The sequence below is a fragment of the Bos indicus genome, chromosome 5, assembly GCF_029378745.1.
Source record: "Bos indicus isolate NIAB-ARS_2022 breed Sahiwal x Tharparkar chromosome 5, NIAB-ARS_B.indTharparkar_mat_pri_1.0, whole genome shotgun sequence".
NCBI lineage: Eukaryota > Metazoa > Chordata > Mammalia > Artiodactyla > Bovidae > Bos > Bos indicus.
In genome coordinates this window covers 75,459,270-75,529,246 of record NC_091764.1, presented here as the reverse complement: position 1 = coordinate 75,529,246, position 69,977 = coordinate 75,459,270, and the positions used below count along the sequence as shown (strand labels likewise).

The window sequence follows — 69,977 nt, the reverse complement described above, 5'->3', positions numbered from 1 at the left end:
ACCACCAGAGAATTCCTGAAAGCTGTCTTCTTTAACTTCCTTTCCTCCTCACTACTTCAGTCAGTGATCTCTGTCACACACTCAGGCCCCACCCACTGGGCAGCCTGGCCCTGTGGCGGGGTGGGGAGGGGAAGGTTCTGTTATCTCTCAGGTTCTGTCTCCGTAAACCTTTCCCCTTGGCAGGGAGTGGATCACAGCTGCTAGACTCCTGCTTCTGGGAACTTGTGTTCTCTTAAACACAAATTCGAGTGTGATCTTGAACCACCTCCTTTCTGAATCTCAATTTTCCCTTTTGTGAAGTGGGAAGTGTCACTGAAGAACACTGTCATGAAGATTCGATTATGTTGGTAAAACAGCTGGCATAATCCGTGGCTTGTAGTATACTGAATACATGAATGAATGAAATAGGATATAAGTTATGAACTGGCCTTGGAAGAGCAGCAGCACTCCAGGTGCTTGGTGAGTCCTCCACCATCGTCAGCTGAAACAAAACCATAGCAGGGAATATGTCTTCTTCCACTTAAGGGTCATAGGCAGGGAGTAACGTGGTCAGATGTGTAACTTGGGCCACTCTGGAGACTAGAGGAGATGGCTCAAAGCCCTGAGAGACCAGCCAGGAGGGCTCCTAGATGAGGGGTAGGGAAGCCCCAACCAAGGCAACGTCAACCAGGAGTAGGCAGCTTCAGTGGATACTTGGGAAGCAGAAGTGAAGCTTGAAGGGGCTATGGGAAGGAAGGAGAAGGAGGGAGAAAGAGGAAGGAGGAAGGGTCATGCTGACAACCCTGGCTTCTGGCTTGAACCAGCAGTGTTTCCCTGAAGCAGGAGAAGCTGGTCTAGGGAGGCATCAGGGGTGAAGAGGTCAGTTTGGAGCCTGTATCTGCAGTGCCTGTGGGGCAAGGGACCATTGTCCTGCAGGTGTGATACTCAGCAGAGCAGCTTAGGCTGGAGAGGACTGGTGGGCTGGCCTGAGCCTAGAGCAGGGAGGAGACCCCTTCAAAGAAGACCTGAAAAGTCCCAGAGCTAGAGACCCAGGAAGGCCCTCTCAGGTGGTGGCCCCAGTGAATGGAGAGGATGGGACAAAGTCTGGAGAGTGAGGAGCAAGAGCCATACTCCAGACACCAAGAAGGGGCCAGTTTGCATGAACAAGTTCACAGGAGGAATGAAAGCTGAGAAAGTGGAGCTGTAGCATCCTGGAGCTGTGGCAACCCACGGCTTGCCTGAACCAACCTGCTCCTGCAGGTTTGACAGAGTCGAGGCCTGGAGGCAGAGAATAACTTGCACAGGGTCACTCAGCAAATATGGAGCAGACCCCAGATTTCTTGGGCCGCCAGCCCTCACCCATCGGGGGTTGCCTCTCCCCGGCAAGGAGCACAGACCACACAGCACACGTGGACAGTGTAGAGCTTTTAAACTAAAGAGGCATGTCATGGGACAAAATTCAGATCTCTCTTTAGGTGAGGTGAAATTCCTTACTACATTGAATTATTTCACAATAAAAGTGATATTAAAAAGAAAGAAGGAAAGAAAGAAGGGCTTTCCTGGTGGCTCAGTGGTAAAGAATTCCCCTGCCAATGCAGGAGACGTGGGTGTGATCCCTGGTCTGGGGGGATCCCACGTGCCGCAGAGCAACTAAGCCTGTGCACTGCAACTACTGAGCCCCGGAACCTCAACTACTGAAGCCCATGCACCATAGGACCTGTGCTCCACAAGAGAAGCCGTCAGAATGAGAAGCCCATGCACTGCAACTCGCGAGAGAGTGGCCCCTGCTCACCACAACTAGAGAAAAGCCCTTGCAGCAACAAAGACCCAGCACTGGTCCTGGCCTAGAGGGGCAAATGGATCAACCCCTCCCCAATACTGGGAGTCTTTAGGACAGGGATCAGTCTTCTTCCTTTACACTGGCTTCTGATGTCTTTTATTTCACTGCTTCAGTGCTTCCTATGTGCCAGATGCTATTCTAAGCCCATCTCTCCCATGTAACAGGTGTGCTCAGGGAGCTGGGTGAGAGCAGGAGCTACCGTTTATGCATCTAACACGCTGGAGACTGTGTCCCAGGCATTCTGTACTGGCAGCAGCTGCTGTCACTGATAAAGGGCTTATTCTGGACCAGGTCAAGTCTGTGCAGAATTCTTAAAACAGCCCCATGTGTTTGATCCTGTTCCCACCTCCATCTTATGGAAGATGAGATTGAGGCTCTGAGACCATGGGCCTTTCCAAGTGATGCTGGGAATGGCAACCAAGAGCAGATCTGGCCTTCAAGCTTGTCTCACTGACTCTGAAACTCAAGCTGACACAGAGTCCCAGTACACCCTTGCACAGGCCTTCTTAACTCTGAGAATGCTGGGAGGAAACTGTAGCCACCTAGGTGGTCCAGTGCAAATTTGCTTGGCTCATTGCCATTGTGGATCGTCATGGGGTCCTGAAGGTGTCACAGAGGCTCGGCCAGCATCTTTGGTCCCAGAGTGGTGGGGGAGGCTTACCCTCCTCCTTCCTCAGAAGCCCCCTAAACACCAGCATCCCCTCAGTAAGCACTTAAAATGTTCCCACCTGAAGCAATACCACCTCCCTCCCACCAACCATCATTCAGTGACATTGCTGCTTACTGAGCACCAACTGTGTGCCAGACATTGAAACACAGAGATGAAGGCACTAGGGCTGGTCCCTTCCCTAGAGGGGGCTTAGGATTAGAGGAGATGGGCTTGAGAGTCTTTGAAAAAACATGGAATCCCAGACTATTCTGCTTGTAATCATGGACTGGTACTCTTCATAGTTTTATGCATGTCTTCTGAATTTAGAGGATAAAATTAAACATCCCTTAGACACTTTCTCAGAGAAGGAAATGGCAACCCACTCCAGTGTTCTTGCCTGGAGAATCCCAGGGACGGGAGAGCCTGGTGGGCTGCCGTCTATGGGGTCGCACAGAGTTGGACACGACTGAAGCGACTTAGCAGCAGCAGCAGCAGCAGCAGCAGCAGCAGTAGACAATTTGTGATGGTTACCCTGGAGAAGGGCCAGACTTCAAATGCCTGCTGGTTACACTGCCCCCTGCTGTCCGCTTCTGGGAAGAGCAGCTCCCAGGTGCTTTTTTAACATGGCTTAGAATAGGGCTTGGAGAGGGAAATGGCAACCCACTCTAGTGTTCTTGCCTCGAGAATCCCAGGGACGGAGGAGCCTGGTGGGCTGCCGTCTATGGGGTCGCACAGAGTCGGAAACGACTGAAGTGACTTAGTAGCAGCAGAATAGGGCTTGAAAGTGAGACAGGAGAGAGAGACGGATTAAGGGGCACAGAGCTCCCAGACAAGGATGCCAGCCCGGGCTTTATGGCTTGCTAGTTGGGTGATCTTGGCAAAATCACTTAACCTCTCTGAACCTTAGTTCCCCCATATCTAAATTGAGAATAATCGTGCCTAGCTCATGCTGTTATTGTGAGGATTCAATAAGCTAACAACACATGAAACCACATGAAGAGCACTCAGCATGCTGTCTGGACAAAGCCTCAGGTCCTGTGAATACTGGCTTTCATGAAACCAATCCCGCCACTCTGCCTATTGTCCTTTGGGTCCAAGATCAGGGGCTAAGCCAAAGACTGCCCCTTAGGATGCATTTCCCAGCAGCCTGGAATGAACCAGCCCAACAAACACTTCTCTGCTGGGGTCAGAGGGAGAGGCAGAGACAAAAGCCACCCCAAATGATCCAGCCTCCAGAGCAGAGCGGCTGCCATAAAGGGGCCTGGGAAACTTTCTATTGCCAGACAGAGCTGAAGGAACAGAAAATACATCCTAAAGTTCTCACCTGAGCACATCACCATGTCCTATTTTGAATCTTCTCATTTTCTAAACAGCATCCTCTGCATCTGAGGGTTTTGTTCACATCTGCTGTCACTTCCATGACTAAGATGTCATTCATCTCTGCTGGGTTTTTTGGAGTCAGTCCTCCCCTGCCCCACATTCAGAATGTCAGAACATTCTGATTCATCTCAACTCTTCTTTTTTGGGGTGTGTGTGTGTGTGTGTGTGTGTGTTTAACGTCAAATCCAATCCCATCCCTGCCTTGGCTGACAGATCTGCCTCTTTGGAATACAGATGGTTGGTTCTGAGTTGGCACCTCTTCAGGTCACCTGAGAGAAGAACAAGCTTATGCAGTAAAAGAAAGCATGTCTTTACCAGCCAGAAATATTCAAACAGGCTTTCAGAGGCCCATGGTACAGAGTTTGCATCTCTGCTCCATGGTTTCCTGTGAGACCTCACTAATTAGTTATGTAAAATTAGTTATGTAACCTCTTCAACTCTCACTTTACACCATTTGCAATATTTATATCATAATGTTATTCTTACTTCTTAGTGTTATTACATGCAGTGAATGTTAGTTATTATGACTGAGCACCTACTATGTGCCACACCTGGGCTAGAAGTATTATTATCCCATTTTACAGATGGGGCTCAGAGAGGCTAGATACCTGGTCCACAGACTTGGAATGTCTATAAGATAACAAGTTGGAGAAGATCATAGCAACCCACTCCAAAACTCTTGCCTGGAGATTCCCATGGACAGAAGAACCTGGTGGGCTACAGTTCATAGGGTCACAAAGAGTCAGAAATGGCTGAAGCAACTGAGCATCCATGCATGCAAGATAACAAGTAAACCAGAATGCATTTACCTAGAACTTCCTCTAATTGTCAACAAATATTCACAGAGCCTGCCCCAAGTGCTGGATTTTAGAATTCTGAAGTGGAGGGGCAGACCCTACTATTCTTAAAGAGCTCACCTAGAGGGCTTGTTAATGTCTGCAGACTCCAGGGGTTGCCTTTCACATGGCAGAAGGGCAATCAAGGGTCTGGAGGAAAGGATGCCTGCCTTTCTCCAATTTGCACAGAAGTGTAGCTGAGTTTGACCCTGACACTTTCGCATTGCCAGGGCCCCCGCTGAATGCCCTCAGCCTGCACGCTGCTCTCTTCAACCAGCAGAGCCAGGTCGGGGGTGGGGAACAGGTGGTTAGCGGGGCTCTCGGCCTGTCTGGACTCTGTGGGAGTGTGGCCGGCAATTAGACTTCACCAGTGGGGAGTGCACCAGTCTGCCTGGGTCCTTGGTGGCCCTCACAACGCTTTCCTGCCCACCCTATCCACGCGGTTCATCTGCTCTTGTTGGTTCCCCTTTCCAAAATCTCTGCTCTGGAATACTGAGGTGATGACAGTGAACTAATTTACCCGCCTCCCTCAGAGATCCCACTCTTCCCCATAAAGGTCCTTCTGGTTCCTGGGAAGATCATCCCACAGATAGAATCAGGAACCACACTTGAATCAGAAATTGTACAGAATCAGGAGCTCCTGCCTGACCCCCTGGGCTTCATGGACCACCCCCAGCCCCGGCCTCTGCTGCCAGAGAGATATTTATGAGCACATCAATGGGCCCTGCTCTGTGCCAAGCAGTCTCATGGATTAGCTCTTTTAATCCCACTCCAACAGGGAGATTTGACTATAATTGCCATCGTACAGAGGAGGAGCCCTCCGCATGTTCTGTGTGCTCTCCTGGGCCCCCAGGTCCTCCTGCACCTTCACTCCCCACCACCTCCTGCTCCTGCATGGCCTGGCAAGCAGAATAGGGGGTGGGAAAGGAAAGGACAGATTTTTCTTCCCTGGTGCCCACGTCCTCTACTGTGGCTTTGCTCTGGCCAGAGCAATGATTCATGCAGGCTCGTTTATCCTGAAGGATAGCTTTGAGGGTTCTTTGGAGCCCACATTGCTGGGAAGGGCTCACTCTGGGGTTTCCTACCCTGACAGAGACTCCTCTTGTTGGCTGTCTGGGGCACCCCACTGGTAGTGAGGACCACTTCACTGGGTCCCGCTCCCTCCTGCCGTACCCCACAGCCCTCTGGACAAAGTCCCTTCTGAGCAGCCCCTGGGCATCTTCTTCACCTGGGTCTTCTGTGGGTTCCCCAGAAGTCCTGGCCAGCTCATTGCTGACGTGATTCACCCTATGCAGCCGCATCCACTGACCCCATCACCCAGCAGCCAGCCAGGCCAGCATCTCGCCTGAGGCTTTCCCAAGCAGAGGTCTCGCCCAGCCTTTGAGTTCCTTCCACCCCCAACCCCTGAATCCAGGAGACACAGCTCAAATTCTTCAAGTGGACTCCCTGAAACCCCCACTGACCCAGTCAACCTTTGGGGAGGGGAGGCACCCCAGGCAACTCCCATCATGGGGAGTGCCACAGCACCCCAACAACTGCCCCTAGAGAAAGCCTCCCTCTGCCTTCCAACGGCTCCTGTTGGCATGTCTCCTGTCTCTGCTGTGGGTGGGAGGTGAGGTCTCCTATGGTTTCTAAATTAGTTCTTAACCAAGGCGGCTGAAAGAACTGCTTTAGATGGTCTAGCACCTTGTTTTGGAATGTGGGTGCAGTTAGCAGCCCTGTGAAACTGAATCAGAAACCTGGTGTTTGAAAAATAACACATAGAGAACAAACTTGTGGTTACCCGTGTGTGTGTGTGGTGGGGGAGGGGCAATATAAGGGTAGGGGAGTGGGAGGTACAAACCGCTAGGTGTAAGATAGCCTCAAGGATGTGTTGTATAACACGAGGATTACAGCTAATATCTTGTAATAACTGTAAATGGAAAGTCACCTTTAAAATTGTATTACAATTTGTTTAAATAAAATTTTATTTTGAAGTAATTTCAGACTTGGAAAAAAGTTGCAAAAATAATACCAAGAATTCTGTTATCCAGTATGTTAACATTTTTTTACTTCATTTGCTTTTTCATTCTCTCTCCTTCTTTTCTTGTTCTCCTGAAGCATTTGGGAGTAAATTACAGAGTTCATGACCTTGCACTCACTCAAACTCTTCAGTGTGATCTGAAAATAAGGACATTCTTTTCTACAACCACAGTACAATGATCAAAGTCAGGAAATCAGCTTTGATACAATGCCATTAACTTATCTAAGGATTTCTTCAAATATTCATTTGTCTCACTAGTATCTTTTATAGAAAAAAAAAAAAAGATCCAATCCAAGACATATTGTCTTCAACTGTCACGTCTTATTTAATCTCCTTTGATGTGAAACAGTCCCGCAGTCTTTCTTTGTCTCCCATTTTAAAAGAGGACAGGCTGCTTATTTTATAGAAGGGCCCTCAATCTGGGTTTATCAGATGTGTCCTCATGATATGATTCATCGGATACATCTTCAGCAGGGACACCACAGAGGTGACACTGTGTTCTCAGCGAATCATCTCAGGAGGTACACATGTCAATTTACCCCATTACTGGAGGTTTGTTGTTTGTTCAGTCACTCAGTTGTGTCCAACTCTTTGTGACCCCATAGACTGTAGCACACCAGGTTTCCCTGTACTTCACTATCTCCTAGAGCTTGCTCAAACTCATGTCCATTAAGTCGGTGATGCCATCCAACCATCTCATCCTCTATCGTCCCCTTCTCCTCCTGCCCTCAATCTTTGCCAGCATCAGGGTCTTTTCTAATGAGTCAGCTCATCACATCAGGTGGCCAAAGTATTGGAGCTTCAGCTTCAGCATCAGTCCTTCCAATGAATATTCAGGACTGATTTCCTTTAGGATTGATTGGTTTGACCTCCTTGCAGTCCAAGGGACTCTCAAGAGTCTTCTCCAACACCACAGTTTAAAAGTATCAGTTCTTTGGCGCTCAGCTTTATGGTCCAACTCTCATATCCATACATGGCTACTGGAAAATGACAAACACTGTTATAACAAGCAACCCAATTATGCATAAGTGTTTTCCTATTTTTGGAGGTGTATCTTCAGGGGAGATTTCCAGAGGTGGAATGGCTGCTTCCAAGGTAAGGGCATACGCAGTTTCATTTAATAGCTGTGTGATTTTTCAAGCTTTTCATGATTCAGAAATAGAGAAAAGCCACCAGAGGCAGGAGTGAGAGGGAACAGAGAAGAGGGCAGAAGACAGAATGGACAGGAACCAGCCTCCCTGGGGACTGCACCACTGCACTGGATCCCAGAAGCCTCTCTGGTACCTAGCTTACCTGGGAACTTTCAGAAGCCCCTCTTACCTCATTCTGGACTGTCAGGAAGCATTTAACAAGAGGCTTCCTGTGTGCTGTTTTGGATCTGTCATGAATCTTCTGTTCCTTATTAATTCCTGAATATTCAGGAATTAAGAGAAGTGGCAAATCTCTCCCAGGGCTGAGAAATGCATGCATTTCCTTCGTTAGTTTTTCCATACGGTGATAAGTAGCTATTTACGACTCTCTTCCTTTTTATGAGCCATATGGTAAAAGTGATTATTTACAAGCCTCTCTCTTTGATATGGATTGCCTTATGTTTCCTTGATAATTTGTAAGTCTGGACTTTTGATCTTTATCTTTGCTGAACAAAGCTACCTTGTAAGACAGTATATATACCCACACTATTTTGAATAAAACACCCTTGTTCCATCAGAGCTTGGGTCCCCGTGTCTGTCTTTCTTTCTCTCTCTCTTTCTTTCTCTCTCTCTCAGGCTAATTCTTTGGAGCGCAGAAGCCCGTTGAGCTCACTTTCTTGCCTGGGTTTGCAAGACCCTCGCAAGAGGGGGGCCCTGTGCCTATGTGAATCAGTGCAAGCCCCGTGTCAAGGGCTTTATTGGTTTTCTGTGTAAACCAAGGAATATCAGCTTCTTTCTCTCTCTCTTTTACTTTCTTATCATTGACTCCGATCACCAGGTTCCGGTCCATTAAAGGACTTCAAGTGGCACCCAGAACAGGGGCCGGGTACACGTGGCAGATTTGGACAGAGTGACTCAAGGACCTATTGAGGTTGGTAAGTACTAAGACATGGGTCAGACAGCTGGAAAGCCCCATCACTTTTCTACTTTGCTTCATCACTTATTTAAAGTTCAGGGACTTTCAGTTCCGTGCCAGTGAATAGAGGCTTGCCTTCAGACAATGGTTGAATGTAACCCTTGGTTCCTTGAGGAAGGTAGTTTTGATTTAGAAATTTGGCACCGGGTCAAAGAGAATGTTGAACAAGCCACCAGACAGGGAAAAAATATTCTGATAGATTTCTGTCCCCTGTGGGTTCTCATTAAAGCTGTGATTCTGCCATTTCAAGGTAATTCTAGCCCTCCTGACATTCAGCAACAGGCAGAACACTTATTACATGAACATGAATTAGATGATGAAAACTTACAAAAGGCCCAATTATAACAACATAAAACATTTCAGAATTTTCCTACAAGCCCTGCCCTGGTTGGTCCAAGCACTCCTCCCCTGCCAATAGGCACAAATCCCAAAGTCTCTCCCTTGCTAGAACCTAATGATTCTGGCAACGACTCCCCTAAGACACCTTTTGACATTAAAACCGACAACACCTCTCTGAATAACAATAATAAGTTTTTAACACATACTCTTAATTGTAAGAATTTGCTATCTACTCACTCTCCTTCAGGCTCTCTGAATTGCTGGCTTCACAATCACAAGTCTCTGAAGCTGATAGTTTCTCCACCTTTCCAGTTTTTAGGAATCCTGATGCTCAAGGGCACATAATACCTCAATATGAGGGTATTAACTTTTATCACATGCAACAAATTTAAAAAGCTATAACTATGTACAGCCCACATTCACCTTTTACTAAACTACTTCTAAATTCTATAACATCCTCTATTGGAAATTTTATTCCCCATGATTGGCGAGCTTTAATAAAAGCTCTCCTTAAACCAGGAGAATTTCTTCAATGGATAATGTGGTTTCATGATATAGCCAGAGATCATGCTAACAGAAATGCTCAAGCTGGCAATCCCCAAAATCAAATTACTTTTGAGATGCTAACTGGTACAGGACAATTTGTCGCTATAGAAGCTCAAATACAGTGCCCTCCTTTGTTACATGAACAATTAAAAACAGTGGCCCTTGAAACTTGGTATCGAATTACTCCTCAAGGGGAGCCTACAGGTAGCTACACTAAATATTGCAAGGACCTAAATGAAACGTATGCTGATTTTTTAGCTAGATTAGAAACTGCTATTTCCCATATTGTAATTGGAGAAGAAGCCAAAAGGCAACTAGAGAAATTACTTGCTTATGAAAATGCAAATCAGGAATGTCAAAAGGCTATAGCTCCAATTCGTGAGACCGGGACTATTATTGATTATTTGAAGGCTTATCGCAATCCAGGATCAGAAACTCAAAAGATGCAAATGCTAGCTGAAACAATGGTTGCTGCCTTAAGAAAGGGAAATGAAGGATGCTTTACATGTGGAGATAAGAAACATTTAAAAAGGGACTGCCCTAAGAAAGCTAATAGATCAGATCAGATGAGTCGCTCTGTCGAGTCCAACTCTTTGCGACCCCATGAATCGCAGCACACCTCCAAAAATCTGCCCTCGCTGCCGTAGAGGAATGCACTGGGCCAAAGATTGTAAATCTAAATTTGACATTGAAGGGAAACATATTCCGGGAAACTTCAAGCAGGGGACCCCCCAGGTCCCCTTCAACAAAAACCAGGGGTAAATTCCATCTTCTCCCTCAAACCCTCAACATCTGGCAGTGCTGCCATCCATATACCAGCCCTAAATGACTTTCTCCTTTACTGTCAAGCAGTTCCCTCTAGAATACCTACTGGACTTTTTGGACCCCTGCCCCCACAAACCTTTAGTCTTTTACTTAGCCGATCTAGTTTGACTTCTAAAGGAATTACTGTTCACCCTGGAGTAATTGATTCAGATTATAAAGGAGAAATTCAAATTATTATGTCATCTCAGATTTTATGGCAATTCAAAAAGGGAGATAAAATTGCTCAATTACTTCTTTTACCTTACATTTCTATTAACTCCTCTAATGATATAGGGATGGGCGGATTCGGCAGTACAGATCAAAAACAGTCTTTTTGGACATCAATGGGATCTGAATTTGCCCGACTGACTAGAAATATCAAAATTAATGATAAAAGATTTTCTGATCTCCTCGACACTGGATCTAATATTACTATTATTTCCAAACATTCATGGCCCAAATCCTGGCCTGTACAAAAAATTTCTTGCCAAATTGCAGGGATTTCTCAAACCAAAGTACAAGAGGTTTATCAGAGTATTCAAATTTATCCATGTGAGGGACCAGAAGGCCAACCTGCAACATTAAGACCTTATGTGATAGATGCACCCCTTAATCTAATAGGAAGGGACTTACTTATGCAATGGCAAACTCAGTTATACGTTCCACATTTTCCCTAGGGGCCACTGCTCATTTAACAAACAACATAATTATTAAAATAACTTGGAAGAATGAACGAGCCTATTCGGACAGAGCAGTGGCCCCTCACGAAAGAGAAATTACAGGCAGCTAAGAGGTATTGGGGGCAGGAGGAAAAGGGGAAGACAGAGGATGAGATGGCTGGATGGCATCACCGACTCGATGGACATGAGTTTGAGTGAACTCCGGGAGTTGGTGATGGACAGGGAGGCCTGGCGTGCTGTGATTCATGGGATCACAAAGAGTCGGACACGACTGAGCGACTGAACTAACTAACTAAGGAACTTATAGATACACAACTAGAATTAAAGCATATTGAGGAATCTTGTTCTCCTTGTAACTCTCCTATTCTTGTTTTAAAAAAGAAATCTAACAAATGGCATCTCCTAACAGACCTTAGAAAAGTTAATGCATCCATGAAACCTATGGGTGCATTACAACCAGGAATCCCATCACCTACCACTATTCCTCAAAATTGGCACATTATTATTATTGATTTATAAGATTGCTTTTTTAATATACCTTTACACCCTTTAGACTGAGAGAGATTCACTTTCTCTCTCCCTTATCCTAATCATATCGGACTTCAGAAACGGTACCAACGGACTGTACTGCCACAAGGGATGATGAATTCTCCCACCATGTGTCAGTAGTATGTAGCTAAAACTCTTGAGCCTGTGAGAAAGCAATTTCCTAACTTTCTTGTTATTCATTACATGGATGATATATTGTTTTCAGCTCCATCTATCTTAGAAACTCAACACATGTTTGATATAGCTCAACTATGCTTAAGAAAAGCACAGGCAGCTGCGACCGGCGTACTAAGCATGGCCAAGAGGAGCTACCCCACGTCCGAGGTCAGGGGCAGAAGCCGGGAGGACCCCCATGCCTGAAGGGCCGCGGCCAAGAGGAGTTACCCCACGTCCGAGGTCAGGGGCAGTGGCCAAGAATGCCAGGCTGCAACGGCACAGGAACGGCCAAGAAGAGCTACCCAAGTCCAAGGTCAGGGGTGGCGGCTGGGAGGAGCTACCCCGCGTCCGAGGTCAGGGGCGGCAGCCGAGAGGAGCAACCCCACGTCCAAGGAGCGGTGGCTATGAGGGCGCAGGAGGGCCTGGAGGAGCTATCCCACGATGAAGGTCAGGAAGGGCGGCGGTGAGGAGATACCCACATCCAAGGTAAGCAGCAGCAGCTGTGCTTTGCTAGAGCAGCCGTGAAGATACCCCATGCCCAAGGTAAGAGAAACCCAAGTAAGACGGTAGGTGTTGCAAGAGGGCATCAGAGGGCAGACACACTGAAACCATACTCACAGAAAACTAGTCAATCTAATCACACTAGGACCACAGCCTTATCTAACTTAATGAAACTAAGCCATGCCCATGGGGCAACCCAAGACGGGCGGGTCATGGTGGAGAGATCTGACAGAATGTGGTCCACTGGAGAAGGGAATGGCAAACCACTTCAGTATTCTTGCCTTGAGAACCCCATGAACAGTATGAAAAGGCAAAATGATAGGATACTGAAAGAGGAACTCCCCAGGTCAGTAGGTGCCCAATATGCTACTGGAGATCAGTGGAGAAATAACTCCAGAAAGAATGAAGGGATGGAGCCAAGGCAAAAACAATACCCAGCTGTGGATGTGACTGGTGATAGAAGCAAGGTCTGATGCTGTAAAGAGCAATATTGCAGAGGAACCTGGAATGTCAGGTCCATGAATCAAGGCAAATTGGAAGTGGTCAAACAAGAGATGGCAAGAGTGAACGTCAACATTCTAGGAATCAGCGAACTAAAATGGACTGGAATGGGTGAATATAACTCAGATGACCATTATATCTACTACTGTGGGCAGGAATCCCTCAGAAGAAATGGAGTGACCATCATGGTCAACAAAAGAGTTCAAAATGCAGTACTTGGATGCAATCTCAAAAATGAAAGAATGATCTCTGTTCATTTCCAAGGCAAACCATTCAATATCACAGTAATCCAAGTCTATGCCCCAACCAGTAACGCTGAAGAAGCTGAAGTTGAACAGTTCTTTGAAGACCTACAAGACCTTTTAGAACTAACACCCCCAAAAGATGTCCTTTTCATTATAGGGGACTGGAATGCAAAAGTAGGAAGTCAAGAAACACATGGAGTAACAGGTAAATTTGGCCTTGGAATACAGAATGAAGCAGGGCAAAGACTAATAGAGTTTTGCAAAGAAAACGCACTGGTCATAGCAAACACCCTCTTCCAACAACACAAGAGAAGACTCTACACATGGACATCACCAGATGGTCAACACCGAAATCAGATTGATTATATTCTTTGCAGCCAAAAATGGAGAAGCTCTATACAGTTAACAAAAACAAGACCAGGAGCTGACTGTGGCTCAGATCATGAACTCCTTATTACTAAATTCAGACTTAAATTGAAGAAAGTAGGGAAAACCACTAGACCATTCAGGTATGACCTAAATCAAATCTCTTATGATTATACAGTGGAAGTGAGAAATAGATTTAAGGGCCTAGATCTGATAGATAGAGTGCCTGATGAACTATGGACGGAGGTTCATGACACTGTACAGGAGACAGGGATCAAGACCATCCCCACGGAAAAGAAATGCAAAAAAGCAAAATGGCTGTCTGGAGAGGCCTTACAAATAGCTGTGACAAGAAGAGAAGTGAAAAGCAAAGGAGAAAAGGAAAGATATAAGCATCTGAAATGCAGAGTTCCAAAGAATAGCAAGAAGAGATAAGAAAGCCTTCCTCAGCGATCAGTGCAAAGAAATAGAGGGAAACAACAGAATGGGAAAGACTAGAGATCTCTTCAAGAAAATTAGAGATACCAAGGGAATATTTCATGCAAAGATGGGCTCGATAAAGGACAGAAATGGTATGGACCTAACAGAAGCAGAAGATATTAAGAAGAGGTGGCAAGAATACACAGAAGAGCTGTACAAAAAAGATCTTCATGACCCAGATAATCACGATGGTGTGATCACTCACCTAGAGCCAGACATCCTGGAATGTAAAGTCGAGTGGGCCTTAGAAAGCATCACTACGAACAAAGCTAGTGGAGGTGACGGAATTTCAGTTGAGCTATTCCAAATCCTGAAAGATGATGCTGTGAAAGTGCTGCACTCAATATGCCAGCAAATTGGGAAAACTCAGCAGTGGCCACAAGACTGGAAAGGGTCAGTTTTCATTCCAATCCCAAAGAAAGGCAATGCCAAACAATGCTCAAACTACTGCACAATTGTACTCATATCACACACTAGTAAAGAAATGCTCAAAATTCTCCAAGCCAAGCTTCAGCAATACATGAACCATGAAATTCCTGATGTTCCAGCTGGTTTTAGAAAAGGCAGAGGAACCAGAGATCAAATTGCCAACATCCACTGGATCATGGAAAAAGCAAGAGAGTTCCAGAAAAACATCTACTTCTGCTTCATTGACTATGCCAAAGCCTTTGACTGTGTGGATCACAATAAACTGTGGAAAATTCTGAAAGAGATGGGAATACCAGACCACCTGTCCTGCCTCTTGAGAAATCTGTATGCAGGTCAGGAAGCAACAGTTAGAACTGGACATGGAACAACAGACTGGTTCCAAATAGGAAAAGGAGTACGTCAAGGCTGTATATTGTCACCCTGCTTATTTAACTTCTATGCAGAGTACATCATGAGAAACGCTGGGCTGGAAGAAACACAAGCTGGAATCAAGATTGCTGGGAGAAATATCAATAACCTCAGATATGCAGATGACACCACCCTTATGGCAGAAAGTGAAGAGGAACTAAAAAGCCTCTTGATGAAAGTGAAAGTGGAGAGTGAAAAAGTTGGCTTAAAGCTCAACATTCAGAAAACGAAGATCATGGCACCCGGTCCCATCACTTCATGGGAAATAGACGGGGAAACAGTGGAAACAGTTTCAGACTTTATTTTTCTGGGCTCCAAAATCATTATAGATGGTTACTGTAGCCATGAAATTAAAAGACGCTTACTCCTTGGAAGGAAAGTTATGACCAACCTAGATAGCATATTGAAAAGCAGAGACATTACTTTGCCAACAAAGGTCCGTCTAGTCAAGGCTTTCCCAGTAGTCATGTATGGATGTGAGAATTGGACTGTGAAGAAGGCTGAACACCGAGGAATTGATGCTTTTGAACTGTGGTGTTGGAGAAGACTCTTGAGAGTCCCTTGAACTGCAAGGAGATCCAACCAGTCCGTACTGAAGGAGGTCAGCCCTGGGATTTCTGTGGAAGGAATGATGCTAAAGCTGAAACTCCAGTACTTTGGCCAAACATGTGAAGAGTTGACTCATTGGAAAAGACTCTGATGCTGGGAGGGATTGGGGGCAGGAGGAGAAGGGGATGACAGAGGATGAGATGACTGGATGGCATCACTGACTCGATAGACGTGAGTCTGAGTGAACTCCGGGAGTTGGTGATGGACAGGGAGGCCTGGCGTGCTGCGATTCATGGGGTCGCAAAGAGTCGGACACTACTGAGCGACTGAACTGAACCGAACGAACTGAATGCTGGAACACATGTATACCTGTGGCGGATTCATTTTGATATTTGGCAAAACTAATACAATTATGTAAAGTTTAAAAATAAAATAAAATTGGAGAAAAAAAAAAAAAAAAGAAACTCTGGATTAATCATTGCCCCTGAAAAAAATCAAACCTCTACACTTTACCATTACTTGGGGTTTGTTGTTAATAGACAGCGTATTATTCCTCAACTAACTCAGATCCGTACTGATAAATTATCAACCTTAAATCATTTTCAAAAGCTCTTAGGTGATATAAATTGGATTAGACCTTCTTTAGGCATTGCTAATTATCAAATGAATAACCTATTTAATACTTTAAAAGGAGATACTGATTTAAATAGACCTCATTCACTTTCTCAAGAGGCACGAGAAGAACTCTATTTAGTGCAAAATAAATTACAAAAACAATTTCTTATTCACATCAAACTAGATTTACCTCTAGAATTATTTATACTCCCCTCTCTTCATTCTCTTACGGGACTTCTTGCCCAACACGAACACCCAATTGAATGGATCTATACCCGTTTTAGGGGAATAAAGTCACTTATACCCTACCTTGATTTAATTGCTCTAATCATTTTCAATGGAAGAAATAGGACTAAAACTCTAACTGGCTCTGATCCTCATAAAATTTTAATACCTATCAATAAATCTCAATTTGAGAATGCATTACAAACTTCTACTGATTTCCAAATAGCTTTTCTGGAATATTTTGGAGAAATTTCATTTCATTATCCTTCTGGTAAGCTGTGGAATTTCTTCAAAAATACTGAATTTATTATTTCTCGCATTATCAGCTCACAGCCTATACCACAAGCTGAGGTTTTTTATATACATGGGACTAAAAACGCCAAAGCTTCATTCTGGTCTCTTAAGGAACATAAAGTCTTTTATACTGAATTTCATTCTGCTGGACAAAATGAATTATATGCTCTTGGCATGCTGCGATTCATGCGATCGCAAACAGTCAGACACGACTGAGCAACTGAACTGAACTGAACTGATTCAAGATATTTGCCTACATCCTTACCCCATTAATATAGTCTCTGACTCTATGTATTCAGTTTTTGTATTAAAAAATATAGAAACCTCCACCATAAACTCTGATCCACCTATTAGTCAACAACTCTTTTTCGAACTACAATCTGTTGTTAGAAACCACAATTGTCCCATTTATATTACACATATTCAAGCACATTCTTGCCTTCCCGGCCCCATGACTCATGGTAACGAGCAGGCTGATAAACTGGTTTCCTTTGCCACTCCATAGGAACAGCATGCTCTGTTGCATAACAATACTGGTTCCCTACACTAGCTATGGAAAATCCCATATCGTCAGGCTAAAGAAATTATTAGTAATCGCTCTACTTGTAGACCCCTACATCTTTGACCCATTGCACAAGGTATTAATCCTCACGGTTTGCAACCTAATGAACTATGGCAAATGGGTGTAACTCATTGCCCTGAACTTTCTCCATTTTCTTTCTTGCATGTCTGTATCGACACTAATTCTTCTTTTATTTGGGCCACACCTCTTTGCAGTGAGGCTACACAACACGTTATAACTCACTTATTAGCTTGCTTTGCTGTAATGGGAACTCCTAGTTCTATAAAAACATACAATGGCCCTGCCTATATTTCTAGACACTTTAAACAATTTTTACAATCTTTTTCTATTAAACATATTACAGGTATTCCTTATAATCCATGGCACAAGGCATAGTCGAACAAGCATATCACACACTAAAGTTGCAAATAAAAAAATTTAAAAAGGGGAATACACAGGAACACTACTGTCTTCCTTATCTAAAGCAGACTTTACTAGATTCCAACATAAGATATTTTCTAAACCTATAACTATTATTAATACAGCTTAATTTGTTTTAAATTTTTTAAACTTACCACAGGAAGATATCTTAACAAGAGCAGAAAAGCATTTTGAGGAATTGAAGGACACTTCTCTTCCTCTGCCCATTTGGTACCAAGATAGTTTAACAAAACAATGGAAATCTGGGAAACTAATCTTACAGGGAAAGGGGTATGCTTGTATTTCCCCAGATAGATCCAACGAACTCACATGGCTTCCTCTTTGGAAGATTCGACCCAAGGGAGCCCCCAGCCTTCAAAATAGAGGCAAAACAACAAAAACCCCAGTAGGAAGAAATTCCAATATGGGTCATGGCGTCTCTAAAGATCTCCGGGAAGCCCCGCCCTCAGCAGCATCAACCTTATGATCTTATGATCTCCGCACTTGGGGACAAATAAAAACCCTTACTAATCGAGCTGAAAATTTGGTCTCTCAACAGAGAATGCCTCGGAATCCTGAATACATTCTTCTGGCAATGCTCAGTCTGCTTGCCTGTGCCTCCCCCGTTTGAGCTCTAACTAATCATACTTACTGGGCTTACATACCCCACCCCCTCTACTACAGGTGGTCAAATGGACGGAGAGAGGACCAATCGTTTCAACTAATGACTCTATATATATGCCTTCTCCCTGGAGCACTGAAGGGGCCTCACATCCTGAAGAAGAATGAAAACTAATTAATATTTCTCTAGGTTATGAAGTCCTTCCTTTGTGCATGGGCCCAGCAGAATTATGCATAAACGTTAGCCAACAAACTTGGGCTTTCACCCTGCCTCCCAAAAAGGATTTTCAGATATTGCTTGGATTATTTACTGCCCTTTCTTTGTCTGTGAACCATGTTTATACTACTGAGACTTTAGGGAAAGAGTTAGGGAAAAAACAAACACCATGCAAAGGATTTACTTATAAGAACTTTACATATGCTCCTGTTCGTTGGGACAAATGTCAAGCCAAATCAGGAAAATTAATGTTTGTGGCTAATCATACAATTGTTGATTGCGGACCCCATGGTATGTGGTTATCTAACTGCTCAGGTGATATTAACAGCACTGTGTGTGACTATGCTACTCAAGTGACATGGAAGGTCACTGACACTTCGATGGAGCATTACCATGACAAAGGACTTCTTTGGTGGATTAGCCCCACCTCGTCCTAGAATCGTCCTCGATAAACAGAGTGGGCCTGAACAATGGGACATCTGGAAACTTGCTGTGAGCACAGAAGAACTTGGTACTTGGACAGGACATTTCACAGGGACCAGTTGTGGTCATAGTAACTATTTCTTTCGCTATAATCAGTCATATTTTATACAGGCGTGTGTCCCACTTCCTTTTGTTATAGCCATAGGAAATTTACAATTTAATAAGACTTTACGTTCTGTTACTTGTATTAATTGCAAACTATATACTTGTCTTAACTCCTCTATTTCTTTAAGAAATGATTCCTTTTTGATTCTTCGATCTCAACGTAATTTGTGGTTACCAATAAATCTCCAGTGACCCTTGGAAGAAGGTCCTATGGCTGGACTTGCTTCCAGATTACTTACTAAACTGCTCCAATGATCTAAACAATTCATTGGATGGCTGATTCTTGGCATTTTGGGGTTAATAGCTATTTGCACCACTGCTGCTGTTGCAAGCGCTGCTTTACATACCTCAATTCAAACACATAATTTTATCCAAAACTGGACTGAAGATGCTCATAATATGTGGGCTACTCAGGCTCAGGTAGATGAGGATATTCAAGAGGAAATACAGGAACTAAAAACAGCCATCAAATGGGTCAGAGATCAATTAATAGATTTGCAAAAACAAGTGATACTAAAATGTGATTGGAATTCTACTCAATTTTGTATTACTCCTGTTCAATTCAATCATAGTGCCTACAACTGGGAACAAATCAAATTTCATTTACAAAACATACATGATAATGCCTCTCTAGATGTACAATTACTGCAAAAGGAAATCTTTGAAACCTTTTCTAAATGTCTGCCCTCTTCCACTAATTTGGAAACTTTAGCTGAACAACTAGCTGATCAATTATCTGGGCTAGACCCACGAGGATGGTTTCAGTGTATTACCCACAGTATCAGTTCTGGAACTGTAACTTTGGTGATTGTCTTGGTAATTATATTTGTTGTTTATTGTTACCTCTCTATAAAGTTGGTTAATACTGCTGCTGCTGCTGGTAAGTCACTTCAGTCGTGTCCGACTCTGTGCAACCCCATAGACGGCAGCCCACCAGGCTCCGCTGTCCCTGGGATTCTCCAGGCAAGAACACTGGAGTGGGGTGCCATTTCCTTCTCCAATGCGTGAAACTGAAGTTGCTCAGTCGTGTCCGACTCTTAGCGACCCCATGGACTGCAGCCTACCAGGCTCCTCCATCCATGGTTAATACTAAACAAACTCAATTGGTCAAGATCTTTTTTACAAATATAATAAAATAGGGGGAATTGTCAAGAAGCATTTAACAGGAGGCTTCCTGTGTGCTATTTTGGATCTGTCATGAATCCTCTGTTCCTTATTAATTTCTGAATATTCAGGAATTAAGAGAAGTGGCAAATCTCTCCCAGGGCTGAGAAATGCATGCATTTCCTTCGTTAGTTTTTCCATACAGTGATAAGTAACTATTTACGGCCCTCTTCCTTTTTATGAACCATAAGGTAAAAGTGATTATTTACAACCCTCTCTCTTTGATATGGATTGCCTTATGTTTCCTTGATAATTTCTAAGTCTGAACTTTTGATCTTTATCTCTGCTCAACAAAGCTACCTTGTAAGACAGTATATATACCCACACTATGTTGAATAAAACACCCTTGTTCCATCAGAGCGTGGGTCCCCGTGTCTTTCTTTCTTTTTCTCTCTCTTTCTTTCTCTGTCTCTCAGGTTAATTCTTTGGAGCACAGAAGCCCGCTGAGCTCACTTTCTTGCCCGGGCTTGCAACACCCTTCCGAGAGGGTGCCCTGTGCCTACGTGAAGCAGTGCAAGCCCCATGTCAAGGGCTTTATTGTTTTCTGCATAAACCAAGGAATATCAGACTGTTTCTCACTCTTTTTTACTTTCTTATCGTTGACTCTGGACCACCAGGTTCTGGTCCATTAAAGGACCTCAACACTGGACCACAAAATTCTGCAGTTTATCACATGCTTGCACCTAAATACTGGGTGTGGTTGTTAGCATTAAATAATTGCCTCTTTCCTCCTGTTTTTCTCTGCCGATCGCTACTATGTTCTTTAAAGAGAGGAAGTACAACTTTTATAAAGAGTCCTGGAGATATGCATTAAAGTGCACACATAACTTGGCAAACTGTCTAGCCTGGTTCCATTATTCCTCACCTGTGAGCAAAGGTGTGAGCATGTGTAAGTGCATTCCTATGGGGCTTACAAACCCCCAACCCAGAGAGAAACCCCAACCCCTCTTCTATGACCCCCTCTCCAGTTCTGTCTCACCATGATGAAACCATTCCATCCAGAATTCCAATCCCAGCCCTATCCTTCCTGAGATCTCAGACGAGTCACCTGACCTAAGCCACCATCTTCCTTATCTGTAAAATGAGAGGAAGGGGTAATAACACCTATTTCTCAGGGTTGTTGGATTGCTACTGCTACTGCTAAGTCGCTTCAGTCGTGTCCGACTCTGTGCGACCCCATAGACGGCAGCCCACCAGGCTCCCCTGTCCCTGGGATTCTCCAGGCAAGAACACTGGCGTGGGTTGCCATTTCCTTCTCCAATGCATGAAAGTGAAAAGTGAAAGTGAAGCCGCTCAGTCGTGTCCAACTCTTCGCGACCCCATGGACTGCAGCCTACCAGGCTCCTCCATCCATGGGATTTTCCAGGCAAGAGTATGGGAGTGGGGTGCCATTGCCTTCTCCGGTTGTTGGATTAAGTGGGTACAAAACACTTAGCATTCTCCCTGGATATGGAAAGTGCTCAGTAAAGAGGAGGGGTTTTTAAAAATATCTATTTTATTTAGTATTTACTTTGTTGCAATGGGTTTTAGTTGCAGCACACAGGCTCTTCCATCTTCACTGAAGCCTGCAGGATCTTTAGCCATGGCATGTGAACTCTTAGCTGTGCATGCTGGATCTAGTTCCCCAACCAGAGATTGAACCCAAGCCCTCTGAATTGGGAGCTTGGAGTCTTAGCCACTGGACCACCAGGAAAGTGCCAAGGAAGGTTTTTTAGGGTCTTTCTTAGCCCTGCCAGGATATTTATATACACATCAGATACTCATTAAGTCCTGACTACGTCACTGTGCTGGGGTCAGGAAGAGAACCATGAATAAGATATGCTACCCTCAAGGGCATCCAGGCAGGTAAAAGGAGGCAGGAGTGACCTGCGTAGGACAGAATATTAGTAATTTATAATGCATGGATGTCAGGCTCACTGTGCAGGCTTTGTTCTCAATTCTTGTATCAATATGATCCTGTGAGGTGGGTACTGGATTATTCCATGACAGATGAGGAAATCAAAGCACACTGATAGCCAGTGAGCTGGAGGTCCAAATGCCTCCCAAGGCTGGGCTTTGAACCCCATCCCCTGTTGTTGTTCCACGTGGAGTGAGGAGGTACGGGCCAGGGGATTCAGAAAGAGGCTACTAGCCTGTGCAGACCAGCCTCTCAGACCCAGAGCCATCTGTTCCACCCTCTCCTGTTCTGTTTCGTCTCTTAGATCCTCCTTGCCACACCTATCATGGCCTATCTGTCTGCCCCTCTCCACTAGGCAAGTTCCCCTTACATCTTTATCCTCCATGCCCCAGATCCCAGTACAAGGCTTGTTCCTGAAGGTTTGTGCTGGAATTAATGACTGGACAGGTTGTATCTGTGTGTCTTTGGCATGGGGGTGGGGGTGGTGACCTGCACCAAGGCAATGAGAACAGAGGTGGAAATCATGGGCCTGGGTGTTTATTGGCTATGGGGAAGAGAGGCCAACTCTGGAGAACGGGCTGTCAGGCAGGTCTGGGCACAGGTGACCCCTGTGTGGTGGCCATACACACTGAGACAGGGGACATGGACGGAAGAGCAGGGTGATGGCACTGCAGGCTGTGGACCCCAGTGGGTTGCCAGAGGCCCTGGTTTACCAGTGGTTTAAGCCCTAGAATAGTTGGCATCATCTGGAGAGTGGGCCCACCTAGAAGCAGATGGAGACTCTGGAGAGCATGATATTAACCAGGGTGGACAGTGGTCAAGGACGATCTGGAGATGCAAGGACTTGAGGACTGGAAAGTCACAGCAATGGGGTCCATTTAGTTTAGGGGCAAACAGTGCTCACAGTAAAGTGATGAAACAAAGCCACAGAGAGTTCTTGTACCCTCAGTATACTGTGTCCCACCCACTGTTAAATTTGGGGGTGCTTAAAATGTGAAGAAAGCTGAGCACCGAAGAATTGATGCTTTTGAACTGTGGTGTTGGAGAAGACTCTTGAGAGTCCCTTGGACTGCAAGGAGATCTACCAGTCCATTCTAAAGGAGATCAACCCTGGGTGTTCTTTGGAAGGAATGATGCTAAAGCTGAAACTTCAGTACTTTGGCCACCTCATGTGAAAAGTTGACTCATTGGAAAAGACCCTGATGCTGGGAGGGATTGGGGGCAGGAGGAGAAAGGGACGACAGAGGATGAGATAGCTGGATGGCATCACTGACTTGATGGACGTGAGTTTGAGTGAACTCCGGGAGATGGTGATGGACAGGGAGGCCTGGCGTGCTGTGATTCATGGGGTTGCAAAGAGTCGGACACGACTGAGTGACTGAACTGAACTGAAAATGATAAAGCTTGAGGTGTAGAGAACAAACATGTGGACACCAAGGGGGAAAGAAAGAGTGGGATGAATTGGGATTGACATATATACACTATTGATACTATGTGTAAAATTGATAACTAGTGAGAACCTACTGTATAATACAGGGGAATCTACTCAGTACTCCGTGGTGACCTAAATGGGAAGGAAATCCAAAAAAGAGGGGATGCATATTGGAGAAGGAAATGACAACCCACTCCAGTATTCTTGCCTGGGAAATCCCATGGACAGAGGAGCCTGGCAGGGTACAGTCCATGGGGTCACAAAGAGTCAAGACTTAGTGACTAAACCGCCACCATGTATACACATAGCTGATTCACTTGCTGTACAGCAGACACACAACATTGTAAAGCAACTATACTCCCATAAAAGTTAATTTAAAAAACTATAAAGCTTCAGTTAATCTGAAAATTTCACCTCCCAAGTGACTCATTCTCCATATGTTAAGGATAATAAAGCTCCATCCTTTAGGATTTTCTTTAGGACTGACTAGTTTGATCTCCTTGCTGTCCAAGAGACCCTCAAGAGTCTTCTCCAGCATCACAGGTTGAAAACATCAAATCTTTAGCACTCAGCTTTCTTTATGGTCTAACTCTCACATCCATACATGACTACTGGAAAAACCAGAGCATTGACTAGATGGACCTTTCTTGGCAAAGAGGTGTCTTTACTTTTTAACACCTTGTCTAGGTTTATCATAGCTTTTCTTCCAAAGAGCAAGCGTCTTTTAATTTCATGGCTGTGGTCACTGTTTGCAGTGATTTTGGAGCCCAAGAAAACAAAGTCTGTCACTGTTTCCATTGTTTTCCCATCTACTTGCCATGAAGTGATGGGCCCAAATGCTATGATCTTAGTTTTCTGAATGCTGAGTTTTAAGCTAGCATTTTCACTCTCCTCTTTCACCTTCATCAAAAGGCTCTTGTGAAATAAGTCTGTTGTAGAATAGATCATTTCACCATTTCTCTCTAAAAATATACCCTGGGCCAGTTTCTCCTTCCTAGCTGGGAGGCTTTTCCAGGGCTGGAACATAATTCTCATACTCACATTCCCTTCCCCCAATGCTGGAAGTACGAGAGACACTCAACATGCTGATAAAGTAAAAGTCCTTTACAAAATAACAGTAACACTCGATATTGACTCTGTGCCTGCCACCAACCTAAACAGTTGCTATGGATTTTCTCATTGAATCCCCATGTTGCTCAATGAAGGTATGATTACACTCATTTTGAAAGTGAAGAAACTGGGACTTCCCTGGCGGTCCAGTGGTGAAGACTCCACAATTCCAACGCAGGGGGCATGGGTTCAATCCCTGGTGGGAGAAGGGATCCCACGTGTGGTTCACAACAAAAATAAGCAGACAATTAAAAAGAAAAAGATGGGGGCTTCCCTGATGGTTTGGTGGCAAAGAATCTGCCTGCCAGTGCAGGAGACACCAGTTCGATCCCTAGTCAGGGAAGTGTGCAACAACTACTGAGCCTGCACTCTAGAACCCAGGAGCTGCAACTACTGAAGCCTTCAAGCCCTGAAGCCTGTGCTCCGTAAGAAGAGAAGCCACCGTGATGAGAAGCCCGTGCACCGCAACTAGAGAAAACATGTGCAGCAATAAAGACCCAGCATAGCCAAAAATAAACAAATAAAATTTTAACAGCAACGACAAAAGATGAAGAAACTGAGGCTCAAAGGGGCTCAGCCTTGTGTCCAAGGTCAGGCAGCCTTGCATGGGGCAAGGGAACTGGAAGCCAGATCAGACCTCACGTGTGTTTGCCAACAAACCCAACTCCTTGAAGAGGCAGGGACATTTTTAAGGGAGAAAACAAGGTTTGTCTGAGATCAGCTGGAAAGGAAAATTCCTAAACTGTTAAATTCAGCCCCCAGGGGAAAGGGTTCATGATGGGGAGATGGGGGTTCCCTCCGTGTGGAGATCCCTGTTTGTATTGGTCCTGACTGCTGTCATCAAGTATGGCCATTGCTCCCACAGCACTGGTGCTCAACTAGGGGGTTATTTTTGCCTCTTTGGGGACATTTGGCTTTATCTGGAGACATTTCTTTTTCTCACAATTGGTTGGTGCTGCTGGCATCTCATGGATAGAGGCCACAAATACCATTAAACATTCTCTGATGCCCAGGATGTTCTTACAAAGAAAGATTATCCAGCCCAAATGTCAGTTGCCCCAAGGTGAAGAAGCCCTGAGCTATGAAGATAGGGCTCAGGGCTGCTGGGCTCTTGGTCAGGTCCTTGTCTGAAATCCCTTCTTCAAAAGTATGCATTATTCCCATTTTATAGGTAAGAAAGCTGAGGCTCGGAGAGGTGGGACTTATTTTAGACCTTTTGTTCAGAAAACCAGGATTCTGTCCCATTGGTTCCCCACCATCCCTGTGGACTTGGGAGAGACGACTCAGAGTCTTGGGTGAAAAAAAAAAAGTAAATTCAGAGTCAGAAAATCTGGATCTGGTTTCAGCTATGTTGTGAGTCCATCATGCGAGCTTGGGTAAGTCTGCCCCTTCTGGTCTTTTTTTCCTTCTGGAGGTCCCCTCAGTACTGGCTGACACCTGGGCCTTTGCTACCAAGAGATGCCTCGGGGGCTGGAAGATGCCTGGGGGAGGGGTGACCCAGGTTCCAACAGAGGGCACCTGGTGCCTTCTGACACCCATGTCCATCCTTGCACAAAGAACAAACATGGAAGGAGGAGAATAGATTCCTTACCCTTGAGAAACCTGGGGAATAAGGGTTCTTTCTCCTTAAGCAGAAAGGATCAAAGCTCCTCATATTGCCCACCCCCAGGTAGTCCCAAAGGCAAGGCTCCAAGGGTGGCTCTCAGAGTCTAGAACTGGATTCCCCTCTAATTTGACTAAACTCTGCCCTTCTCCAAAACATCCTGGGCTAGAATGGGCCTCCTCGGTGTGGTACAACCTCCTATTAAGTTCTGGAACCATCTGTCTTGAAATGAGATGTATTACTTACCCATGGGGAGGGGCCAGCTTTGGGTGGGACTCCAGACATACCACAAAAGATTCACCTTAAATAACCCAGAAGCCAGAAGGAAGACCCCAGCAAAGATTCCCTGGAGAGGTGAATGGCTACCCACTCCAGTATTCTTGCCTGGGGAATTCCATGGATAGAGGAGCCTGGCAGGCTACAGTCCATGAGGTTGCAGAGAGTCAGACACTGCTGAGTGCCTAACATATTCATTCTTTCATGCAGCAAAAGAAGTAGAAGACAGCTGTCAGGGAGACATTCGGTCTCGGGACTGGAAGGCCTCTGGGGCCCCAGCACCGCTCAGAAAGCAGAAGGGACACGGTTCTCAAGACACTCTGGCTCCATGGAGCTCCCGAGCTGGGCATGCTGGAGCCGTCAGCCCAGGAGTGGAGGAGAGCTGAGGCAGCCCCGCAGTCAGAAGGGTTTAGCACTTGACTGTTTTATTTCTTCAACAGAAGGGAAGTGGGGCTCCAGTTCAGCACCACAAGGGCAACTCCCCTCCCCCCGTGCCCGCTGCCTCCTTCTCTGCTGCCTCCACTGGGAGCCCATAAGTCCAGAGTTCCTGGCCTCTGGGGTGTCGCCCCATGTACCACCTGAGTTGGAGGAAGAAACACTATCCTGGTCAGAGCAGAGTCGGAACCACTGGGCTGGGTACTGCTGGCTGGGTGTCACCCAAGTTTCCTGTGTCCCGCCATGCCTCAGTGGATCTTCCCCCGGCCCTCAGAGATGATGTCCTCGGGTTGGGCACGCATGTACCACTCCACCCAGGAGCCATCATAGATAGGTACATCCGGCTTGCCGCAGAGGTAGGCGCCCAGGGCCACGTGGCAGGCTGTGACGCCGGAGCCGCAGGTGGCCACCAGGGGCAGGGACAGGTCCACCTTCTTGTCCTGGAAGAGGCGGCGGATCTCCTCGGGGCTCTTCTCCAGTCCGTCCTCGGTCAGGAAGTCCGTGAACGGGATGTTGATGGTGCCGGGGATGTGGCCGGGCTCGATGCCTGCAAAAGGAGAGCAGGAGGCAGGGAACAAACGTTTGCACAAGGGCAGTAGGAATGGCCCCTGCGGGACTGAGAACTTCCCATGCAGCCACGGCGCTACCCTCTAAGCATCATCTCAGGTAGTCCGCACAAGCAGGAAACCCAGGCAGCCACGTACAGGAATCTGTTTTACAGGAGATGCTGAGGTTCGCTACTGTCCAGTGTCATGCATCTAGTGAATTGCTGCCTGGGCTCTGAACCCAGGACTCAGACTCCACAGAAGCCACACTCTGCCCCAGGTTTCCTGAAGACTGACTGTGCTGACAGTTAGAGGAAGTTCTAGGTAAATGCAAGCTGGCATACTCATTATTTTGCGTGTGTGCATGCTCAGTAGCTTCAGTCACGTCCAACTCTCTGCAACCTCATGGACTGTAGCCCACCAGGCTCCTCTGTCCATAGGATTCTCCAGGCAAGAATACTGGAGTGGGTTGCCATTTCCTTCTCCAGGGATGATGGGTGTTACTAAAAGGCCCTCTTGGGTAGCATGGGGATATAATGCATATCGTAAATAACAGTAATACACAGTAACAGGAATCACTGTAGCTGACCTTACTGAGGGTTTACTTTGTGCTAGGAGCCCCTCAGTTGTATTTCTCCCTTTAATCCTTGCTCTAATACTATGGGAAAGCAATTACTATTCTCCTTTTTGTACAGACGAGGAGATAGAGGCACATGGAACAGATTGGCCCAAGCTAGTAGGAGTAGAGAGGCCCAGAGCCTGTGCTGCCAAGCAGGACCCACTGCCTGGGAGGGGGAGGGGCAGGAAAGCTTCTCTGATTAAGCCCTGAAGGCTGAATAAGATTTAACCAGGTTGAAGGGACTGGGTGGTAGAAGTTGAGAGCATCTCAGGCAGAGGGCATCAAGCAGGCCAGGTCTCAGGCTGTGGAGGGGGGACAATGGGGACGCTGATATTCTCCGCTGATTTAGCTGGAGCCTGTATACTCATCAGCTCGTTCACCTTGACGACAGGCCGGCTGGACATTTACCCTTATCTTCCATTTTACGAATGAGCAAGCACAATGGAGGTAAGCATTAAGCACCCCTGTAAAGACCCGCAGCCAGGGAAGCACACGTTAATTATCCCACTTCCCGTTTCTCAAGTGCACCCTGTATGTGCAAACACAGAGCTAAGTGCTTAACACACTTGCTCTCATTTAACCCTCAAGCATCCTTTAAGCTCCATGTTCTGCTCTGACTTGACCCAGGCAGAAGCTGCAGTTCAGAGGCTAGGTGACCTGCCAGGTGTCACACAGCTAGTGCAACCTGGGGAGAGCTCTGAACCCAGGTCTGGCTCTGGCTCGCTGCCCTACATTGCTTCATCACCCCCACCCCCACCCAGGGGCTAAGCTGAAGGGTCCCACAGGTTCAAGGTGGCATCCCTATTAGGCTGGACCATCTCAAACTGCCACTAACTTAGGTTCAAAAAAGCTTGGCCATCAGCAGTTTCCCACAGTCATGTCTACACAGCTCTGCAGGGTTCCCTGTGTCGGGACCTTGTGAATTCACAAAACCTCTCTGGACACCATCCAGCTGCTGGGTTAGTCTTCAGGATGCACTGGGAGCATGGATGGTCCTTGCCCTCAGATCACCCTAACAGTGCTAGGACAGGGTGAGCCCAAGCTGCTCTAGAAAAAGAAGCTCCAGCCAGCCCTGATTCAGGGGTAGAGGGATCCATTCAGGGAGAACTTCCCAGAGGAAGAGGCAAGTTCCCTGCGCCCTCCTCAAAGCACACAGGAGAGAAATGACTGGGGGATTACTGGTTGTTCAGTGCAGTTAAAGGTAGTGCACTGGAGTTCAACACCTGGCTGCCTCCTGAGATCTGGGAAAAGGTGGCCCTTCTAAGGCTCCATGTCCCCTTCTGTATGAGAAGAGCACCCGTCTTGTGGGATCTTTTTCTTTTTTTGGCTGTGCTGGGTGTTCGATGCAGCACACAGGCTTCTCTTGTTGCAAGAGAACAGGCTCTCTAGTTGTGGTTCAGGCTTAGTTGCACTGCAGCATGTGGGATCTTAGTTCCCCGATCAGAGATCGAACCCATGTGCCCTGCATTGGAAGGCAGATTTTTAACCACTGGATCACCAGGGAAAGAAGGAAACGGCAAACCCCCTCCAATATTCTTGCCTGAAGGATCCCAGGGACAGAGGAGCCTGGTGGGCTACAGTCCATGGGGTCACAAGAGAGTCAGACACGACTCCCCGGCTAAAAAACAACCACCAGGGAAGTCCTCTTGTGAGATCATTAAAAAGCTCACACCAAAGTGGTTACTGATCCACCTGCTTTGTGGGGACCCCTTCCCAACCCTGCTCCTTACAGAACGGAGTGTGAAGCCTTAGAATGGCCACCTCTCCCCAGATCTCAGGAAGCAGCCAGATGTTGAACTCCATGGGGATCCCAGCCCATGTGGGAGAGGCCCTACCCCAGCCGAGGCCAGCAACCACCCTCTATTCAGTTTCTGCTCCAATCTGGAGCAGCACGTACTTGAGGCTCCTCTGTCCTGCTCTCTGCTAGCCTTTGGCCCCTCTGACGACTTTCATTCTCCACTTTCTCTCTCCTCTTTCCTGGCTCCATCACCCTCAGAGATGGTGGTAGACCTGATCAAGCACCATCTATGTGGGGCTTTCCCCCAACTGGGCCTGTCCCGTCCTCCCATTTGGCAGTGACCCCCATCCATAGTACTGGGAGGGGACTGTTTGGATTCTCACACTTATACAGGGCATTCTGGGTTTCCAACTAGTTTGGGGGTGGAGGCAGGGCAAATATTATCGCCTTCACTTAGAATAAAGCCCAGTGAGACGACTAGAAACTAGATCTCAGCCGGCACCCCCATGCTGTGGGGTGAATCTCTGCTGACACCCCACCACCCCACCCTTTAAGGCAAGAGTGAGGCGAGGGCAGTGCTCAGGCAGGGACTTCCTGGGCACTTCACTCATTGGTTACCGTCTCGGGGCTCGGGTTCTGTGCCCCGGAAGCGGCCGGCGGCACGGGCGTCCACCACTTGGAAGCGCCGGGATTCAAGGTTCTCCTTGATGTCCTCGTACGTCTTGATGTAGGCGGGGTCCAGCACCGCGTGGAATTCGGCGGGCTGGGGACGGCTCTTGCCTGAGCTCAGCGGGAGGCCCTGGCGCAGCCAGTTGCGGAGGCCACCGTCGAGCAGAGATACCGTGCGGTGGCCGAAGACGCGGAACATCCACCAGACGCGCGGCGCCGCGTAGAGGCCCTGATCACTGGCGTCGTAGACCACCACGTGGGTGGCGGCGCCCACGCCCAGGCGGCCTGCGTACTCTGAGAAGTGTGCCGCGCTGGGCAGCATGTGGTCATAGGGCGACGTGCGGTCGCTGCACTGGTCGATGTCAAAGAAGGCGGCGCCCGGGATGTGGCGCTCCTCGAACTCGCGGCGCGCGTCGCGGCCCAGCTTGGCCAGGTACCATGAGGCATCGAGCAGCCGCAGGGGCTGCCCAGCCTGTGGGGCCCGGAGCGCCTCAGCCACCCACTGCGCTGACACAAGCGCGCGGAAGAGCTGCTTCGAAGCCATGGCGGCGGTGACACTGGGGCTGCAGGCCTGCGCGACAAGGAGGAGGTCAGGAGGGTATTAAGGAAGAGGCCAGTGGCCCAGGGGCAGGAAACGCCTGTGCCCCTGGGGCGAGGGCCGGGTCCAGGGCCCGAGGGAGCAGTGGAGCCTAGGGAGGGCAGAGTCCAGGGAACACGGAAAACCAGTGGTGGTAAACCCAAGATACAGACTTAGATCACCAGGAGCCTCCCCTCCCTTGCCCTGCTAAGCCTGAGATATATATACAGAGCAATCACCAGAATGACCATGACCCCTTAGAGGGGGCAAGGTGATGGCTCTCACCACTGTTTGAGGTGGGGTGGATAAGGAGAGAGCCCAATTAGGAGAAGGCCCTGCAGGCTTCCCAGGTGGCCCTAGTGGTAAAGAACCCACCTGCCAATGCAGGAGACATAACAGACTTGAGTTCTATCCCTGGTTTGGCAAGATCCCCTGGAGAAGAGCATGGCAACCCATTCCAGGACTCTTGCCTGCAGAATCCCATGGACAGAGAAGCCTGGTGGACTACAGTCCATACATAGGGTCGTAGAGTCGGACAGGACTGAAGTGACTTAGAACGCAAGCTCCTGGCACTTTAAGGCAAGTAGGGGCAAATTCTTAGCCCCTCCCTCAGGTGCAGCTCAGCTTTGCTTACAATCAACCAAGATCCCTGGTGAAATTCACCCATTCATCAAATATTTATTTAAACAGCCTCAGAGGACTAGCAACTGGAATTAGTCAATTAATCCTCCTTCAGTTCAGCTCACTCAGTCTTGTCTGACTCTTTGCGACCCCATGGACTGCAGCACACCAGGCTTCCCTGTCCATCACCAACTCTCAGAGCTTGCTCAAACTCATGTCCATTGAGTTGGTGATGCCATCCAACCATCTCATCCCTATGTGTGCTTTAATCTTCACAACACCTTAGAACACTACAGGACACAGAGTAGGCTCTCAATTATTTGTTATATGAGTAACCACAAGAAGGTTTGTATTCTCCTTGTTTCCTGGAGGGGACACTGAAGTTCACAGAAGTGCACTAAAGACCAAGGGTCACTCCAGTATTCTTGCCTGGAGAACCCCATGGACGGAGGAGCCTGGTAGGCTACAGTCCATGGGGTCGAAAAGAGTCCGACACGACTGAGCGACTTCACTTAAAAAAAAAAAAAAAAGACCAAGGGTCAACAGCTAAGAAGTGGTGGTGGTGCCAGGCTTCACAGCAACTGCCAGGCAGTTCAGTAAAGTCTGATTTCACTCTTTGAGACTCCTCTCTTGGGGCTTTCCTGGCCTGCAATGCAGGAGACTGGGGTTCAATCTCCTGGGGAAGATCCTCTGGAGAAGGAAATGTCAACCCACTCCAATATGTTTGTCTGGAGAATTCCACAGACAGAGGAGTCTGGTGGGCTACAGTCCATGGGATCACAAAGAATTGGACACAACTGAGCGGCTAACTTTCTTCCTCTCTGGAAACAGCGATTAGGGCCTCACTCCTCACCCTCTTCTCTCCCTTGCAGGCCAGCAGTTCTGAGTATAGCAGTTTACCAGCCCACCATGACTGTCAGCACAGCTGACAGTCAGCTCACAGCCTTCCAGGGCCAGGCTCCAAACGCGTGGATACCCTAGGTGCCTTTGGGCAGGTTAGAGAAAGGTGCCCCTTCTGCCAGGCAGAGGCACAGTCTCCACCAGAGCACGTGGCTGCGTGAGTGGAGTTCGAGCTACAGGTCAGCTCCACCCACCACCTTGGCTGTGTACCCTCCAGTGCAGGGTGCAACCTTGCACCCATGCCAAGCAGCCCTGCCACCAAGGGGAAGGAGGTGGGTAGAGAATAGAGCATTTTGTGGAGTGCCCCTGCAGGCCACGTACTAAGCAACACAGCCTTCAGCAGTCACTAGGTGGGGCTGCCTGTTTCTGAATGAGACCACTGGTGGTTAGCGATAAAAATGCCTTGCCCTAGTCACAGAGCTCAGAGAAGGCAATGGCACCCCACTCCAGTACTCTTGCCTGGAAAATCCCAGGGACGGGGGAGCCTGGTGGGCTGCCGTCTATGAGGTCGCACAGAGTCGGACACGACTGAAGTGACTTAGCATAGCATAGTCACAGAGCTGGTCAGGGGCAGCCTCAAGATGTACAATCGGGTTGTAACTTCTGAGGCCAAAGTTTCCCAGCCTGAAGGTCAATGATGACCAGGGCCTCTTGTGTCCACAGTGTGATATCTGGTACCCAGTCCCTCCCTCAGTCTCGGTGCAGCCGGGCTTTTAGGAACCATGCTACCCATGTGACCAGGCCCTGGGAGTTAGCGGCCACAGGCCTGCTCAAGAGAATGTAATTGCAGGACTTCCCTGGTAGTCCCGTGGTTAAGACTCTGCCTGCTGATGCAGGGGACACGGGTTCAATCCCTTGTCTAGAGAAATCCCACATGCTCATGCTGCGGGGCAACTAAGCCAGTACACCGCAACTACTGAGCCTGTGCTCTAGAGCCCATGAGCCACAGTCCTGAGCCTGAGTGCTGCATCCGCTGAGGCCTGCATGCCCCAGAGATGGTACTCGCCACAGAAGTCAACACAGTGAGAAGCCTGAGCACAACAAAGAACAGCCCCTGCTTGCTGCAACTGGAGAAAACCTGGGTGCAGCAATGAAGACCCAGTGCTGCCAAAAAGAAAGAAAAGAGACACAACATAATTGCAGAAAGTCTGGAGTTCAGTGGGAGCGGAGGGGGCACACTAGCTCAGCCTGAGGTGTGAAGGTGGGGGGAAGGGAAAATCCAAGCTGATTTGACATGTTCGGGGTGAGGCTGCCAGAGGCTTTGGCTAAGGAGTGATCACAGTGCCTGTGGGTTACATGGCACTAGGTTATGTTGAGGGATTCAGCAGGCCTCTACCTGGTGTTGAAGACTCTTGAGAGTTCCTTGGACTGCAAGGAGATCCAACCAGTCCATCCTAAAGGAAATCAGTCCTGGGTATTCAGTGGAAGGACTGATGTTGAAGCTGAAACTCCAATATTTTGGCCACCTGATGTGAAGGGCTGACTCATTTGAAAAGACCCTGATGTTCGGAAAGATTGAAGGCAGGAAGAGAAGGGGAAAAGAGAGGATGAGATGGTTAGATGGCATCACCGACTCAATGGACATGAGTTTGGGTAAACTCCGGGAGTTGGTGATGGACAGGGAGGCCTGGCATGCTGGGGTTCATGGGGTTGCAAAGAGTCGGATACGACTGAGCAACTGAAATGAACTGAACTGAACTACCTGAAGACCCCATTGTGAACCACAGCAGCCCCTCCCCACTCCTCATTCTTGAGGCTCCTTGGTTTTTTCCACAGGGATCTATTTAGAGTGGAAAGAATGCTGACTTGGGAGCCAGAGTCCCTCCAAAGTCAGTGCCAGTCCAATGCCCCTCTTAACCAGGTATGTGCTGAGCGGGCATGTGAGGGGCCCAGAACCATTTCCATTTCTTATAATTGAGCTTCCAATCTTCACCTCTTAATGGTGAAAATTAAATAATGAACATCAAGTGTTAGTCATGTCCGACTCTTTGTGGACCGAAGGACTTTAGCCATCAGGCTCCTCTGTCCATGGAATTCTCCATGCAAGAATAATGGAGTGGGTTGCCATTTCCTTCTCCAGGGGATCTTCCTGATCCAGGGATCAAACCTGGTCTCCCGCATTGCAGGCAGATTCTTTACTGACTGAGCCAGCAGGGAAGCCCCAGTGAACATCAAAGCGCCACCATAATGCCCTGCATATGGCTGGTTTTAATAATCATTAAAGACAGCTCATAAAAATCCCATTATTTCTTCAAAGTTACTCCCATGGGTGGCCTCTGATCCATTGTCAGCAAGTCTAGAATCGGGACTTCAGAGGTCTGAGGTCATCCTGCCACACACACACACACACACACACTCCCTATGCTGGATTGGCAGTTCCCATTAAGGACTATAGGAGGTAGAGGAGGTTTTGGGAGAGCAGGCCATGTGTGCACTGAAGGGTGTGGACCAGGTTCCAATGTGCTTGGGCAGGCCTGGATGGCTGTAGGTGGGGCTGCTCCGGGAGTCAAGGACCCCAGACAAACAGGACAGCCCCAGGCCCGTCTCCCAGGTGCACTCTGTGCTAGGGGAGGTGTAAGCACCAGGCTGCCGTCTGGGATGGGCCCTGGAATAGCAGGGTCCAGTCAGACTCAACCTTCTACAAGGGCTTCCCTGGTCTTGTACTTCCTGGCCCCCTCTCTCCCTTGACTGCAAAGCACAAAGCTCAGAGAATTCCCTGGGTAAATGCTTATCAAAGTACGAATTTTTACAACTTTCTGTGATACTATCATTGTTTCAGCATAAAAAGAATTTTTTTCCAAGGGGGATGAAAAAAGCACTCCAAGCATACATAATAGAATATACAAAAACTGAGTAGGGGTGGGTAGGGATGTCCCAATAGCTTGCAAAAAGCAGTTGTTAGATTTTCAGGAATTAAGCCAACTGGTTGTTAAACACAGCCATTATTAAACATTAAATTATATACACTTATAATGAAATAGGTTAAGGACAAAGGCAGTTTTTAAAAAAAAATATGTGACTTCAGGGATGAGCAAGTAAACAAAAGCAGCCTCTGCCATGTGGGCTTCAGACCCAGGATTAACAAATGGCCTGGCCTCAATGTCACCGCGAGCCCCTGGGCAACTCTTTTCCAAGTCTTTAAAGAAGTTTCTGGCCTACTCCCAGGGTTGTTATGGGAAGTTAAGCGACAGCCATAGGAGTCCCCAGTAAAGTGCCTCCCCAAGCAGGCCTTGACAAATGTTAGTTTCGTTTCACTCCAGCAAGTCCTTTGCCAGTTCGTCCTCCTGGAGCCTGTGGGTCAGTTGGCCTCCTCTTCCTGGCCTCTTGGTCAGGATTTATTAGTCCTCCTCCCTGTCACCAGGTGACAACCCCCTCCCCCTGCCCTTACCCCGCCCCCGCCCAGGGGGCCGCCCCCCAGCAGCCGCGGACAGCCGTCCTTCCCTCCTAGACTACGGAAGGGGTGCTTCTTCCCTCCTAGACTACGGCCCCTTGCTCTGCTCAGGCCTCTCGGGGGAGCCCCACTCTGCGCACCCCGACGATCGGCCTCCCCCTAAAGAAAGGCAAGAACCACACAGCAGCAGTTACCGGAGTCTCGGGGCTTCCGGGTTCGGCCATGACCTCGCGCAGAGAGCCCCCTCCCCGAGCCCTCAGCAGTACCCTCCCTCCTCCCATCGCCAACCTGCTTCGGGCCAAAGGGAGGAGACTCCGGCACAGCCCACCACCTGGGCCACTGGGAGCCTCGGCTGCCGGCACCTTCCACTGGCCGGGCCTTGGGGGGAAGCCCGCGCCACCGAGCCCCGCCCCGCGCAGCCCCGCCTGCCGTCCGGTTTCCTCACCGGGTCCCCGCGGGTTCGAGAGGCGCCGAAAGCTCGGGGACTGGCCCGGGGCGGGCGCGGTGCGGGGCCGGAGCGCATGGAGTGGCCGGCGGCGCGTGATCCCCCCCGCGGGAGGCCGCGCGATGGTGTGGGCCGGCCGGGAAGTTGCGGGCTCCGGGTTTGAACCTGCCAACTCCTCCAGCTGGCAGTGGCAAGCGCCAGGGCGGCGGCGAGGGCGAGTGAGTGCGGCGGGGTGGGGCTGCGGTATGCGCCCGGGCCGCTCGGGATTGGGCCGCCGGCCAAACCACCTGCGACCCTGGGGAGGGTCCCGGTGGCGAGAGCGGGGCGGGGGTGCCCCGGGAACCCTGGACCCAACTCGGGCAGAGGACACCAGGCTGGGCCGGACGCGGGCATTTAGGAGGCGGGCGACCCCAGGTTGCTGAGAGACTGCAGGAAGGTTTGCAAGGCGAGAGACGCGGGTGAGGGCGGCTGCGGGCCTCCAGCGGACAGTTTTCCATGTGCCCACTCCCCTACGCTCCCAGGAAGGGGTCTCTAAGCCCAAGATGCATTCTCCTCCCATCTTGGACATCTTTTCGCTACTCCAGGAGGATCCTGAGGGAGAGTATAATAGCTTCTAGGGCCGGACACGCTCTCAGCCAGCTCCGCTATCCCCAGCCCTCTCGCTCCACCCACTTCTGCGCGGGCGGGGGCCGCAGGGAGCGGCGGAAGCAGGCTTTCCCTAGGGAATCTGCAAACCAAACCCACTGCACACCTCAACCCTGCCGGGTTGCCATAAACACGACACCCCTGGGGAAGTGCAGTGGGGAAAAGCTCCTCCTTCCAGGCCGCAGCCCACTGCACGAACAGTCCTCACGCCGATCTCTTTCCTGGTTCCCACCCGCGCCAGGTGACACGGAGAGCTGACACCATGGTTCATCAGGTGCTCTACCGGGCGCTGGTCTCCACCAAGTGGCTGGCGGAGTCCGTCCGGGCTGGTAAGGTGGGCCCTGGCCTTCGGGTGCTGGATGCGTCCTGGTACTCGCCGGGCACCCGCGAGGCCCGCAAGGAATACCTGGAGCGCCATGTGCCCGGCGCCTCCTTTTTTGACATAGAGGAGTGTCGGGACAAGGCCTCGCCTTACGAGGTGATGCTGCCCAGCGAGGCGGGCTTCGCCGACTACGTGGGCAGCCTGGGCATCAGCAACGACACGCATGTGGTGGTGTACGATGGTGACGACCTGGGCAGCTTCTATGCGCCGCGGGTCTGGTGGATGTTCCGTGTGTTTGGCCACCGCACCGTGTCCGTGCTCAATGGTGGCTTCCGGAACTGGCTGAAGGAGGGCCACCCGGTGACATCTGAGCCCTCACGCCCAGAGCCAGCCATCTTCAAAGCCACGCTGAACCGCTCCCTGCTCAAGACCTACGAGCAGGTGCTGGAGAACCTCGAATCAAAGAGGTTTCAGCTGGTGGATTCACGGGCCCAGGGGCGGTACCTGGGCACACAGCCGGAGCCAGATGCAGTAGGTAGGTGTCCCCGTGGGGGGATGGTCCCTGGGGAGCAATGCTTATGGAGAGATGGGGAGTAGGATGTCTGGGACCCTCTCCAGGTTTTGCCCTCAGCAGCCCCCAGGAGGGCCTCAGTCTTTCCATCTGTAAAATGAAAGGGGAGAGCCCAACCTAAAGGTTTTTCCAGCTATGATGCAGGGGAACATACACATGCTTTCCCGTAGCCACATACTTAAGGTACAACCGAGCATCTGTGTGGAGTGGCATCAGTAGGTAACTGACAACATATCCACGCACATCCAAGCCCACTCACTAGCTCCCCAACATGTTCAATAGCGTCCATGAGCCACACAAGCATCACTGTACAGAAGTCTCCTCAGGACCCCTCAAGTTCTTCAGAAATTCTTAGCAACATGAACAGTGCTATTCCCCAGCACCCCCTCCCTCCTGCAGCTCTCCTAGACCCCCTGACTTTCCTTAGGTTGCTTGCTCAGCTCAGTGGCAGAGTCCAGATTTGAACCCAGTGCTGCCTAGTTTCAAACCAGGGTGCACCACCATCCTGCTCCACCCTCACCTCCTGGGGCCAGCAGGGAGCCCCTTTGCTAGGCATCTCCACGTATATGGCTCATGAGTCCCCTTCTGCAGACAAAGAGGGAGGGTTCTACACTGGTGGAAGTTGGGGTGGGGAGAATCTCAGAACTGCATTCTAGAACCTCCTAACAGGACCACAGAGGTCTTGCCATCACCTCTCCTGGACACCTCTGGTGGCTCGGACCTCACTGCTCTCAGGATACGGGATGGCCCCGGGGGGGGCTGCAGCACTGTCCTCAGGAAACCTCTGTGGAATCCACCTCCTGTGCAACATTTGGACTAACTTGTTGAAAAGTCTCTTCCTTTCTGTGCCTCTGTGGAGAGCATTGTGAAAGCCATTCCAACACTCTTAGAACTGGAGGGTATGAAAGGTCACCTCTCCAGTCAGAGGGGAGGCTGTGGTACACAGAGGAAGGGGTGGGTCAAGGCCACTTGGGTAGTTGGAAGCAGAACTAGGAAGGCACAGGACTCTGCCCTCCCCGCCATGGCTTTCTCCAGGACTGTGTTTTTCCTGACTGGCTTGCTCTATGAAGGTCTGAAGTTGAAGATTCAAGTTTGTTTAGCTCCTGGCACCAGCTCCTGCAGCTCCCTCCTGGCCTTGGTTCAAGTCACCTTCCACTCCTTGGCACTTGAGATGCCACTGCAGGGAGGAGAGGTGAAATTGTTTCTCTAGCTATCCCCCAGCTTGCCCTGAAGCAAACAGAATAAATGAGCAGAGGTCGTAGAGATGCCAGATTCGGCCTCTGTTCTCCCATTTTAGAAATGAGGAAATTAAGTCGCAGAGAGGGGGGAAAAGCCAGCTGCTGCAGGTAGGACCTCCTGCAAGCCCCTGATTCTAAAGTCCCTGGCTCCTCTCTTGTAGCCAGCTTCTCCCCTCCAGTTCCCATCTGGAGACCAGGGAGCACAGGCCCCAGTTTGAATCCTGATCCTCCTTTATACTGGGACCTCAATCAGTTCATTGCTCAGCCTCTCTGAGTTCCCTTATAAAATGAAAAGAGTAATGCCAGCCCTACCCCCCTGGCTATGTATTTATTAAACACAGCAATGGCTAGAAAGCTACTTTGAGAAGGATGAAGAACAGTACAAAGCCTGGAGCTGTCTGTAAAGCCTAAGAGGGTTTGCTGGCTTCCTATACAAGACATTAGGCACAGGAGGCTCTGCTGAGCTCATGGGATCAGGAAGGCACCCCGTGGGCTCAGCCACCCAGATATAATACCCAGGGGAGTATGGGTGGCAGGCCCTGGGTGTCCCTGGAAGGACTGATCCCCAAGAGGAGCTGGAAGCAGGGCCTTAGAAACCCCATAGCCACTTTCTGCCCATTTCAGGCAAGCAACCTCCCACCTGGCCTCAGTTATGTGCTCCCAGTGCCTTTGGTCCTGTTTGTAAGAGGAGAAAAGTGAGTCAGACAGACCTGAGTTTACATCCTTGTGTGGGACCTAGGTGTGGCCTCAGGCCTCTCCCTTCACCTCTGAACCCTCATATTGAACACCATCGCTCACCTTATAGGAGGAGCCTTAGGGAAAGGTGGGAGGTGGGAGTTGATCCAGCTCCGTATCTTTATAAACCTTATTCTCTTTTCCTCCCGTCTGCTTGGAAGTGGGGTCCATGAGGGTCAAGAGGGAGAATATTGACCCCTTAATGCTTACTGTTATTTCCAGGACCCTTTATATACATTCTCCCCTGGGCAACTACAGCAGCCAAGCAGGGGAGGCAGATGGGGGTTCCAAGTGGTCCCACTTTGCAGGTAGGGAGAGGAAGCAGAAACTTCTGCAGTGAGACACTGAGGCCAAAACTCGATCCCAGTCACAGGATCAAAGTGGGGTTATTTCCCAAGGCCACTGCTGTGTCAACAAGCATGGGGTGGTCACAGCTCCCAAGCATTGCTTCATATTGCTTCATGGGGTCATGTGATTTCTGCCTGTGTGTCTTCCCAGGGCTGCAGACTGGGGTAGGAAGGGGTAGGAGGTGCCAAGTTGACTCCCAGCAGGCAGGGCTGGGGGCTGCCTGCACTGGGTTCCTTGGTATCTTTAGGAGGAAAGCAAGAAAGAGCTACTCAGGTTTTCTTGGCCTTGAAAGCCCACACCTATCAGTGACCTGTGGGATGCTAACTTGCCAACTCGACCACCATCTTCTTGGCCAAAGTTGGAAAACCAAATCCCAGACCTCTGAACTGGTCATCACGAGAGGTCATCTCAGCCTGCCTCGGCCGCTCTTTTAGGAAGGCTCAGGGTAGTCAGAATACACAGGCTTTGAGGTTGGACACACCTGAGTGCACATCACACCTGTGCTGTGTGTCATGGGGCAAGTTACCTCACCTCTCTGAGCCTGGGCCCCCCGTTAGTGCCAGGAGACCCATCTGTATGGTAATGTGTGGACAGAGGAAAAGTTCTTCAGGTAAGCCATCGGGGTGCCTAATGCCAGAGGTTTGGCATGGTGGCTGGGGAGAGGACAGCCACAAGCCTGCAGCTGATGCTGGGCTTGGAGGAACAGCAGGAGTCCTTGCCCCTGGGTGCAAGGTGCCTTTTCCCTAGTTGGCTGGTCTCCCAGGTTCTCCGGCCAAGTTCATCCCAGCCCTCCCCCTACGCAGGCGGCCAGTTTCTGCTCATTTAAATTCCTCGGACAGGCCCTGAGCACTGGCTGGCCGAAAGGGAGGGCCTCCAACTCCTGAGGCTTGCCCAGGGTGGGGGGTCAGAGTCTACAGAACACCCCCTCCACCCCTACTACCACCACTTTTTCACTCAGAAGAGGTGCCTTTTCTGTAATTAGAAAAAAACAATAAAGCTGTTTCATCAGGGATGGGTGGAAAGAAACAAAACAGCGTTCAGGACTCAATAAATGCTGGTGTTTTTTAATGCACTTCATCCAGCCCACCGCCTGGGTACTGAACCTTTTTTCTTTTGTGTCTGCATGGGATTTCAGTTCCCTGACCAGGGCCCCAGCAATTAAAGCCCAGAATCCTAACCACTAGGCTACCAGGGAGCTCTCTGAGACATTTTAAGTTGGTTTCTCGGAAAAGAACACCCTTGAAGCCAACAGATCAATTGTTCCTCATCGGTAGGGTCAGTTCACATCAGATCTCAGATCAAAATTTCCAGACAAAAGGATGAAATCACAACAGGAATAAAGTGTTAGTCGCTCAGTCGTGACTCTTTGCAACCCCATTTACTGTAGCCCTCCAGGCTCCTCTGTCCTTGGAATTTCCCAGGCAAGAATACTCAACCCATAAATCACTATAATAAGTCAGGACCTCTATAGTCAATCAAAGGAACTCTTGACTGGGCCAACGAATTTCAAATTCTCTTTGGCCTTGAGGTGAGGAGAACGGGACACTGTTGGCATGATTGCCCACCTCCTGGGTGCCCAGGTTGTTAAGGGCTTTTATCTGCTGAAGCTGACTTCCCCACAAGCCTGTGAGATAGGTGTGGTTATCTCCCCATTTCCCAGGTGGAAAACTGAGGCTCAGACATACAGGGCACAGCTGCCTTCACACTGCCCCAGGATGTGCCCTGGTTACCCTGATCAGATCTCTCTCTCACACTGCTGCCCACCTGGTCCTGCCCCACAGTCTGGGTTAAGCAGGGACTGTGGGACACAAGGAGGCCCCACTCCCAGTGGGCACTCCAGTCTGCCACGGTGTGGGGCACTTGAGGAAGAGGAGTGACCAGGGCCATGCTGGAGGCTGGACCTTGGCCTTGGCCTTGGCCTTGCACATGGCACCAGCTCAGCCATGGCCCGGTTCCACTTGCCCCACATGATGGCTATTCTGAAGCCCAGACTTGGCCGAGGGGCCTAACAAGATGTAGAGAAGTTTCTGGAATAGACCCTGGAGCTAGCCTAAAACCCCATTCTGCTTCTGTCAAAGCCTCTCAGGGTTGCTAGGAAGGTCCTCCAGGAACCACAGGGCCCTCACTCTCACGTGCCCCCCAGGGTAGGTGGGGAAGTGATGGAGAAGCCGCAGCACCTGAGGGTGGTGGGCCGATTGAGGTAGTCGGTGCTTTACCCTTTACAGCAGTCCTTCCCACATTACCCATGGGGACACTGAGGCTCACAGAGGTGGGGCCTCTCCTCTGCTTAAGGTCACCCCTGGGTAAGTGGCAGAGCTGGGATTTGAACTTCCGTCTAATAACGGATCACAGGCTCTTTACACATTGTGGGCTTAACAAGAAAACCAGGGGACTCGGCACAATCCTGGCTCTGCCTTTACCTTGCTGTGTTGCCTCAGGCTAGTCTTTTCACTTTGTCAAGCCTCAGTGTACTCATCTGTAAAATAGAGCGACGTTATATTTAGTGAATCCTGGTTATGTATTTAACCTCTATTTTCCTTGCTAGACTGTAATCTCCCTGAGAGCATGGTCTGTGTCTCCCCTTCACCCAGTGTTCTTAGCAATTAGTACTCCCCATAGCATTTGCATTCCTCGTCCCATTTACTCTTCTCCACAGCCCTATAATATAGGAATGTAACACTGAGCCCATTTGACATATGAGAAAACTGAGGCTCAGAGAGGTGAAGCAATTTGCCTAAGGTAAAGGTTAGTAGATGGTAGAGCCTGTCCTCTCAAGCAGGTAGAACATATCAGGTAGATTTGATGGGGGGTGGGGGTGGTGGTCGTGAGCACTGGATGTAGCCAGGGCTGGAATAAACTGAGCTCCGAGAAAGGCAAGGACGTTATTGTTTGTTTGCAAAGCTCTCTGTCCTCATAACCATGGTTGATTCTGACCTCCAGGTCCACTCGCCCCACCCCCTGTGCTGCTCCTAACCCTGTCCTGTCCTCTGCCTTTGCCCAGGACTGGACTCGGGCCACATCCGAGGCTCGGTCAACATGCCTTTCATGAACTTCCTAACGGAGGATGGCTTTGAAAAGAGCCCAGAGGAGCTCCGTGCCATGTTCGAGGCCAAGAAGGTGGACCTCACAAAGCCCCTCATCGCCACATGCCGGAAGGGTGTCACCGCCTGCCACATTGCCCTGGCTGCTTACCTCTGTGGCAAGCCCGATGTGGCCATCTACGATGGCTCCTGGTTTGAGTGGTTCCACCGGGCCCCCCCGGAGACCTGGGTGTCCCAGGGGAAGGGTGGGAAGGCCTGAGTGGTGGCCTCTTCTCCCCTTGCCCACTACTCCTGCTGGTAGAGTGATCCAGCATGGCCTGCAGCTAATCTTTGCCTCCTCAGCCAAGGAAATGGACAAGTTTTTAGAATTAATGTGTAGAGTGCTCCTTTCCCCAACAACACTGGAATAAACTTGGCCTTTTCAAGTATCTGTGTCTGCCTCTTTCTCCTTGGTTCCGTCCTTGCCCTGTACTTCCTTCTCTTTCAAATTCCTTAGAACCTACCAAGGAAGGAAACTTCACAGCAGCTCCCACATTGGGGATACCACTTTATTATTTAGTTTTGGCAAAAGAAGTTGCCTGTTGATGCCTGTCAGATGGAGCACACCAGGCCCTTACCTGGAAAGGGCATCAGTAAGCCAGAAAGAGGGTGAGACCCAGGCTTTCTGGGGCCACCCCTTCGTGCTGTGGGTCCAGCCCTCTGGGAGGAGAGGGTAGAAGAGAAGACAACTGGTCCTCCACTTGAAATGAGTGTTCAGAGAGGGTAGAAGAGAAGACAACTGGTCTTCCACTTGAAATGAGTGTTCAGAGAGGTGTCCCACAGGTCCTGGGGCCTTTCAGAAATGGTGATGATCAGATGATGCTCAATGAACCCAATGTTCACTGCAGCATGCTTTACAATAAGCAAGACATTGAAGTAACCTAAATGTCCATCAATAGATGAATGGATACAAAAGATGTGGTACATATTATATATCCAATGGAATATTACTCAGCCATAAAAAAGAATGAAATAATGCCATTTGTAGCAACATGGAGGGCCTAGAGATTATCATACTAAGTGAGGTAAGTCAGAGAAAGATAAACATCGCATGATATCACTTACATGTGGAATCTGAAAAGATAATACAAGTGAACTTGCTTATAAAACAAAAACAGACTCACAGTCTTTGAAAACAAATTTATGGTTACCAAAGGGGAAAGGTTGGGGGTGAGGGAGGGAGGAACAAATTAGGAGTTTGGAATTAACATATACTGACTTCTTAATATAAAATAGGTAATTAACAAGGACTTGTAAGCACAGGGAACTCTACTCAATATTCTTTAATAACCTATATGGGAAAGGAATCGGAAAAAAGAATAAATATATGTATAACTGAATCACTTTGCAGTACACCTGAAACTAACACCACATGATAAATTATATCGTATTATAAAGAAAAATTTTAAAAAAGTAGGTGGGCCAAAGGAAGGTGGTCTCTACCTTGGGTGTCTTTCCTGGCTCAGAATAAGACCTTTAGAGGCATGATTGAGGGGAGGGACCAGAGAAACAGATTCAGTCCCTGGGAGAAGGTCTCAGAACTCTGGCAGTGGGAAATAAGAAAGCTGCAAGAGAAGGAAGTAACCTTGGGGTTTAAGGGGAAGAGAGTAGATCCTTGCAGTTCCACCCCTGCTCTCATTTTGCTCTGATCCCTCATCCCTTTGAAACCAGCTCAGACAGCTCCAGGTACATCTTTCCTTTCCCTCCCCACTCCCCTTAACCTAATTTATGCTCAAAATCACACCTGGGCCTTTAATAGTCTAGTCTCTTCTGTTAAACTCCTACGCATACGTCAAGACCCAGCTCAAATGGCCCTTCTGTGAGCCCCACCTCTTTTTCCCTAGATAAAACTAATTACCCTCTCTTAACAAATTTGTAATCCCAAGAATGTCTTTCATACTCTATGGCATCTGAGCCCTCTGTGCCTAGCATGCAACCAAACCCAGGGTGAATACTTGGGACATTTTGAGTGAATGAGAGAGTGAGCAACGTCTGAAAGCTCCTGCTGCCCTCTCTGTACTGGCTCTCCTTGGCCTCTGTTCCCCAGGGTGGGCTTATCAGCCCTCTGAGGTAACAGAGCCCTGTGTATAGTGATCACCATGGCAACTCCAATGGACGGGGGTGGGCTGCTCCCCAGCAACTATCCACTGGTCTCCAGCAGCAGTTGTGCAGCACAGATCTGCACTCTTGGGCCTCGGCACACACCAGGGCAGTTCACATGTTTTCTGACGTTATGAGAGAGAGTGGACAGGTGAGGAAGGGACCCTGAAGTGGGCCAGGAGTCTGCCAGGACACGGGGCTTCATCTTCTTTCTCTCTATGCAGAGCTGCTTGTGAGTGGAGCTCCCAGACTGCAAGGGATCTACTTTCCCTCCCTCCTTGACCAACGTCTCTTGGGATCTTTCTCTCCAGGTCAGAAACTGGCAGTGAGCCTATACTTCTGTTAAAACCAGTCCAGGCCACTCTGGACTGGGGGTGTCACTGGAGCTGATGGGGAGTTCCAGTGGGCATATCAGGGGCGGGGGGTAGCTGGAGATGGGGAACAGGGACAGGAGCAGAAAGAGAACTCAGAGGAGACAGAAGTGGGGCTTGGTTTCAGCACCACCTGCGAGAGGTCCTATTTCTTTTCTGAGCCTCAGTTTCTCCAATTGTGAAAGAGGGTGAGTTAACACTTTCTTCAAACACCTCACTGAGTCCTCGTGAAAAGAGGCTAGTCACCTAGATGGAGGAATGCTTAACACATGAGATGCATTTGTCATCTCCTGCTGTATGACAAATCACCCCCAAACTGAGTGACTTAAGACAACATTTATTACCTCATAGTTTCTGTGGGTCAGGAATACAGATTAGCTTCAGTGGGCCATCTGTCTCAGGATCTCTCACAGACGGTGATCAAAGTATCGGCCAGGGCTTCTGTCTCATCTCAAAGGACAGTTAGTGAAGGACCTCTTTCTGTGACCATGCCCAAGGTAAGACTCATCATGTCAGATTGTTGAACTGAGAGTCACAGGTCTTCTTGAGCTGGTGGCCACAGGCCCTCAGTTCTTTGCCATGGGGGCCTCTCCAGAAGGCAGCTCATAACACAGAAGCTGCTTCCATCAGCACAAGAAGAGCCAGGAAGAGTCAGAGAGATTGTGAACAAGACAGAAGTCACAGTCCACCTCAGCCCACCGTCTAGCTTCTGATGACAAGCATCCTTTCCAGGACTTCTCTGGTGGTTCAGTGGTTAAGAATCTGCCTTGCAGCACAGGGGACATAACCTCAATCCCTGGTTGGGGAACTAAGATACCACATGCCTTAGAGCAACTAAGCCTGCGAGCCACAACTAGAGTCCATTTGCTACAACGCAAGATTTCGCATGATGCCATGAGACCCGACACAGCCAAAAAAGAAATAATTTTTTTTTTTAAAGGAAGCAAGTCACTAGGTCCAGCCCAGACTCAAGAGTTGAGGGGAAACACAGTGTATGAATACCAGGGGGCTAAGGATTGTTAAAGAGTCATACCAGAAGCTGCACAATCACCAAACAATTAAGTCAAAATTAATAGGGTGTTTTGTTTGGGGTGATTTTTCAAGAGAATACAATTCATCTGGTTCTTAACCTCTCTGAGTTTATTGGCAGAGACCAATTCGCTGGGTGACCTGACAAATCACACCCTCTGAGTCTCAGTTTATTTATCAGTAAAATAAAGGGATTGGATTAACTAATCTCAAAGACCCTTTCCAGCTCTGACTTAATGCTTCTATGTTTTCCTTATTAAAAGATACTTACCACTTAGATACCATTTATCCTAAATCATTTTATCCTATTCATATTACAAATTTCACAAAAGTCCTTTAAAAACACATGCAAAAGAATAAGAGAATATGAATAAAGAAAAAAATTCACTTAGAAGAAAGGAATATAAACCTGAAAGCTGCAGAGGCTTTTAAGATGCCAGTGCTGGCCCTCAAATTTGACCCAAAGGCCTGTTCTTTGGAAGAAAGACAGAGATTATCCCAGAGTCGATTCCTGCTCTTGGCTCTCCTCCATGTTGGCCAAGCTGGTTCCTCTCTTTGAATGACCAGTTAGTGAAAATAGACAAAATCCTATTTGCAGAAGGCAAGTAGTATCCAGGATGGAGGGCTTGGAGCAATGCGCCTCCCAGCTAGGGGCCTGCTGGGGGCCCCTAGAGAGGGTTGGGTGGTACAGATGGGGGAGGAAATAGAAGAAAAAGATTGCAAAGGAGGAAGAGGAACCCCAGGTTCCTTGAGAAAGAGGCACTGGAGATGCGGTGATCCAGCCTGCCAGGGTCCAGGAAGCAGGTCCAGTGCCAGGGGTGATGGGTGGATGGAGCAGGGGGCTCCTTGGTGCCAGAGAGCCATGGAGGCAGCACAGAGAGCCCTCCGGTCAGGGGCTGGGCAGACGGCCACAGGCCTCCCTGTTCAGCCCTCCATTCATCTTTGTTTACAGAGTCTTGTCATTTGAGATGACCCTGTGTGTTTCTTTGCCTGCAGGACTAAGCTTGGAATTACCTGTTCCACAGCAAGAGCCGATGGAGCTGGGCCACCGACCAGGTAGGATGGGCAAGCAGGGACATGCTGAATGCACATGCAGTGCCTCTGGAGGGATCCCCTGAGGACAGCAAGGACCAACCTCTCCCCCTCTTAGTCTTGCTTTGGCCTCTAGACCTGCTGTGTGGCCCCGACTTCCTTGAGGCTTCTATCTGAAGACAGAAGGAAGAGGAAGGGCACAGAGGATTGCTGATCCCCTCCCATCTGCCTGGTCTTGGGGATTATGACCCCACCTTAGTGTCCCCTCTTGTAACCAAACACAAGTTCATGTGCCCATGGCACAGTGAGGCCATATAAACTAAAACATCAGAGTTTGGAGCAGAAAAAAGTTCCTTACAGGGCCAAGCAAGGAAAATGGGTGGCTCACGCTCAAAACCCCTGAACTCCTCAATGGTTTTCAGGCAGAAGATTTTATAGGCTTTGGGGTGAAGGCTGTAAGGTGTGTGACTTCTTTCTGATTGGGTAGTAGTGAGGTAACAGAGTGGTGCTCTAGGAATCTTGTGCTCCATTCTGAAGTTTTCATCCTCCACCAGGGTGGAGACCTTATTTCCTGCAGAAAAACTCAAAGATATCCCTTGAGGAGGAACTAGGATCCTGCTTTAATCACTACATTATTGTTCCTTTTTTTTTTTTTCCTGGCTCCACCACACAACTTGTGGGGGTCTTAGTTCCCCGACCAGAAATCGAACCTGCACCCTCGGCAGTGAGAGTGTGGAGTCCTAACCACTGGAGTGCCAGGGAATTATTTGCAATATTTTTTTTTTTATTCATTTATTTGGCTGGGCTTCCCAGGTGACTCTGTGCATAAAGAATCCATCTGCAATGCAGGAGACGCAAGAGATGTGAGTTCAATCCCTGGCTCTGGAAGGTCCCCTGGAGGAGGGCATGGCAATCCACTCCAGTATTCTTGCCTGGAGAATCCCATGGACAAAGGAGCCTGGTGGGCTACTGTCCATAGGGTCAGACATGACTGAAGTGACTGAGCACACACACACACATTGGCTTTCTGAGCCAGGGGCAGGAGATATGTTCCCAGCCATTGCAGCTCTCCTAACCCTAAAGGGCACGTGGAGGGTGAGCAGGCAGTTAAGATAAACTGTGTTAGAGGAGGCAGGCAGTAGCACAGCCTGGGAGAAACAGGAGTATGGATCCTGGAGACTTGCCCTCTTCCTTCTCACTATTCTCCTCCCTACCATCATTACCCCCATGGAGCTGAAGTCAGAGTATCCTGTTCTTGCCCTTTTGTTGTCTTCACAAAAGAGGAGAAACCTGTTCCCCCAGACCAAACTGCCTTCCCTCCCTCCTGTCTTGTGGTTTTGGCCAACAAACAGGCAGCCAAGAAAGGGGCGCCTCTGGGGACAAGGCTTCCAGGATGGGGACAGTGAACCTTCTCAAGAAAATGCAGGCAGACAGCAGTAAGAGCACTCAGCACCGGCCTGATCAACCATGGCCCTGCCTTGTGCTTGTGGGGAGATGGAAGCCCAGCTCAGGGCAGGGCTCCTCCTGAGCCCACAGGGCTGTGTTTCTTTCAGGAGTACTAGAGGATTCATCCAAAACATTGTGGAGGGACAGCTACCACCTGAGACTGAAGATTATGGGGGTGGCTGTATGTGGGGAGGGGGCAGAGACAGACCTGCCTTCTGTATTTTGCCCAGGATGAAGGTGTTTATTATATACCACGTGTAAAATGCTATATAAAATGTGTTGTAAGTCACTGTTCAGGGGGTTGTAAGATGAACTGTTACTTAGTTACTGGTCATTAAGAAAGAAAATATTGCTGGTTAGACCAGAGCGCATTGATCGTCAGATGCAGCCAGATGTCAAGGATGCTAACGTGAGAAGAAAGGACATTTCAGAATTGATGAGCTGCAGGGTGACCTGGGTCTGACTCCCCTGCAGCCATCTACTCATTCACTCCCTCACCGATGGGAGCCACCAGCAATCTCTGATGCACAGGGTTCTGGTGGGTGCTGAGGGGAGGCCCAGGACCAACTCACCTGTGGACCCACTACCATGACTCCCCTCCCCGATCAGGGAGAGAAAATAACAGGGTTTGAATCTTATAAGGATGGTCAGAGGGGAAAACCCAGAGAGATGCATGGAGCGTGCTGGGAACAGAGTTGTGGAGTTAAAAAGGAGGCACTGGCTCCACCAGCTTGGGGTGGGTGTCAGTGTCCTGGTGGGGCTGAGTTGGGAAGAACCTGGAGGATTTTGACTCAGGAGAAAGGAGGAGCTGGACTTCCAGGTAGCAGAACCAGTCTGAGCAAAGGCTGGGAGGTTGGACATCATGAGGTGTGGTGGGGAAGGAGTGGCAGTTTGGCTGGAGCCAGGGATCAGGGAAGAGAATGAGCAGACCTGTGGGCTTGGGGCAGGAAATTCCCGGGAACTGGAAGTCAGGGCAGGAGTGGGGATGGGGACAGGGAAGGGGAGAGATGGGGTGTGAGAGCCCGGAAGTGGCTGGGATGACACTATTCCATGAGCTGGAGAACAGGGGAGAGAAGTGGGGTTGGGAAGCAGCTCTAACTGGGGACAAAAGCTGGCCAACCCAGCTCTAGTACTTTCTAGCTGTGTGATTTGGCCAAGCCGAAAGACACCCTCTGCCAGCTTTCACAGTTGCTCACTGGATTGTTGGGGGTCGGGGGTAGTGGATGGAAGAGGTTCAAGGTGCAGTAAGGAACTAACCAAATGGAGTCAGTTCACTAAGCACAGAGAGGTCACCTCCTTTTCTGAAGGTCACACAGCTAGCCTCAAGGCTGGTCAGGCTGGGGCTGCAACCCCTGTGGTCAAAAACAGTGAGGGCTGCCTTGTCCAGTGTGACACTTTTCAGGCTACTACCCGCTCTCTTGGTCTCTCTCCTGATTTCTCACCCATACTTCTGTCTCCCGGGACTTCTTTCCGTCCTACCCGCGCCCCCCCACAACACCCCATACCATCTTTTTTTTCTACTCTGGGTTGTCTGTCTATTCCCCCTCCCCATTCCCATCATCGTTTTCCTACCCTCCACTTTCTGCATCTGTCTGTCTCCTCTCCTTCCTTTCCTGTCTCTTCCCTTTTCAGGTACAACCACTCTGACCAGGGCCCATCCGAACAACAACAAGGAAGGCCAGCAGGACACGGACCCCTGGAGAGCTGCCCATAGCCCTTTGGATACCTCCAAGCTCAAGTACCAGGCCCCGGTCTCCGTGAAGCCATCCCTGTACCGAGGAGACAGCCCCCGAAGCAGCTCCCTGGGGCGGGCCTCCCTGGAGGAGATCCCGCCTCCACCCCCTTCAGCTGTCAGCCGGGGATCCCTCTGGAGGGACTCAGACCCGGAATCCCTGAAGAAAGGGAGCTTCAGACCCTCCTCGAGGGAGAGCAGGGCTTCCTTACGAGAAGGGGCTCAGCCGTGCCAGGCGCCGAAGGAAGACCCCAACGCTGGGGCCCAGGGCCAGAGCGGCAGCAGCATTCCCAACAACATTCGTCACAAGTTTGGGAGCAACGTGGTGGACCAGCTGGTCTCCGAAGAGCAGGTGTCAGAACGGGGCACAGGAAGCTAAGGGTGGCAGGAGGGTCAAGCATGGAGATGGGCAATGAGGACCCCTAAGGAAGTTGCTCTTGAGTACAGAGTCCCTGTAATAATATCATCAGAGAGTAGTGTTTACTGCACACTTGCTATGGGCCAGGCACTGTGCACTGTTTAGTATTCACATCTAACTGTTCAATTTTCCCAGTGAGGGAGGTACTATAATAATCCTCATTTTACAGATTAGAAGCCCAAGCTTTAGCAGGCTTAAGTAAATGAACCCAAGTTAAACGGGATCCAAACTGTCTGGCAGATTCTGAAGCCCTGGTCTGTAATGATTTTGCACTTACAAGATTTATGTTAGAATTAGATGCTTTTAACTTAAGTCTCCTCAAGGGGACAGGATTGACTGGGAATCAGAAGATTTAAGTTTGAATCCTGGTTCTGCCCCTGAATCCTGGGAGACTTTGTATAGCTACTTTTCCTCTCTGAACCCAGTCTCTACATCTGTCAAGTGAGGCTGACTAGATCAGGCTGGCAAATAACAGAGCCTGAATTCACGGCAGACATCACCAATCGATGCTGGCCCTTTCCCCCCACTTGATACATCATTGCAGGAACTCAGTGCTGATCAATTGAAAGTTGAGAGAAAGCTCACCTGCCTACCTGCCACTTCTAGTCAAACAGAGATATTTTGAGGCATTTTGAAACATATTTTCAAAGTCACCTTCTCAACCCTCATAACAGACACATTGTACAGCAGGCCAGGCACTAGTCATTGTTTCTTTTTTTTGCTATTGTTCAGTGGCTAAGTCATGTCCAACTCTTTTAGACCCCATGGACTGCAGCACACCAGGCTCCACTGTCCTTCACCATCTTTTTTAACAGATGATAAATCTGGAGCTCAGAGAGGTGAAGTGATCTGCCTGGGGTCACACAGAACAAGTAGAAGAGCTAGGGTCAGAAAGGCTATGGGTGGGTCCCTTTCTACTTTATCATCTTAAGGTGGGGGACCCTTGCTCCTGTTAGTCTGGGAGGTCAAAATCCTAAACCCCCCACTCCACTTGGAGGATCTGGCCCCCACCTTGAGGTTGGCAGTATGGTCTCTATCTCTCTCTGCCCTTCTTAGCCTAGGGAACGTGCCATTTCTCTCTTTGGCCATCGTTGTCTTGGGCTTAAACCAAGAGATGTGTGTTTTGTTTTGTTTTGAATCCAGCTGTGACCCAGATCACAAGTGTCATCAGGCCAGCAAATATCAGAACTGGAAGTTACTTCAAAGACCACCCAGTTCTGCCCCCACCCTCATTTTAAGAGTAGGGGAACTGAGGCCCAGAAGGGAGCAAAAACTTGCCCAAATTAGCAGCTGGTATATGGCAGAGTTGGGACCCAAACCCAGTTCCTGGCTCTTAGGCCTGGGCTCAACCACTCCTACCACTGTAGGAGGCTTCCTTCTCTAGCTGTATGCTGGATTGAGTCCCTGCCCTGAGGTCCAGTTTCCTTCTTTATAAATAGTGGAAATAATACCACCTTATAAAGATGTCCCCTGCTGCTGTTCCATAGGGCTTCCCTGGTAGCTCACACGGTAAAGAATCCTCCTGCAATGCAGGAGACCTGGGTTCGATTCCTGGGTCAGAAAGATCCCTTGGAGAAGGGAATGGCAACCCACTCCAGTATTCTTGCCTGGAAAATCCCATGAACAGTGGAGCCTGGTGGGCTATAGTCCATGGGATCGCAAAGAGTTGGACAAGACTGAGCAACTGACACATTCACACGTTCAGTGTAGGGAGAAGTTTTCATGATCATTTTCTTCCTTGATGCCTGAGGCCCATGTGAAAGCTGAGGTGGTATGGGAGGGTGAGGGCGTTCAGCTACGCCAGCTCCCAGGACTGTGGTTGGTTGAAGGCTACAGGCTTAGGGTGGAGAGGAGTGGTGAGGGCAGGCTCCAAGGGAGGAGAAATTAGAGGGGAGATGTGGGATTCACTTTGCCTCCCTACCTTTTGTCTTCTCTCTCCCTCCTTCCCTTCCTACTTAGGCTCGAAAGGCCATCGGGGAAGCCTTGGAGGGCCAGAAGAGGACAAGCTCATGGCCCAGCAGGATCCAGAGCCCCACGGAAATTACCTCCATCTTTTCAGACTACTATGATCTGGGCTACAACATGCGGTCAAACTTGTTTCAAGGTCAGGCCGAAAGACAAGGGTATGGGCTAGGAAAACCCACAGCCTTCAAGTTATTGGGCCAGGAAGGACCTGGATCCCCAGAGGAATCTAAGACCCCAGGATACATCCCCAGGGACTCTCATTTCACAGCCACCAAGGGCCCTCTGTATGCCAGGCTTTGTGCCAAGTGCTGGGAATGTCCAGTCCCCTGGCAAGTCTGTCCTCACAGAGCAGATGGTCCCTCCCAGTTGGCAGTCAGCCCTACCTCCACCCTGTACCTCTGGTGTCCTAATCTGCCAAGAGGAGGCCAGTGCATCTCTGGTCTGGCCTACTTTGATTACAGGGACAGTATCAGCCTTCCTGGGTTCAAAGTTCAGCTTAGCCAATGGGTATGGCCTCAGGCAGGATCCTTAACTCTCTGAGCCTCAGCCAACTTTCTTGGTTGGTGTTGTTCAGTTGCTAAGTCATGTTCAACTCTTTGCGACCCCATGGACTGCAGCATGCCAAACTCCTCTGTCCTCCACTGTCTCTCAGAGTTTGCTCAAATTCATATCCATTGCATCAGTGATGCTATCTACTCATCTCATCCTCTGCCTCCCCCTTCTCCTTTTGCCTTCAATCTTTCCCAGAATCACAGTCTTTTCCAATGAATCGGTTCTTTCCGTTAGGTGGCCAAAGTATTGGAGATTCAGCTTCACCAATAATCTTGCCAATGACTATCCAGGGTTGATTTCCTTTAGGACTGACTGATTTGATCATCTTGCAGTTCAAGAGACTCTTTAAGAGTCTTCTCCAGCACCACAATTTGAAAGCATCAATTCTTCATCACTCAGCCTTTTTTACGGTCCTTCTTTATGTACTTTCTTGGTACAATGGGGCTTATAACATAACAGGATTTTATGAGGAACCAGCTTACTATCTGACAGGCCAGTATTTTTCTTTCCCAGATCCCAGCAGGGGCACCTCCGGGGCAAAGTGTGGGTCGGAGGCCAAGACATCTGCAGCAAGTCCTGTGGGCCTCTGAGGTCCTATTTGTCAGAGGAGTACCCCTAGATCCGTCTCACAGGCTGATGGGAAACAATTTCCCCAGGGCTTCTTGGTCATACAAGGTGGATCTGAAACTCAAATCCAGGTTTTTCTTCCACCTGCAAAGCCCCAGAGTCTTTCCCCAGTACTTGGTCACCTCCCAAAATATGACCCTGTTCCCAGGGGTCTAACTGATTGCTCGGATGGGGGTCCTCAGTGAGCAAGGAGCAGCGTCTCTCTGTCCCCACATTCCAGTTTGGCCTCATTGCAAAATATCAAGTCTTTCTGGCCCCCTTCTTTCCTCCCTCCTTCCTCTATGCCTTCTCAGTGTCCTCAGGGCCTGGCAACCCCCTACCTGGCTCAGATCCTCATCACCCAAGGAACCAGACAACCACTGGAAAACGTTCTGAGTTTTCCTTTGAGCCTGAAGAAAGGGTAGTGCTTGGGGAGAGAAGAGAGAATACAGCCTCAGATTGTCCCTTTCTGAGTCTTGGGAGTCGGCCTTCCATTACAATTATCGCTCAATAATTTTATGTATGGTGATGTCTGAAGTGAAGTGAAGTCACGCAGTCGTATCTGACTCTTTGCGACCCCATGGACTGTAGCCTACCAGGCTCCTCTGTCCATGGGATTTTCCAAGCAAGAATACTGGAGTGGGTTGCTATTTCCTTCTCCAGGAGATCTTCCCGACCCAGGGATCAAACCCAGGTCTCCCGCATTGCAGGCAGATGCTTTACAGTCTGAGCCACCAGGGAAGTCTCTCTACATACCTTTAAAAGAATGATATAAAAAGCATCTGTGTATACTTTACCCAGGGCTTCCCTGGTGGTCACACGGAAAGGAATCTGCCTGCAATGCAGGAGAACCCTGGGTTGGGAAGAGCCCTTGGAGAAGGGAATGAATGACAACCTACTACAGTATTTTTGTCTGGAAAGTTCCATGAACAGAGGAGCCTGGCCAACTTCAGTCCATGGGACCACAAAGAGTCGGACATGACTGAGCAACTAACATGCACATGCACACTTCAGCCAGTCTGAGAAACACAATTGCGCTGAGGGAGCAAACAAACCCATGGAGCCAGTGCAAACTAGCTTGCATCAGCTTCTAAAAGGTGATGGTTAAATTTTACCAAATTGTTGGTATCATAAGCTATCTTACAATTGGCCATAGTCCTACAATTGACCTTTGAACACAGAAGAGTCAGGGTGTCAACCACTGCTCTACCAGTACCCCCAGCACACAGTCAACAATCCAAGTACTACTATCTCTGCCCCCAAAACAAACGAATTGATAAATGACTCACCCAAGGGAGGATGCTGAGATAGTTGAAACAGAATCAGGACTCAAATCCTAGTTCTTTTGTTTCCATGTATGGTGACCCATAACCAAACACAAACTTCCCCTACACCTAGTTAATTTTCAAAGATCTATAGAAGGAAAATGCAGGTACTATATTTATTGAAAAAAAAAAAAAAAACACATATAGGTGGACCTGTGTATTTCAAACCCATACTGTTCAAGGGTCAACTCCAGAAACTGGCAAGGGCTTACAAATTAGGTCGTTGCTTTCTGCACCCAGCAGAAAGCAGAAGGGCAGCATGCCTCACCCATCCATCCCCCTCCATCCGCCCAGGTTGGTCTTGGCATTTGCTGCTCCAGGCTGAGGAGGCACCTGTGGCTGGACAGGAGTGGGAGGGAAGAAGCAGGCTAGGTGGGGAAGGCCGCAGGAGGGTCTTTTCTCTTAGTGAGATGAGGAGCCAAGGGAGGGTCTTAAGCAGAGAATGGCATTGACTTAGATTAAAGGATCATTCCAGTTGCTGTGTTGAGAACACAGGGAGCTGGGATAGAAACAGGGAGACCAGCGAGGAGGTGCCTGCAAAAATCCAGGTGGGGTAAATGATGGGGGCTTGGTCTAGAGAGCAGGGCTGCTGCATTTTATGACTCTGATAGGTACCATTGTGCAAGAATGGGTTTCCCAGGTGGCTCAAGTGGTAAAGAACCTGCCTACCAACACAGGAGATTTAGGAGATGCCGGTTTGATATCTGGGGTGGGAAGACCCCCTGGAGGAGGAAATGGCAACCCACTCCAGTATTCTTGCCTGGGAAATCCCATAGACAGAGCAGCCTGATGGGCTTCAGTCCATGGGATCACAAAGAGTCGGACACGACTGAGCACACACACACATCGTGCAATATGGCGGCACAGGGAGGTAGTGGTGAAGGTGATCTGATGCAGGAGGAGCCTGGCGATTTGTGTAAGGCAGGGCAAACACAATATACTAACCAATGGATTTGGGTGCATGAGAGGGAATAAAGGTTGATGTCGTGGTTTTTGACCTGAACAACTTAAAGGATGAGATTGTTATTTACTGAGACAGAGAAGGGTCCAGGAGGAGTGGCTTGAAGAAATCCTATGCCATGCTGAGTCATAAAGATAATCTTTTATATAGTTTTGGTTTTCACACCTAAGTCTTTAATCCATGTGGAGTTGATTTCTGTTTTCAGTGTGAAGCAAGGATTCATTGTTAATTTCTCCTTGGTGTGAAAATCCTATTTTCTCAGTACCTTTTACTGAATTATCTCATCTTTGGCCCCCAGTGACCTGCAGTGGTACAACTGGTCTCCATCAAGTTTCCTTATGTGCATGGATCAGTTTCCAGGCTCTCTATTCTGTCCACTGGTCAAATATTACACTTTTAATTATCAGGGTATTATAAGTGGCCTGATATCTGGTTGGGCTGTCTTCACTCCCCACTCCTTCACCACCACCAGCAGGAATAGCTAATGTCATAGCTTATTCTAGGCTCTTTGCTCTTCATATAAATTCTAAATCAGCTTGTCAATATCCATGAAAAATCCTGTTGGCATTTTGATTGAAAGTATTGATACATTGAATCTACAGCTCAATTTAGGGGCAGTTGTCAGTTTTCTGACAATGAATTTTCCAATCCATGAGTATGGTCTACAATCCCATTAATTTAAATCTACCTTCAAAATGTGTCAGTAACACTTAAAAAATTTTTTTTCTACAAAGATTACACAACTTTTTGTTAGACTTGCTTTGAAAAATCTTTTATTTATCTACTTTTTGCTGCTTATTGCAAATAGTATCTTTTTAAAAATGTGATTTTTTTTTCTAACTTTGCTGCTTATATACACAGAAGCAATTTTAATTTTTGTACATTAATCTTATATCCAGAGGGCTTACTCAATTCACCTATTCCAATAATTTGTTTGTAGATTCTTTGGGGCTTCTTATTTTTAATAATAACAATGGCTCTATTCATGTGTAGCATGTAACATGAGCCAGGCACTGCTCTAAGTACTTTATATACATTTTAATTTTCATAAGAACCTTAGGCAGTATTGCTATAATCTGCCCCTGCCACCTTTTTAAGACAGAAAAAATGACTTGCTTAAGGCCACTTGCTTAAATAACTTGCTTAAGGCCACACATCTAGGAACAGTCAGAGTTGGGGTTAAACTCTGGCAGCCTGGGACCAGAGTTCACATTATTACCCATGAGGCTCTATTCCATCTTTGTACCATCTGTCCCAGCTGGTTTATCTGGGACAATGGTGCAAATAAGCAGGTATCCCTCTCTGCTTCTTGAGTCTAACATTTTACTATTAAATCCAATATTTTAAAAGGAATTTGAAGGTACCTTTTATCAGATTGAGGGCTCCATTTATTCCTAGTTAGCTAGCACTTTAATTTTTTAAAAAGTCGTGCATGAGTGCTGAGTTGTATTAACTATTTCTACAGCTGTTTTTGTTTAGTTTTTTTGACTGTACTGCTCAGCTTGCATGGATGAGTTCCCCACCCAGACCCTCGGCAGGGTGGAGTCCTAACCACTGAACCACCAGGGAAGCCCCATAAAGTTTTTCTATTTTTGGCTGCATCTCACAACATCTTAGTTCCCCGACCAGGGTTGGAACCCATGACCCCCACAGTGGGAGCACAGAATCTTTACCTCTGGACCACCAGGGAAGTCATACAGCTGTTACTTAGATGATCATATGATTTTTTCCTTTGATCTGTTGATGTGGTAAATTATAGTAACTGATTTTTAAATATTAAACCAAACTTGTATACCTACATTTAAATTAGTATAGATGCATTATCAGGCTTCCTGGGTGGCTCAGGGGTAAAGAATCCACCTGCCAACACAGGAGTCGAGGGTTCAATCCCTGGGTTAGGAAGATCCCTTGGAGAAGGGCATGGCTACCCACTCCTTGCCTGGGAAATCCCAAGGACAGAGGAGGCTGGCGGGCTATAGTCCACGTGGATCACAAAAGAGTTAGACATAGCGATAAAACAATAGATGCATTATTTTTTTTTTTATTGTAAAGGCTGTCATGTAGAAGAGTGTATAAAGTCTTTGTGTAGAATATAAAGAATAATAATAACTAGTTGTGTGCCACCTCCTGGGTCAGTGGGTGGCTTTACAGGGCCCTTGGAAGCCTCTCCTGTATTTCTCCCAGCTGCCTCATCTCACTTTTGTTTGACCCATTTTTTTGATGTTTTTGGCTCATGGCTGTGAAAGTGCTGAGTCCTAATCACTTGACCGGCAGGAAGTCCCTGTTTGACTCTTGTTAACAATCCCTTTGCTTTTCTCTATAGTGTCAGACCTCTTGGGCAGGAGACATTTGAGTACAGACCAGAAGGAGTGGGGCTCAGCCTGTGGATTGCAGGGGAAGAGCAGTCAGGCACAGGGGCCATGCTAAGGACATAGACTCTTTCTGGCCCTTTTACTGGGAACCACTGTAGGATTTTGTACTAAGGAGTGACTTCTGTTTCCAAGGATCCATCTGGCTGTAGTGTTACAGGACAGAACCCAGAAGGGCAGGACTAGAAGCAGAAGAATCAGTGAGGAGGACCAGATTAGAGGCAGGATTGAAAATGGCTCCAGGCTGGTCCTCTCTCCACTAGCTCACATCTGGTTCACAGAAACACATGCATGTACATCCTTGCACTTGAGTTATTATGCCTGGTGCATTCTTATCTGGGGCCAATGCCTCTTGTTCCAAGCCTTGGTGCACCCCAAACTTTCAGGCAATGTGTCAAGCTCCCCAAGTGACCCCAGGAGTTATTTCACAGCTCAGTCTGTTATCTGATCTCTACTAGCCTTAGGGCTTCAGTCCAAGTCTCTGACTTAACATTGTGTTCTGTAAACATTTAAATCGATAAATACTAAACACCATAAAAATCACTTTTTAAAAAAGTGGATTTCTTTCTCAATAGCATCATCATTAGAGAACACGACCTGTAATGATTGCAGTCCTTTCAAATGCGGAGCTTTATAATCCAGCAGATGGTCAATTTTTATAGATAATCAATATATATTTGAAAATAGTTTGAATTCAGGATTCTATATCTATTAATTACTAAAAGATGTACCTTCAAGTCTTCCCCTATGATAGCAGCCTTGTCAATTGCTCTTTGTAGTTCTGTCAGATTTGCTTTACCAATTTCATGATTATTCCAGGGCAGCTAGTTTAGAATTATTATGTCACCGGAATGAACTGCAGTTACTTTTATCTCTTATAGTGCTTTTGCTTTACAGTCTATTTTATCCAATATTAATGTCATGTGACTAGATTGCTTTGTGATTTTGTGATTATTAATCCTTTTCTGTATTTCCGTGTTTATTTTCTCTTTGTGTCCTTTTGCTTTAAATGTGCTTAAAATAATAAATATCTTAAAACATCTATAGCCTGATCATCTGTTTTTTAAACAGCTGGTCTACTCCATTTATATTTATTTTAATTACTGATAGACTTGGATTTATTTTTATGGTCTTATTTTGTACTTTCTGTTTGACCTAATTTTTCTATGCTGCTTTTTTTCTCTTTCCCTTGTTTTGGATTTGAGTGAGCTTTCTTTTTTTCGCCCAATCTAAATTTTGTCCTTATTCTTCCTATTCTCTCAGTGCTTATCCTTGAGTTTTCTTCTTTCTGGCCGAACTGTGTGGCTTGCAGGATCTTAGTTCCCTTACCGTGGAAGCTCAGTCCTAACCACTGGACCTCCAGTGAATTTCCTATCTTTGACATTTTTACATGCATAGTTAGCAAATTCTAAAGTTAATCAAGGTATTTCAGCTTTTCTGAACAATATAAAGGTGTTAGAATGCTTCACCTTTATTCTTGCCACCCCTCCAATATCAGCTAATGTGTGATTATTTTACAGGTTTTTTACTCTACATAAGCAAAGTAGTTTAAGCTGTGGATTTTGGAGCCACAGGGTCCGCGTTTGAGTCCTCCATCTTTCACTTCCCAGCTGCATGACTTTAAACAAGTGACTTAACCTTTCTGTGCTTCAGTGACTTCAACAGCAAAATGGGGGTAATAACCACACTTCTTAGCGTTGTTGGGAAAATTCAGTGAGGAAGTTCTGTAAAGCTTTGAATGAAACTGTCTGTGCTTAGCACCTGCTAAATCTTCAAAAATACTTACCTGTCACAATCATTATTTTGCTCCACATATTCAACATTGGTACTGTTGTTATAATTGATGTGTATTTAGATTTATTCAAGATTTCCAATATCTTTGCCTACCATCCCTTCTTTTACCTCAGATTTTTTCCTTCTGGGATTATTTTTTCTTTCTGAATTATGTTGTTTAGAAGATTTTTGGGGTGAGATTCTGTCGTTGGTTTTTTGTTTTGTTTTTTTTTTGCTAAGCTGTGTGGCCTATGGGATCTCAGTTCCCCAAGTAGGGATCAAACCTGTGTCCCCTGAATTGGGAGCACAGAGTCTTAACCACTGGACTGGCCAGGAAATCCCTGTTGTTGGTAAATTTTAAGCTCAGAAAGATTTTTATTTCATCCTATTCTTGGAAGAGTTATTGTAAACAGTTCGAAATTGTTGATTTCTTTTTGTCAGCACTTTGATGATGCTAATTTATTTCCTCCTCACTTGGATGGTTATTTAAACTCATTATTCTTCTCATAATCTGTCTTTTCTCTGTGGCTATTTCTAAGATTTCTTTGTCTCTGGTATTCTAAATTTTACTTGATTGTACCTAGGTAAGGAATTCTTTTTGCTTAAACTGACTGGGGAATTGTGATTCTTGAATCTAAGGATTCATGTATTTCATAAATTCTGAAAAAATTCCAGCCACTATCTTTCCAAATATTGTCTCTCCCTGTTTTCTCCACTCTCTCCTTTAGAACTACAATTAGACATATGTTAGGCCTTCTCATTTACTCTTTATTTAACAGTTTTTTATTTTCCACATCTTTATTTCCCCCCCTCTATGCTGCATTCTACTTAATTTCTTTAGATATTATCTACTAGGTTACCATTTTTTCTCATCTGTATCTAATTAGCTCTTTTACCTGTCCATTGAATTTGTTTTTAAAAGTTATGATGTCAATTTTCAAACTTAAAGAAAAGTAGAGAAGAGTTTAATAAGCAGATATTGCACTTACCATCCAGCTTCACTAATTATCAATACACAACTAATCTTGTTTCATCATTTTCCTCACCCACCCATTCATTCCCACCCCAGATAATTCTGAAGCAAATCCCAGGCCTCTTACCATCCATCATCACCTTTCTTTTTATTTTATTTTCCATCCATTGTGTGTGCATGCTCAGTCTCTTCAGTTGTGTCTGACTCTTTGCGACCCTAGGAACTGTAGCCCACCAGGCTTCTCTGTCCAGTTGGATTCTTCAGGCAAGAATACTGGAGTGGGTTGCCATGCCCTCCTTCAGGGGATCTTCCTGACCTAGGGATTGAACCCATTACCTTTCAACTATTATATTTTATTTCTGAAATTCCATTTGCTTCTTTTACTAACCTGTCTGTTCTTTATGGGTAGTTTTTTATTCTTTGCTTATGTTTTTATTCTCTTTTTCACAACTTTACACACTGAATGACAATAATTTTATATTCTGTAACTGATCATTCAAATCTTTGTGTCTTTTGGAATTTGGTCCTCTGATGATTTTTCTGACTTTTGATCATGGTAACTATTTCCTTGTGTGTGTTTTAACTTAACACACAGACCTAAATGAAAATATAGGTACCAACTGCCACATGCCAGCTGCTCCAAGGAATGTAATCTTCCCAATATTGTGAGAACATTTTGTTCTTTTGAACAGATCAAGAGGTCAAAGCTCTGAGAGATTAAAATCTTATCTGAGGCCATACTGTCCATAAATGATGGACCTCGGGTTTGAGTCCAGGCCAGCCTTCCTCTGCCTAACCCTTCCTAACCTCTGCCCTTCCACAACCCATGATCCACAGGGGAAACTGACACCCACATATGAACCCTGCAGTACTTGACCTCTGTTGACTTGGGGCTTCTTTTCTTCATGGGGTTCCATAGGGGCCCCACAGGAGACGAAAAGCCTCATGAAGGCTTCCTACACTCCCGAGGTGATTGAGAAATCGGTGAGGGACTTAGAGCACTGGCATGGCAGGAAGACGGATGATCTGGGTAGGTGGGAAGCTGGGGTTGGGGGAGGAGGGAACTCCCTGGGTAGGGTGTGTTGGCCTAAGGTCCTGAAAGAAACCACAACAGCAGCTAGAGCCCTGGGGTGGGCCTGGAAGACATATGGGTTGCCATTGGTACCTGCACACTCCAGAGGTCCTCTTGGTGATTTGTGCTGGCTCCTTCTCTCCGCTCTGCAGGACGGTGGCACCAGAAAAATGCGATGAACATGAACTTGCAGAAAGCACTGGATGAGAAAGAAAAGAGCAAAAACAAGAACTCAAAGTAGATGCAACCCAGGAGAGGTGCCCTCCGCTCAGAGAAAGTGCTAATAAAGAAAGGCACACATCCGAACCTTTGTCTCTGCTTGGCTCCTCTCTTCAGGTTGCGGGAGAGGGCAATGTATAGTGCTGGAGAAACCTACTGAGAAAGGACAGAAGCCCTAACAGTCCAAACTACCGTTCCCTCCTCACCCAACCCCAGCCTTTCCTCCTGGGGACACACACACACACACACACACACGTTTCCCTCATAATTCCAGGAAAGGATGTGAGAGCAGAATGGAACTCTGCTCAAGCCCGGGGTGCCTCGCCCGGGGCGAAGGGCTCCTATAGGGGACCCCTGCTGGATCTTACTGCACGGCCTCCATAGCACAACCCCAATTATTTACAAACATCGGTTCCTTCCCCAAGATCCAATGGACTTCAGAGGAACTGGCCACGCCTCCTCCAATCCAGGGGTAATTTTGATTGGTCTTCAGAAATTCTAACCCTTCCTTCTACACACAAAGTGATTGGTTCAGAAAGGGGCATGTGATTCAACTTGGGCCAATGAGATGCAAGAAAAGGTGTGGGTGTGTGGAGCATTCTGGGAAATTCTTTTCTCTACCTGGAAAGCTTGGGAGCCTTCCTTGCTCCTCTTGTGGTGAGAGAAACGTGCAGAGCAGACAGCTCTTGGCAGATACCCTATGACTAAAGGAACTGCAGACACTGCAGCACAATCTGGTCCCCCATGACCTCATGGAACGCCATCCTCCTGGCCAGAAGTCCCCCCCGCCCCCAACCAATACCCACCGCCTACTCCCTCTGAACTTCTTATAATGTGCACCTGGGCATCTTCTCACTGTTTAAGTCAAACTTATCTTGAACCAATAAGGGCCCCTGATAACAAGAGAGGAGGGACCTCAGAATTGGGGCACCAAGGAAGAATCCCCAGAGAAGGGGTTCCAGGTTAGACAGTCATGCTTGCCATCTGATCCCGAAGCTTATAACCTGGTGGGTCTCCAAGACATAGCATTCCCCAACGCCCAGATCACTGATTCGCACTAAACCAACCCTAAACCTAGGAGCTTAAAATGACCACAATCATTTATTTACTTAGATTGTGCACTTTGAGCAGGGTTAGAAGGTATGGCTCATTTCTGCTCCATGGGGCATCTGCTGTGAAAATGGCTGCTTCTCTCACATACCCTGTGTCTCAGCTGGAGGCTGGTTGGGCATCACTTTTTCTTTGTTGGAGCTCCGCCTCTCCTTGCGGCAGTTTGGGCTTCTCCCTGGCATGGTGACTGTGTTCCAAGTAGTCTCTCAAGGAGACAAGACTCAATGTGTTAGAACTTATCATGTCTTAACACTGGCTTGTTAATGTCCCTGTGATCAGAGACAAATACGGTCAAGTCAAACTTCTAGTGGGAGGTGGCTAAACAAGAGCATTCCTATCAGCAGAAACAGTTCACTGGAGACTCACCACAATAACTGTCTACCACAGTGACCATCATCCTCTGGAAAAATCAAAAGTGTATCTCTGGCAGAAAAAGGGAGCGGGCCCCTTTTTCCACAAAAAGGAGTGACATCTTTAAGGTAGGATTGGATGTAGTACAGGGAAGTGAATTTGGCTTGATTTAATATTTACTGGGTACCTTACTGTGTAAAACATTGAGTTCAGCTCAGCTTTCTAATATTAGGTACCTAATTTCTGCAAGACACTGTTCTTCTGTGAGAAAAACTAGATTTCATCTTTCAGTTCAGAGCAGTTCAGTCACTCACTCATGTCCGACTCTTTGTGACCCCATGGACTACAGCACACCAGGCTTCCCTGTCCTTCAACAACTCCAGGAGCTTGCTCAAACTCATGTCCATTGAATCGGTGATGCCATCCAACCATCTCATCCTCTGTTGTCCCCTTCTCCTCCCACTTTCAATCTTTCCCAGCATCAGGGTTTTTTCCAAGGAGTCAGTTCTTCACATCAGGTGGCCAAAGTATTGGAGTTTCAGCTTCAGCATCAGTCCTTCCAATGAATGTTCAGGACTGATTTCCTTCAGGATGGACTGGTTGGATCTCCTTGCAGTCCAAGGGACTCTCAAAAGTCTTCTCCAACACCACAGTTCAAAAGCATCAATTCTTCTGTGTTCAGGTTTCTTTATAGTCCAACTCTCACACCCATACGTGACTACTGGAAAAATCATAGCTTTGGCCAGATGGACCTTTATTCACAAAGTAATGTCTCTGCTTTTTAATATGCTGTCTAGGTTGGTCATAACTTTACTTCTAAGGAGCAAGTGTCTTTTAATTTCAAGGCTGCAGTCACCATCTGCAGTGATTTTGGAGCCCCAAAATATAAAGTCTCTCACTGTTTCCATTGTTTCCCCATCTATTTGCCATGAAGTTATGGGACCAGATGCCATGATCTTAGTTTTCTGAATGTTGAGTTTTAAGCCAATTTTTCCACTCTCCTCTTCACTTTTATCATGAGGCTTTTTAATTCTTCGTTTTCTGCCATAACGGTGGTGTCATCTGCATATCTGAGGTTATTGATATTTCTCCTGGCAATCTTGATTCCAGCTTGTACTTCATTCAGCCTGGCATTTTGTGTGATGTACTCTGCATAGAAGTTAAATAAGCAAGGTGACAGTATACAGCCTTGACATACTCCTTTCCCGATTTGGAACCAATCTGTTATTCCATGTCCAGTTCTAACTGTTGCTTCTTGACCTGCATACAGATTTTTCAGGAGGCAGGTCAGGTGATCTGGGATTCCCATCTCTTGAAAAATTTTCCACAGTTTGTTGTGATCCACATAGTCAAAGGCTTTGGTGTAGTCAATAAAGCAGATGTAGATGTTTTTCTGGAACTCTCTTGCTTTTTCGATGATCCAACAGATGTTGGCAATTTGATCTCTGGTTCCTCTGCCTTTTCTAAATCCAGCTTAAACATCTGGATTCAATAGTAGCTATTGAGTAGCTACTATCTGCTCTGTCTTCTCAGAGCCTGCCACTGTTTTATCAATTAGGTCTGGTGGTGGTTTAGTTGCTAAGTCATGTCCGACTCTTACGAGCCCGTGGACTGTGGCCTGCTAGGCTCCTTCGTCCTTGGGATTCTCCAGGCAAGAATACTAGAGTGGGTTGCCATTTCCTTATCCAAGGGATCTTCCCAACCCAGGAATTGAACTCGTGCCTCTTGAATTGTAGGCAGATTCTTTACTGATTGAGCTATGACTTTGGCCACCTGATGTGAAGAACTGACGCAATGGAAAAAACCCTGGTGCTGGGAAGGATTGAAATCAGGAGGAGAAGGGGACGACAGAGGATGAGATGGTTGGATGGCATCACTGATTTGGTGGCCATGAGTTTGAGCAAGCTCCAGGAATTGGTGATGGACAGAGAAGCCTGGAGTGTTGCAGTCCATGGAGTTGCAAAGAGTCAGACAGGACTGAGCGACTGAACTGAACTGAACTGAACTGAACTATCTGCTCATTACATATGGCAACTGAAAAAAAAAAGAAAATGAGCCATCTAGAGAATTGTAGCTAAAGTAGACCCCATTCTGTTCTGATGTAGAAATTATAATATGCCAGATGTTTGTGGTTGTGTGCCAGGTGCTTTACATACACACAGCCTTATTTCATCCTTATGCCATCCTCAATGCTATTATCATCCTCTTTATGAAGATGAGGAAACTGAGGCTTGGAGAGACCAAGGAAATTCTCCAGCAGGAAGCTGGGGTGGAAAATTCAGGAAATTCTGTCCAAAGTTGTTTTTTAGATACTGAGGGCCATAATCACTTGGCTCTGTTAGCCACCGTAGGGCACAATGGTATGAATTAATACAGTTCCGTCCTTAAGGACATCACAGTCTGCAGAGAATTGATGTGGAAGGAGCTGGCCTTGAGGCTCATCCATCCATCTGACAAACACATACTATGCATCTACCCTCTGTCCGGTACTGAACAATAAACCAGAAGTTCAGAGATGAATAAAACATGGCGCCTGTCCTCAAGGAGTCCAGAGTTTGGTGGAGAGACGAATCAATCAAAGACGCTCATAAGTTTTACACATGCCATGAGAAGGTCATATGGGGCCAATGGAAGCACAGAGATGAACCTGGGGTGGGAGAGAGGGCTGGGGGCTCATAGATGACCTCATAGAAGAGGAAGATCTTGAGGTGAACCTTGGGACATGAGTAGGTAGGTTCAGATGGCCTGGAAGAGTTACAGCATTCCAGACTGAAGATATTGTGTGAGCACAAACCTAGCATGCTTATTTGGGGAGCTGCTTATTTGTTAATCTTGGAGGGTAGGACTCCAAGGTGGGGCACAAAGGTCAAGGGGGAAAGGTTCACAGAAAGAGAATATATACTTAGATGGGACTGTGCCTTGTGAGTGAGGGTTTTGGATGTGAGATCCAATCCTCCCTCCAGGAGCTTAGAGTCTGGCTGGAACACAAAGGGCTGATAATGACAGAAGCAACCACATAGCCAAGTTGAAAAGATGCTCAATACCTCCAATAATTAGAGAGACCATTATGCAAATTAAAACAATAAATTCATAGAGTTGGCAAACATTAAAATGCAAGTATAGGTGAGGAGAGAAATGAGAAGTCACATACACTCCATGAATCATGAATCCAGAACAGCAAGGAAGAATTTAGCAAGGTTGAAATTAAATTTTACAACCTAGCACTTCAATTTCTGCACAGCTTAGAGAGACTCTGAAAAATGCACACAAGGAACCTCATGCAAAGTTATTCATTGCAGCATTGTTTGTAACAGCAAGACAACACACAGATCTGTTAGGCAGAGAATGGACAAGGCGGGTAATTTATGACAGTGGAAAGGGCTGAACCACATCTACATACACCAGCATGGAAAGATCTCGTGATATATCATAGTGGGTGGAAATGACAGTCTGCAGAATGAGCCTTACAGTATGAAATGTGCCATTTATGTAACCTTCAAAAAGCACACACCCAACAGCTTCATTGCTCATCAGAGTTGAGCAATTTTCCACCTTCACAGTATGGAAGGTGGATTGAAAGGATACTGCAGAAATTCAGATTCACATTACATTTGTTTTGTTTCTGTAACTGCTTTGTTTCCTGTAACTGCTGGCGAGAGCTGGCAAGATGCCCTCTGAGAGAGCTCAGATGCTCAGGAAGAGCCTGAGTAAGAGAATGTGGGGAAGGTGATTTTAAGTTAAACAAGCAATTTCAATTTGAACAAAATGAACAAATGAACAAAGACATTTTATGCCTTTGCTTCAGTTAAAGATTTTATCTCCGGACATTAAGAGAAGCCCTTTTTAATTAAACATTGAATATTCTGGAGAGAGAGAGAAGCTGCAATCTGGGCAAAATAAAACATGCACAGCTTTTAAAACTTAAATGAGACCTTAATTTCACTGGTGCTGTTTCCAACAGCATTCCTTGTTCATTGTGTTTCTGAGGTCATTAGATGGTGGTGGTGGTTTAGTCGCTAAGCTGTGTCCAACCTTGCGACCCCATGGACTGTAGCCTGCCAGGCTCCTTTGTCCATGGGATTCTCCAGACAAGAATACTGGTGTGGATTGCCGTTACCTTCTCCAGGGGATCTCCCTGATTCAGGGATTGAACCCGGGTGTCCTGCATTGCAGGCAGATTCTTTACTGACTGAGCTACGAGGGAAGCCCATTAGATTGTAGACATGGTGATTCTTAAGTTTCTAGGAGGTACAGGGACCAGGTCTTAAGTCGCATTAGTGCATAGAATGGAAAAGTTATTCATCCTTCCATTCTTGCAGGACTTCATTTACTCAAAGTGATTCATATCTGTCTTCATATTTCCTGTGATATTCAAGTACCACCTGAGGGAGAAACCTACAAAAGCAACTTCCAATGCTCTATCCTGGGACTCAGGCGACCTGCTCTACCTGGCTGTTATCCTAGTCCAGCTCACTCCCTGTTGGTAGTGTCTCTAAATTACAGGAAAGTACTTAGACCTTAGAAATCCAGCGTGTATGTGCTAAGGAGGGGACCCAGAGACCACTTAATTACACCTTTCTAACCATGTATTTCCAGCTCTTCATTCATAGCTCCATTTTATTGCTGTGGAAGCTAAGGCCCAATTGAGTGAACTCCTGTTTAATCTGAAAGTGAACGGTACACATGGTCAGCTTTGCAAATCCAAACTGTCAGTGACAGTCCAGAGTGGCTGGAAGAGGCTTTCGGCCTTCTCCCTCCGGGAATCATTGTCTCTGTGGTAAATGGGAGCTAGCAGCAGCTGTAATAAGTCCCAGCTTCCCCCGTGGCTCAGCGGTAAAGAATCTGTGTGCAATGCAGGAGCTGCAGGAGACCTAGGTTTGATCCCTGGGTCAGGAAAATCCCCTGGAGAAGGGAATGGCAACCCACTCCAGTATTCTTGCCTGGAGAATCCCATGGACAGAGGAGCCTGGCAGACTACAGTCCGTGGGGTCACAAAGAGTCAGACACGACTGAAGGGAGAGCATGCATGCATGCATGCACACAGTAAGTCCAGGGGAAATCCAAGAGGCAACAAGAGACTCTGCAGCCATAAATGACTCTCTAGCTGGGCTCTAGTCCCTGAGAGGATCACCTTGCTTATCAGAGACTCATTTTCCTTTATCTCAGGGGAAATAACACCAGTCTCAGGACTGTCTGAGAAAATGCATGTCCAGGATCAGGCATAGCACATAGCCCTCTTTCAGGCATGTAATAAATGCTTATTCTTTTCTTTCAGGCCTAGGTTTCCCAACTGTGTTTCAAGAA

General features: G+C 47.6%; 3 protein-coding genes across 8 annotated transcripts; 2 read left to right on the top strand and 1 right to left on the bottom strand.

Annotated features, from left to right (window-relative positions):
• Positions 1 to 26,798: 26,798 nt before the first annotated feature.
• On the bottom strand, positions 26,799 to 36,903 carry MPST (mercaptopyruvate sulfurtransferase). 4 transcript variants are annotated; one of them, XM_019961339.2, is made up of 3 exons: positions 36,331 to 36,903; positions 30,346 to 30,967; positions 26,799 to 27,372 (listed from the first exon to the last, which is right to left on the bottom strand). In XM_019961339.2, exons 1-3 carry the CDS (start codon positions 36,721 to 36,723, stop codon positions 27,074 to 27,076), a joined length of 1,314 nt encoding a protein of 437 aa, XP_019816898.2. In that variant the 5' UTR covers positions 36,724 to 36,903; the 3' UTR covers positions 26,799 to 27,073. The 4 variants fall into 4 exon arrangements, with proteins under 4 accessions (XP_019816898.2, XP_019816897.2, XP_019816899.2 ...); XM_019961338.2 differs by having other exon boundaries at positions 36,080 to 36,898; XM_019961340.2 differs by lacking the exon at positions 36,331 to 36,903 and adding an exon at positions 36,174 to 36,324.
• Positions 36,904 to 37,237: 334 nt separating this feature from the next.
• TST (thiosulfate sulfurtransferase) lies at positions 37,238 to 43,658 on the top strand. The gene is made up of 2 exons (XM_019961337.2): positions 37,238 to 37,832; positions 43,191 to 43,658. Exons 1-2 carry the CDS (start codon positions 37,238 to 37,240, stop codon positions 43,487 to 43,489), a joined length of 894 nt encoding a protein of 297 aa, XP_019816896.2. The 3' UTR covers positions 43,490 to 43,658.
• Positions 43,659 to 45,384: 1,726 nt separating this feature from the next.
• CIMIP4 (ciliary microtubule inner protein 4) lies at positions 45,385 to 63,299 on the top strand. Of its 3 annotated transcripts, XM_070789769.1 has the most exons (7): positions 45,385 to 45,520; positions 45,594 to 45,680; positions 47,766 to 47,825; positions 50,880 to 51,331; positions 53,357 to 53,501; positions 62,841 to 62,951; positions 63,146 to 63,299. In XM_070789769.1, the coding sequence occupies exons 3-7, from the start codon at positions 47,804 to 47,806 to the stop codon at positions 63,232 to 63,234; spliced, it is 819 nt and encodes a 272-aa protein (XP_070645870.1). In that variant the 5' UTR covers positions 45,385 to 45,520; positions 45,594 to 45,680; positions 47,766 to 47,803; the 3' UTR covers positions 63,235 to 63,299. The 3 variants fall into 3 exon arrangements, with proteins under 3 accessions (XP_070645870.1, XP_019815674.1, XP_070645871.1); XM_019960115.2 differs by lacking the exons at positions 45,385 to 45,520; positions 45,594 to 45,680 and adding an exon at positions 46,117 to 46,237; XM_070789770.1 differs by lacking the exons at positions 45,385 to 45,520; positions 45,594 to 45,680 and adding an exon at positions 47,377 to 47,573.
• The last annotated feature ends 6,678 nt before the right edge of the window (positions 63,300 to 69,977 follow it).

Bases quoted from the DNA above. Each gene is read 5' to 3' on its own strand.
- MPST (XM_019961338.2), bottom strand. From the start codon at position 36,898: ATGTCCAAGATGGGAGGAGAATGCATCTTGGGCTTAGAGACCCCTTCC. The intron at 30,968-36,079 runs GTAACTGCTGCT...CTTGTCGCGCAG, and splicing joins CCGGAAGCCCCGAGACTCCG to GCCTGCAGCCCCAGTGTCAC. The intron at 27,373-30,345 runs GTAACCAATGAG...CTCCTTTTGCAG, and splicing joins AGAACCCGAGCCCCGAGACG to GCATCGAGCCCGGCCACATC.
- TST (XM_019961337.2), top strand. From the start codon at position 37,238: ATGGTTCATCAGGTGCTCTACCGGGCGCTGGTCTCCACCAAGTGGCTG. The intron at 37,833-43,190 runs GTAGGTGTCCCC...GCCTTTGCCCAG, and splicing joins GCCGGAGCCAGATGCAGTAG to GACTGGACTCGGGCCACATC.
- CIMIP4 (XM_070789769.1), top strand. From the start codon at position 47,804: ATGGAGCTGGGCCACCGACCAG. The intron at 47,826-50,879 runs GTAGGATGGGCA...TTCCCTTTTCAG, and splicing joins GGAGCTGGGCCACCGACCAG to GTACAACCACTCTGACCAGG. The intron at 53,502-62,840 runs GTCAGGCCGAAA...GGGGTTCCATAG, and splicing joins GCGGTCAAACTTGTTTCAAG to GGGCCCCACAGGAGACGAAA.